The following is a 72,089-nucleotide window of genomic DNA, read 5'->3' on the forward strand; positions in this document are numbered from 1 at the left end:
ATACTTCCCACACAGTGTATGCCCAGGAAATGTAATGTGTGATTGTCTCACACAAGTGCGTAACCTTTGCTTGACTTCACCAGATGAAAAGAGACCAATGGCTGTGAGAGATACTCTTACAAGACGGGTCTCATGAGTTGATTATAATGCAAGTCCTGTTTAACTCAGGGGCATTGATCTCTTACATACTTTACACCAATACAGAAAATGACTCATTTGACATAGATGCACTGTGTTGCTTGGTTTGCTGATGATGAGCATGTACCAGCCATTCATCGCTGCTTATGAATCATGGAAACACCAAACAGTATGGCAGTGGCACTCAGTTTCGCACACTTAAAGAATTATTCAATACAAGGCAAAAGAGAGATGTTTCATCATCCTCTCTGCACCCCTGACCACATCCAACAGTGATGTCACGGTGCACTGACCCGTCCTAGAGTACATGTCTCCATCACTACTGTTAAGTGACAGCATTTTTAGCTGGAGTTAACATGTTCTTAATGAGCAACGAACAGGAAATGGTCTCTCCTTTGCATATGACTAATGCTTGATGAGCACAAAAGCTATTTTCTTCACCACCAACACAGTAAATCAAGGAGGAAAAAATAATTTTTCGCCTCCACCATTACAGGTTTGTTTCTGCTGTGTCATGGTAAGCTTTCACTGAGTATTACTCTCCTCTCTAGGAGGCAGAACTTTTTCACAGTTAGATCAACTTCCAAGACTCTCCACCGTGTGTTTCAAGAGACTAATCTCAGCGTCCCTTTCCCCTCTCTTAATTAACAGAGGTTTGGATGAGGTAAAAGTTAACTGGAAGACAGGCATGAAATAGCAAGAAAGGAAAATGAGAGTTACAAGAAATCTCATGGCGACCACAGGCTGTGCTCCTGTTCAACTCTTAAGATTAGAAAAATACTTCCTCTATCAAGTAGATCACCATGGTGATGGGAAAATAGGGGCCTAGCTGGTGAGTAAGGCGTAACTGTTACATTTGACGCACACAGACTCACACAGCCAGACACACACTCATGCTCAATTGAAAACGGTTTTGTGTGGTTTCCAGTAATGAACCTGAGTAATTTTACAGTATATATTAGAGGTACATTAGCTGCTTTTATGTTAGAGGTGATTCATTTAGCGGCTAGTTCTTATGACAATTAGGAAGAGATAAGAACTCATAATAATAAAAACTTTTACTGAAAAGTACTGAATCACATGCAAACACACTACACTTTACATTCACACAAGTACATTAAAATCCAGCAGTAGCCTCCTGCCTCAAGAAGCTTCCAGGTATTGAATTTCTGAGAAGATGCACTTGAAAACCTGCATTGTGTCAGCGCTCTGAGGCAAAAAAGAAATTCTGAAGAACTTCTCAAGTGTTGGAGAAACCTAACCTCTTCTTGAGGCTAAGTCTTTGGTCTCCCATTCAGAATTGTTATGGATATTTTACATGGCAACTTCATACAACGAGTTAAAATGAAGCAAATATTCTGCTTTTTTTTTAACCACCATGAAACTGTGCCAGTAAGAACCCCATTGCACTAAACCCATGCTGAGTGTGGCCACTCACCATGAAGGAGCAAGACACAAACCTTTTAAAGCTACCAGTCAAGTCCAAAGAGGGTATTTGGCATTCAAAACATAGATTTTGGGTGCAGCACTGTCGCAGCCCTGTCTTTAATATGGCCTGTGAGTAGCTTCATTCCAGCTTAAAAAGCATTGTTTCACTACCCTTTCTTGGCAGCCTGGTTTCACTCCCAACTCGACAACTACCAACACTTGGTCAGTGGCTTGAAGGCATCAGACACCAATGTACAGAAGTACCCTTTACTGGCACTATGAGATGACCCTGGCGGTGGCATTTCTGACACTCCAGGCAACTACCTTAGTATAAAGAGCAAGAAAGTCCACATTGGGTAGGAAGGAGGGGATGTGAGTGGGTCAAACAAACTCAGGACTTTCACCCGGAAGTCTGCTGATCATGTCCAGTGAGAAACCAAAAGTCAATTAAACTGGCTGGTATGTGTAGCATATTATGCTAGTGACGTTAGTGTCATGTCACGTTGTGGTACATTTGTAAAAAGTGGACTTACTTTAAACCAAAACATGATTTTTTTTTTTGAAACCTAATCATGTGATTTTGTTGCATAAACCCAAGGAAGTACTGTACACCTACAAAACAAAATATCTTACCTACATTCTAAGTTTATTTTGAAAAGAGATGATGCATGTAACCAGTAAATTGACATGCTACCCCTGATTATTCAAAACTGACGCAGGAGAGGTACCTAACCTGTCATATTTAGACATGGCATGCCACTGACTAAGTGTCAGTATTTGACGAGTTGGGAGCAACAATGTGTTAGTCTTGGAACTGACCACACATAACAGTGATGTCAGGACATACTGACGCACCCTGGAGTACATGTTTACATCATGTCAGGACTAAGTTAAAGGACTAAAGGTGTTAACCCTTCAAGTCAAGTTCTAAAACAGGTCCAGTAAGAAGAACTACAAGACTGTTATATCAAATGATGGCATAAGGATTTAACAGTGGCAACCCTGTCTCCTTGAAATAACGTTTGTATTTTACCATATTGCATTCAAAATTACGTTGTGGTGACTACCTGAACAATGCCTGTATTATATTCAGAGACAATGTTTCTTTGAGTTGATGAAACACTGCATTACTGTAAAACTTGCATAAATCAAAGAAATAAACAGGCCTATATTTGGGACAGGCCTTTAATTCCTTTCACACAAAAGTGTACATGAGCAAAGATCAGGAAATACAATGAAACTGTTTATTCAAACCAGAATGAATATTTCTTCTATAAAAATTAGGCTTCAGATAATATATCAATTATGAATTGCTCATTTGATCTTGCTCCAACAGAGAGAAGAGAGAGTTACGGCACCCAGCAACACCACTTTATCCTGTTAAAACAATATTCACAACTTGGACTACAGACATACTGGGTAATCGAGGAATGGACTCATAATTTGAGGTAGCCAAAGCACCAAAGAACCTCTAAACAAAAGTACTTTGGTCGGGGTCAGGGAAAGATTTGGATTTTGGTTAAATTTTATTTAAAAAGGACACTAAAAAATAAGTAATGGTGTATTCACTACAGTGGGTGGTGTATTGCAAGATGACCTATTATCTAAAATACAAATGAAATACATTGTCCATGAACGTTTTGCTGATACATTCTCTATCAACATTTTTTCAACTTGTCAGGCACTTTAGTTCGCAAAATTTTCTCATGTTAATAGAAAACTGCTATTCCCTGTTATTTTGTTTCCCTGAAAAACTTTGTTTTAAATTTGTTGAATATGAAGGTAATTTCCAGGAGACAGGCCTGTAAGTGGCCAACTTCTCTCAATTAATACACTTGAGAAAATAACAGTACTTGAAGCAGCCTGTGAAAAATAACTCCAATGATACCATGCTCACTCAGAGTGCATACCAATTCTTATAAAAGCTTTTAATGGCCCCAATTAAACTTCCTAACTGTGAAACAATTCAGCCTCTCATTTACTGGACAGGGATGTGCGTCACATGTCAAAAAATGTTCTTTCATGTTGGTGTGTGGCAAGTAGCCTTTTCAGGCATGACAAATTAGGAAAGGATGCCTCAGAGAAAGATGAAACACAAATGCAGAGTAATGGAAAAAAGATGAATGTAAAGAGAGAAACAGGAAGGACTCTTTGGGCTACAGTTGTTTTGAAAAGCCCCTGGCTAACTGACTAATCTAATTTTGACAACACCTGTTTCACAATTTTGCTTTATCCTCCTTTTCAGCAGCCAGGGAAACTTAGTATGCTATCGGCTTCTCCTCAACAAAGTCCCAGTGTATTTGTGAGCGGACCTCCATTGATGTTTACGCCTTTGGGGAGAAACCCCAACTATATTTTTCTACCACATATTTGCTCAGTTTGTAGAGAGATATAGTAAAGACTTAACATGCTCCATTACTCTCACACCCCTAATCTGAAATTATACAAGTTTTGTCATTTGCACACTTGACCCGCAGGGGGGAGGGCTTTTTTTTTTTTTTTTTTTACATGTATTCTACCAAGTAACCACAGTCAGTTATTAGAAACCAGTTACATCAATTGTGCTGATAACTGTGAGCCTGTGTGGCTTATGTAAAATGTGTTTTTTCTTTCTTTGCATCAACTTAAATGTTTAAAGATATTTTTAAGCCTCTCCTGGAGATTAGTTTTCCAATGTAGTTTTTTCCATTGATCTATATCCAACATGCATAACAACTACTTGCACATCCACACCCCCACCCGCACTCTCAGGTCTTCCTCTTCCATCCGCGTCACTGTCCGGCCAGCCCATCTGACCACCATGGAGTCTAGAGACTTCAGCCACTTCGTCCCCCGCCTCTGGAACTCTCTCACATTCGTACATTTGTAGCATCAACTTTCTCTCCACTTTCAAGTCCCACCTCAAAACTCATCTCTTTCAAATAGCCTATTCAGTATGACTCCTGTCCGTCTAGCCACACACATCCACCATTTCCATATAATTTTATTCACTGTAAACTTGTTTTGCTGAATATTTATTGGTTGATACGTTATTATTATCTTACTATTTAGTTATTTGTTTTATATTCCTTTATTCCTTATCTCGTTGAGTTTTTATCTGCTGTCATTTTCTCTATCTTTGCCTGTAAGGTCACCATGAGTGTCTTGACAGGTGCCTATAAATAAAATGTATTGTTTTTATTGAAGTACTGCATAAACTGCACACCAAATTTGTTAAGTAGAAACTGGTAAAGAACAACGATTGAGGTAATATTATTATTAATAATAAACACGAGGCATAGACAAAAAAACCCTACACCTGTGGAGCTTGGTTGGACCAAGTGAGCAGTTTTAAGCCCCTGAGAATCAGCATTACACAGAACCTGACATGGTCGTCTCACATCTCCACCCTGGTTAAGAAACCTCAGACATGGCTGTATTTCTTAAGGAAACTTAAGAGAGCAAAATTCCCCTGTCAACTTCTTGTCCATTTTTACAAAGAGTAAACCAGACAACAGAGCAGCTTCTTTCCTCAGGCAGTAAGACTCCACTACTCATCCCTGAACCCCATCAAAAATTTAAAAAAGTCTTTTTTCTGGTGTAGCAGAAAGGGGACAACAACTTGCATTTCCCTGTTCAACCCTGTGTTGTAGACTGACAAAAAATGAACACTGAACCGTAAAATGACTTTCACGTGGCCCTGATCTCTGATTCTGGCTGTAGTGTTATGCATTTTTCTTGTCTGAAAGGGAAAGCATTATGTTAATATGTAGTCCTATTCACATGAGACTACTATTGCCATTGATACAGTAATAACTGCAGAGTTTGTCTGTGTCCTTCGGTATTTTCAGGGCCTACTTTCAACACACTGCATACTTGACATTATTCCTAATGTATACCATGGTGAGGTTTTTACCCACTCCAGAGAAATTGCATGTTCAATTTAATAAGAGAACCCATTATATTTAAGCAAAGCTATTCAACAATAAGAAAACGTGTAGCTTACAATAAGAAACTAAAGCTCAGTTCAGCCTAGGGCCCAACCGATTTATTGGCTGGCCGATTTAATCGGCCGATTATAGCCATTAGAGAATAATCGGCAATTGACCAAAAGTTGGCCGATTGAGGCCGATGTTAACACTTATATTTTCATCACTAATAAAATGCAGGGAATATGGTGTTTTACTTAGAAATGATGTCCTTGTATTATTTTTTGCACTATAACCTACCTCTGTTAAATTGGCAATAAGAAGAACTCTGGTACTGTGAACATACAGGTGAATGTCTTAATTCATGTAGACTTTGCATGATTATTTTATTTCCCAGAGGTTTACTGCCTTTTTGCACATCATATTTTTGATTTATTTTGTTTTCAAATTGTTCATATGCTGCTTGTTCCACACAATTTCTGATAATACAAGTATTTGAAACTAGTAAAATGTTCTTCTTTCAATTTATATCATTGTAACGAGTGTTTGAACTATATTTAAGCAATCAAAAGCAGGTATTTCAGGGTTTTTTAAATTGAAAAACGTAAAAATTTAATCGGCCAATATAGCAGTTATCGATATATTGTATCGATAACCGATTTTATATTTCGATTATTTTTTTATTCCATAATATCAGAATCGGCATCAGCCCCAAAAAATCCATATCGGTCGGGCCCTAGTACAGACCAAAGAATCGCAATACACTGTTCTGCAACAGGACAGAGTTCATGTCAAAGACCTGCTGCAGTTTGCTCTTTTATTAACTGCAACCACACCCTATCCCTAAACCATAACCGAGCATATCAATTGCCAATCTCTAACCACACTTTAACCATATATTTGCATAAACATGATCTTTCCAAAATATTACACATACTATAGTTACGATAAGCAGTTACTGTAAGCAAGAATTAAAAAACTGTTTTGAATTGTTAAGTATTGTTTTTATCTGCTGGTAGGGTTGCCTCACCAGAGGATGTATTGCAAAATGTTGTTTACCAACTGAGAAGAGGAAATTCAGCCAGATGGATGAATTTTTACACTTAAGACAGTGTTTTCAGATTAACCTTGGTTGTTGAGTCTGCTTTCACACCAAAACTGTTTAGATCCCCGAATCATAACTGGACAAGACACCTCCTTTACCTCCTGTTTCTGTGTTAGTCATGTTTCATAATGTGCAATTGATTTGCAGTCTACTAATACTAATCATGGTTACAACCAGATCTTTTACTGTAACATTTCTCTGCACCAAATGGATTATACAACAGATGTGAAAGCACCCTGAACTACAATGACTGACACTGTGCAAAAAACACTCACCGGACACTTTTTTTAGGTACACCTTGCCAGTAACGGGTTGAACCCCCCTGCTTTAATTCTTCCTGTAATAGATTCAACAAGGTGCTGGAAACATTCCTCAGAGATTTTGGTCCATATTAACATGATAGCATCACACAGTTGCTGCAGATTTGTCAGCTGCACATCCGTGATGAGAATCTCCCATTCCACCACATCCCAAAGGTGCTCTATTGGATTGAGATCTGGTGACTGTGGAGGCCATTGGAGTACAGTGAACTCATTGTCATGTTCAAGAAACCAGTTTGAGATGATTTGAGCTTTGTGATATGGTGTGTTATCCTGCTGGAAGTAGCCATCAGAAGATGGGTACACTGTGGTCATAAAGGGATGGACACGGTCAGCAACAACACTCTAGGCTGTGGTGTTTAAACCATGCTCAGTTGGTACTAAGGGGCCCAGAGTGTGCCAAGAAAATATCCCCCACACCATTACACCACCACCACCAGCCTGAACCGTTGATACAAGGCAGGATGGATCCATGCTTTCATGTCGTTTACACCAAATTCTGACCCTACCATCTGAATGTGGCAGCAGAAATCAAGACTCATCAGATCAGGCAACGTTTTTCCAATCTTCTATTGTCCAGTTCTGGTGAGCCTGTGTGAACTGTAGCCTCAGTTTCCTGCTGTTATCTGACAGAAGTGGCACCTGGTGTGGTCTTCTGCTGCTGTAGCCCAGCTGCTTCAAGGTTTAACGTGTTGCTGGTTCAGAGATGGTCTTCTGCAGACTTTGGTTGTAACGAGGTGTTGTTTGAGTTACTGTTGCCTTTCTATCACCTTGAACCAGTCTGGCCATTCTCCTCTGACCTCTGGCATCAACAAGGCATTTCCAGAGAGCTGCTGCTCATGGGATATTTTCTCTTTTTCAGACCATCCTCTGTAAACCCTAGAGATGGTTGTGTGTGAAAATCCCAGTAGATCAGCAGTTTCTGAAATGCTCAGACCAGCCTGTCTGGCACCAACAACCATGCCATGTTCAAAGTCACTTAAATCACCTTTCTTTCCCATTCTGATGCTCGGTTTGAACTTCAGCAGGTTGTCTTGACCATGTCTACATGCCTAAATGCTGCTGCCACATAATTGGCTGATTAGCTATTTGAACAGGTGTACCTAATAAAGTGGCCTGTGAGTATATGTGAAAGTTCTTGCATAAGTGTGTGTAACTTTCATTTTCTTTGTTTCTATTACTGGTGTTGCTAGGTAGAAACAATATAGGTTCCACTAGTGTGGCTAGAGCTTAGAAAAAAGCAATAGAGGGCAGTAATTTCAGCTGAGGATGCCAAACTGCCTGTCAGCTGTCGGCCTTCAGTGGGATTATGCACTCTGTCCTCGCTCAATGACAGAAGATGCAAATATACTATAACACTGAGCCAGGCCAGAGACCACCCTGGAGAAACACACAAACTCTGTCAATGTGTGTGTGAGTGAGACTGACAGCAAGAACAAGAGTGGAGTACAGTGAAAAGTTAGAAGTGGAAGTCACACTGAGGTCAGGAGGTGGTAAGGAAAGGAAGAAAAAATGGAAAACAAAGAAAGGAAAAGGAAATATTTATGGCTGCCTTAAATGCTTTTGCATGTGTATGACTATGTACAGCCTAACAAGACAACTGGTATCCAGCTAATCTGAGAAATGCATTGACGGCACTGTTTTATGTCTGTGTGTCATACAGGCAGCTTGACATGAAGACCTTATGGAGCAAAACTTCAGGGCATATAGACCCCTGGGCCTTTTTTAAAGCTGGATTTGTCAGCCTGATCTAAATCAAAAGGACTTCAAAGCATATTGTTGCTGTCTGGAGAGAGGTTTGGAAAAATATTTAGATTTTATTGCATGTTTCATTCAGAAAACTGTGTGACTCTGCCCTCTTCAAAGTATCTCTTCAAGTTGTTTATCTTTTCTCTTCAGCAGATTGTAAAAAAAATATCCCAGAATTCTTTTTTAATCTGACTGTCAATTTCACAACAGCTCTCTTTTCAAGTTTTTTTCCTTTTGTTTTTTGTTTTTCTCCATGAATGTATAATGGCAGATGCTGACTTTTGCTTGTCTGCCACTCAGGGAGGAGTGATGATGACAACGCTGAAACAGCTGCACTAAAACAAAATACAGTGTCTGTCACAAACGTGGATGAGGAATAAACAGCAGGAATTTGAATTTGGAAATGCCAAGCCTAAAAATAACCACAAAAAAATGCTGCATCAAATTGAAATATTAAAGGTTTACATAACATTTCAAACTAGAATTAAAACCCCACGGTTGTATGTCTCCACTCACCAGTCAAGTTTCTCTCTCTCTCTCTCTCTCTTTACATCCATGTCTGTGAAATCATGGATGCTTCACACACATCTTCCTCCGGCAGCTCAGAAGATCTTTACAGTCAGCACATTTCAAGGTGGACACCCAAGATTAGTGTCACAAATCAGTATCAGTGTCTCCCCTCCTATTCCTGAGATATGATGTTGAGTAATAGCCAGAAAAGTGTTTTATGCAGAACATTACAATGTCACAGTGAATTTGACCTTTGACCTTTCGGATATAAAATGTCATCAATTCATTTTATTCTATCAGACATTGGTCTGAAGTTTTGTCCTAATTAGTGTACAGGGTTCAACGCTAAGGTTTTTTTTCACTTGCCCGGTCGGGCAAGTTGGTCAGAGATCTACTTGCCCGAAGTCAGTTTTTATTTGCCCTATAAAAACTGTTTAATTTAAGCGGCTATCAAATAACAAAGACTACAGTTATTTTTATGTTATGTAATCTTTATTCATACTGTATTTATTAATTAAAACAACATATGTCATGTATTGTAGCTTAATTCCTACACAAAAATGACAGTGTCAGGGCTTAAAGTGAAAAATGTGTCAATCGTTCTCCGTCTATAATTTTGCGCCCTACTTGAGCCATGCCCACCTCTATTTATTTTTCACCCCTCTCTCCAGTTCTGCTGTATTAACACCGGGTTTAATATATTTTGCTTCCATCTCTCTGCCCTGCTCTACTCTACTTCAACGCTACTTAGCTCTCTCTCTCTACTCTACCAGTAGACTACCACATCCACCTGTTGCACAAAACGCACACAGCAGTGTTTCCCCTAGGATGGAGTTGTAGCAGCGGAGGTGAAGCACACGCATGAAAAATAATTTTCACATGCATGAAACTTTTTTGTATGCTTGCAAAGCACAGCCTGCTGGGATGTTTCTATGTATCTACTGGCACCAGAAGGGCTCTTTAGGACTAAGTACATACAGTACATGTGTGCACAGTAATGAGCAGGTGAAATGTCTGTCTAGCTTACATAGGAGGTGTCTCAAGATTTAGGAACATACAATTTTATTGAATATAATAAAGTAAAAAGTCACTTGACATGCTGCTGTTTTGTGCTATGACCTATTTAAGTGTTGGAAGTTGTTATTTACGTGACAACACCTGAACGCAACACAAGCTCCGCATGAGTGCCGCGCTGAGCTGCTGTGCGAGCAGCGTGTTTGTCTGTGCGTAACAGCAGTCTGTTGGTGGTTATTTACACACTGTCCATTTCAATAACTGTGTCAGCTGACAAACTGCACCGGGCTCGGGGTCAGGTTTGGTCAGGAAAATGCGGCCCGAGCCGCTCTAGTGTGCTCACCTGTGTGTGACCAGCGATACAGAGAGCAGAGGAGAATTGTTAACGCGTGACCATGTAGAGACAGAAATGACACGATGACATAACACCATAAATAGTATATTGTTATGTTATATATGAAGCGTCCATCGCGCAAAATAATATCAATGGGCGCTGTGGGCAGGACATTGTTACACAGCTGTGCCTGTGACTTCAGGCAGAGAGACCGCTGCATCAGAGCCGAAGGAGCACGTTTTAAAATGCATTCATTTTATCAATTAGTTATTAACTTTTACTATTTTTAGCAACTTGCCTGATTGGGCAAGTGAGTTGTTAGTTTACATGCCCGACCGTGAGTTTTACTTGCCCCGGGCAATCGGGCAATCCTTATTGTTGAGCCCTGGTGTAAGAATTCTTCAGTTAGTCAAAAACATGTTTCGTGAGGTCAAACTGACCTTGACCTTAGACCACTAAAATCTATTCAGTTCATCAATAGGCCCGTTTCCACCGCAGGAACTTCGGGGTAATTTTACGGGGCCGGGGCCGTTGGTGCGTGTCTCCACCGCAGGAACCACCCCCGAAGGACAGAGTTCCGGAACTTTTACGGGGGCTAAACAAGTCCCTGCCTCGGGGTAGGTACTCAGAACGGCCCCGAAAGACTCCCGGCTGGGGCTTGGGGGTTACTTGGTGCTGATTGGATATACTCAAGGAGGGATGTGATGTCAACAGAAAGCAACAAATAGCCGGCATTTTTAAAACTCAGCAGACGAGGGTTAGCTCGTTCATATAGCTTCCTCCGCCATGTAAAAAAAACTCACTAAATGGCCCGTGAAAAAAATATTTTTTCCAGCGGATATCTTAGTTACAACATGATTGAGCTAGCAAAGCAGTTTTGTGTTGCTATGTGTGGTATTTATTCAGTTTTGGGAAATCACGATGTCTAGAAAGCATCAGTGGCTGCAGCTGACAGGGACAGCTAACAGCAGGCTAACATCAGGACGTCATCTGTTAAAAGCCTCCCGTTGTCGGATACGACATGAAACTACTCCAGTTAGCTCAATCATGTTGTAACTAAGACATCCGCTGGAATTTTTTTTTTTTTCACGGGCCATTTAGTTATTACAGACACTGCTAAGGGCTATCAGCTAACGGCGTCCCTATGTCGCCCCGGTAAATGGTCGCGCAACAATTACGTCACATCCAGAGCCCGTAACTTTAGAGGAACCTTCCTCCTACTCCGCTCTCTTAGTGGAGACACGGCGGTTGAGAGGGCCGAGTGAGAGGACGTTCCTGTAGTAGTTCCTGCCCCCCAAATAGTACCAGGAACTTCTTCAGTGGAAACGGGCCTAATGAGCCCAAGTGGACGTTTGTGCCAAATTTGAAAAGCTTGCCACAAGGTGTTCTTGAGATTTCGTGTTCACAAGAATGAGACAAGATCACAGTGACCTTTGACCACCAAAATCTAATCAGTCTATCGTTAAGACCAAGTGGACGTTTGTGCCAAATTCGAAGATTCGAAGCCGTGGAGGCATAAAAATCACCCTCTACAACATCTTAAGAAACATTTTCAAACTGCAACCACCACCTCACTACTCTTCTAATTATATGTTAATGCTGAACATGGTAAATAGAAAAAGTACTAAAGAAATAGATTAATAAAGAAATTGTTTAAAAAAAATGTGAACAAAAAACATTCAGTAGAAAACTGGGTCAAATTTTAGAAGGCTGTTCCCCTGTTAAGAGAGCCTGCATATTTCAGCAGTGGTGGCCACCTCTGTCTCTCGTCATTGTACTGCTGTTAGTACAAATTGGCACAGGCCTCTTCCTGTGTGCCTATCCTTGGCTGTGCACCAAACTTACTAAGAGCTGCTGTGAATGGCATATATTGTGGTTGGATTAAGGTTGGATTATCTGCTCTGCTCCATAACCCTTACTTTCTGCCCACTGTGCACTATCGTTACCTCCAAACAGCAGTAATTACGACGGTGATGGTTGGATTTTTTTCCCCTCTGCACTTAAAATGAAATGTCTCCTTTCATAATGTTAGTTTCTTTCTGAATAGAGTTTATTTCAGCACTGCTTTTACTAACTCTCACATATTTATTTTACTTATTTACACCCCAATCAGTGGCACGGACCCCTGGGTGGGGGAGCCCTGCTGTGTGGAGTTTACATATTCTCCCTGTGTCGGCGTGGGTTCTCTCTGGGTACTCCAGCTTCCTCCCACAGTCCAATTAATTGGTGACTCTAAATTGGCCGTAGATGTGAATGTGAGCGTGAATGGTTGTCTGTCTCTATGTGTCAGCCCTGCAGCAGTCTGGCAACCTGTGCAGGGTGTACCCTACCTCTCGCCGAATGTCAGCTGGGATAGGCTCCAGCCCCCTTGTGACCCCTAACAGGATAAGCAGTTATGGAAAATGAATGAATGATTGAATGACATTAGACTAGTCTCTACAGTATATACAGACTCTAGATTCAGTGAATGTAGAGTCTGTAGGCAAACCCCAGAGATCTTGCCTCCGGAAGAAGAGCGGAAGAGCCCTGGTTTCTGGTTGTAAGCTGTTTGTAGCCCGCGTGATATTGACCAATCACGTTTGAGCTGGGTGCAGTTGTTGCCACGTTAAACGCTCCGTGCGGTGAACTAACGAGGTGGAATATAATTGCTGTCACTGCAAACTCTGAATCCATCGCAATGGTTCAGCATATTTACTTACATATAAACGAAAGTCGGAAACGGAAATCCGCCTCCTCCGCCCAAATGAAACTGGAATGCCAAAAAATCGGGGGTATGCCCCCAGAGGCTGTATTGCCATCTGCCGGAAGCCAGACGCCGAATATAGCTGATGGGTTCCGAGAATGAGATTAGACATATCAGTGAGGGGCTGTGTGGGAGGTGTTACACATCCCTGTTGTCTGAGAAAAACTGAAGGGTCTTCAGTCCACTAGAACGAGGAATGTTGGTGAATAAATTGGCAGTATCTGGTGTAACCAAGAAAATATGTCAAGGTCATCACTGGTGTCCTTCAAGTATGATGGTAATTTCACCACAGGAGGGCGTATGTGGGCATTAACAAAATTGGGAAAGGGACCCTTTGCCATAGACTATCGGTCTGTCAGCTACATGAGTGAGAGATTTGTGAACTTAAGTTAGTATATCCAACACAGGTTTGCTGGGAAAATCATTGGTGAAGTATTCTTTCTCAGATGTTGTAAATAATGCAGCACCACAGGCATGAGCAAGGAAAGTGTCAATCTGTGTTTTAAAACATTGTGTGGGATCATATTGAAGTTTTGTTGTGTGTATAACTGAGCATCTTCTAATTTCAGTGTCATAATCACATCAGTTTATCACCTTTTGTTGTGGACAGATGTCTTAAATAAGTAGATTATTTTTGCATTTGACCTCACCCTGTAGACATTTTTGTGGCTCTCTAGCCCAGTTACATTGGTGTGCGGGTATCTCCTCTGCCGTCCTTTCCCGTGTACTCAGTGAAAATCATTTTTCTCCCTCAGCAAATTCACCTTTTGCCAATCTAATAATGTGACAGGAAGGTGTCAGTTAAGGAGAGTTCTGTACAATACTGGCAACCTACAAGTGTTCAACCTTTGGTATTCAAACTGTCAAACACATGAACAAACACATTCATATGCACAGACTGTGCGTGTACAATACACATGAAACGACAATCACAGCATATGTAACCATAAAGGCACACACAGCACACACACACACACACACACACACACACACGCAAGGTTATTCAACACAGAATTTGGGGCAACAGTTGGTGGTAAAGCTCAAGCGCTCCAAAGTGCTAATCTGTTTTCACCTAGATACGGTCACTGTAAAAGACATTTCTTTATGTGTGTGTGTGTGTGTGTGTGTGTGCATCTTTCTTTGTCCCTATCCCTACTGGCCAAATGCCCTTCAGTCTGTTGGTTTCTTTAAACTCTGCAAGTGGTCTTGACAGCAATCAACCAAGTATAAAGCTCAGTGTGTGTGTGTGTGTGTGTGTGTGTGTACACATGAAATAGTGCATTTGTGTCTTTGTGTGCCTTATATGGCATTTCTTGTTGCACCATCTCGCAAATTGAAATTAAATCATTACATTGCTCTTATACTTATTATGAACTCAATTCAGGTTGAGAAATCACAGAAGTTCAAATGTCTGTCGATACACCCAGTGTGACCAGCAGGTGCCCGAGCACACACACACACGTATCTCTCTAAACTCAGTAACAGAGAACACTTTACATCACAGAGAGACTGCTTTGAAACACAGGCACATTAGTTAATAATATTCCGTCCCCTGCCAAGAATAATTGACATCCTTGTTGACATCTTCATTAGACAGGGGTGTCAGTTCACACATAGAGGTGCGCACAAACAAGTACGGATGTGCACACACACATCACACACACATCTATATTTTATCAGGCTCCAGTGTCATTCACATTAACAGTTTGTAATTAAGAGTCAACAAACACAGAAACACTCTCTCAGGTGCACATAGAATTCATAGGCATTGGTACACACACACACACACACACACACACAGCAAATGACAAATGTTCCTCTGCATTCTGGTGTCTGTGCACAGCTGAGCTTGTGTGAGTCCAGCACTTAAAATGTGTGATAATTTGCATGTCTGCATATGTGTGACAAATTTTTTTGTATGAACACATTCTCCTGTGTCTTTTTAATACCAAACGACTGTGTGTGTGTGTGTGTGTGTGTGTGTGTGTGTGTGTGTGTGTGTGTGCGTGTGTGTGTGTAAGCACGTGCTGTCTGTTTGGGATGAGACAGCAATTTATCGCACTGAATCGCACCCCCCGATGGTGTTCGACCTCAAGCAGAAAGAACAGAGAGAAAGGAGAGAGGCAGGCGGGCAGTTTGAGCCTCATGGGCACCTCTCAGTGGGCGGTCCCCATGCCTGCACCCTGGCTGATAACGAGGAATGAAAAGAAAGAAAGGAAGGACTTGAGAAGAGGTGGAGGGGGGCAAGGAGAGAGAGACGTGTGGTAGCGTTGGCGTTCTACACGATGCAACCGCAACAACAGCTGTTACCCCTCTTTCTCACTCTGCACACTTTGTCTCAACACTCTTCCCCATATTTATCGTTTTTTCTTTGTCTGCCATATTTAGAGACCACTGCAAGAGTTCAAGTTAGCTCTTCTTTTCGCACTGTTTGATGTACCCAAAATGTTGTTAAACGGCTGGCTAACTCCAGCTGAAAGATGTGATTGTAGTCAAGGCTAGAAAAATCTTTCTCCAGAACCGGACTTTATGAAATATTCGTCAGCTATCCATTTTTATATGTGGTGCCTCCTGTGTTATTGTATTGTTTATATTTGTTATCAGTCATACTCTGACTAACTTCCCATCCAGCGTTACCAAACTTCAGTTCCTCCAAGCTCTGAGGCCAGCATCGGAACTCTGCAGAGCAAATGGGTTCAGCTTCAGACAGGAGGCAGAAGCACCCTGAAGCCAGTAAGCCAGCCAAGCACCTCCGTCAGCTGCTCCATCAGGTGCTCTCTTGGCTTCCCAGCAAGCCAAAAATTGAGCATAGCGTTAGGTCAGGCACGGCATGATGTCAAGCTCAGCTCACATCCCAGCTATATCAGCTGATCTCAAACAGCCCAATCAACTGATGGATCAGCTGATCTCAAACAGCCCAATCAACTGATGGATCAGCTGATCGATGGAGGGGAGTCAGCTGATAGATCACATGATTCCTTTCTATGCAACCAATTTGCGAATCTCATTCAGGTTACCCTATTTAAACTGCTCTGGCCTGCCTACTGTTGCTGCTTCCTCTGCAAGCCGTTTTGCAACGCGCCTCCACCCCAGCTCCTCCTTTTCATACTGTGTCTGACTTATCAATGTCATTTCTGATTGTCACTGACACTGCTTCTGTTCCCAGGGGGTCCTTGCTGCTGCTCTTCCTTCCTTAATCTTTCCATGTAGTTGCATGGAAGGGCAGGGAGGTTTGCTCTCTCTGCCTCAAGCTTTCCTCATTAGCGCATGGAAAGGCAGAAAGGTGCACTCTCTCTGCCTTAGTCTTTCCACATAGGCTGAAGAAAGGCATAGAGGCCCCAGAAAAGAGCCATACCACCAAATATAATATTGTAAATGGAAATAAAGTTCTCTTTGACTAAAGTGGTCCTGACAAAAATATCGTGGTAGCACCAATCTGCCCCAAAACTTTTGGTATCTGGTCTCTTGGCATCTGGCAGTTTAGTGTGCATGACAGTAGCAGGTTTTGGACAACATCATGCATAAAGACGACATGAAGTTTGTGTTGACTTAGATGGTAATAAGCTTTTGATTGTGTTACGGAGTGTTGAAGAATAATAACGGGTATACAATGAGAATAAACAGAAATGGAACATTGTGTTGGAATTTTATTTTTTTTACATTTTTGGGATTCTCACTGAACCTCATTAAACTTCTTCCCTGCCTCATGTGAGTATTACGGATCTCAAAAAAAGGAACAGAGTCAAAACCGAGACATCACACAAACTAAGTGGCCTTGGAACTTTGGTATGTTGATCACCACTATAATATGTAATTAGCATATTTTGGCTTCAGCAAGATGAACTCTTTCTATCAAATGTCAATGTCAAAATAGCTCTAGAAGTTCTCTCCAGAACATCTGGAGTTTCCAACATTCCCATATGTAATGAAACAGAGTGCCAATTTCTTCATAGTATTAAATGCAGGTGTCTCGATTAAAATGGCATCATTTAACAGGTTTAATGTCAGTCCTAAGTAGCCATTTATACTGTAACTGTTTGCATCTGGTATTTGCAGTTTGGGTTTCTCTCAGAAGACATGTCTTTTCCCAGTCCTCTACAGAGATGTCTATCTGAAGATCAGTATTCCGTGCAGCTAGATACAAAAAGGAGTTTTCTTTAGAACTTGCTAATAATATATTTTATAACATGTAAAACTAACCTCTGTCATGTAAATGGCTTACTGTGAGTTGTTCGGTAATTTACAGTGTATTCTCTTGTAATAGTTTTGGAAATGTACCCAGATAAACAGCTTATAGTGGATGTGCCTGGGCTATTAGACGATTGGCCTTCACAGAAGTCTGTGCTCTCGAAGTGCCCTTCCAGTTGAATATTGAACAGAGCTCTCCAGAACCTCAATGTGATTAAATGAAGGAAACAATTACACATTTATGCAATCAATCATTTAAAAAATGCAAAATTTAAATGTGCCCATCTTAGAAAATATCAGGAAGCATCCACAATCATCCTTTAAGTGGTTTTGGTTAGTTGTTCTGTAATCCTCCTGTTTTCCTTTGAGAAAATGTGTGTGTGTGTCACTGTGTCTCCCGCATATTAGTCAGGTCAACAGGAAGGCATTACATATTCATGAAATTACCAAATTATGAAAATGGAACATGAGTCAATGCTGGGATGAAAGAAAGCCAGCTTTCCGTGGCTTCAAAGCTCCCATCTGAAACTAGTTATAATCTGAACGCATGGTGTGTGCGTGTGTGTGTGTGTGTGTGTGTGTGTGTGTGTGTGTGTGTACAGTCACACTGGATGTGAGAATACAGAGCAGACAGAGAGAGAGAGAGAGAGAGAGAGATAAGGGCTGACCTTCAGTGAATCACTTCCCTCTCTGGACAGACTTGTAGAGAAGCATCATGTTTGGCAACTGTTCTTACAAAGGAAAAAGACAACGAAGAAGAAAAAAGAGCAGGAAAAGGCAGAGACCTGAAGGCAGACTCGTAGCTACAGTAGAGGCAAGGAACAAGAGGGATGGAATTGAAAGAAAACAAAAGCAAAACAACAAAGAATTATATTGCGTATAGAAACAGAGTAAGGACCATATAAGGCTGGGTGGGGGAGGGGGTTCAACTACCCAAGAACATCCCCAGAACTGGCATGAACACCAACAATGGCTTGGAACAAACCCAATGAGGGCACTTGAAGTTGTGTGTGTAAAGTTTCTGTCTTGTGAATCAACATGATAGTTAAGCAAAAAAGCACCATATTTGCTCTTTGACTTGAACAGAAAAAAAATCATTTAGTTATCATAACCAGTCCTCATTACTGCTAATATTAGTCAATTATGCAGCCTCCTTGGAAATATGTGAATATAAAACCTATGAGGAAGATTTAGGGGCAAATTCACAAAGAATGAATAGCTGCTGCTGATAGCATTATGAATTGTGCATCACATGCAACCGCTATCTGCCCCAAGGCAGATAGCCTCTCAAGGTTTACAAAGGATACTGCACTCATGATATTACAGCGCAAACATGCCAATAAAGTTTTGCAACTGACTGCAATTTGCCCTGTTTTGGCGTCCGATTGCTGTTATCCATGTGGCAAAGTATACATTTTGCCTTTGCACCATGAACACAGTAGGCGGAACTATGAAACAAGCGTGCTACAGGTCCTGACTGACAAGGTTCAGAGGTATTCCTTAAACCTTCAGGCAAGGAATTTAAGTTTGATAGAGAGAAACCATATTGGCAGCATTTCCTCACATTTATATATTACTGTACATATTAAGTGTAAATAGTCACTCTGAGCAACGCAGTGCACTCTGGCACAAACTGGACCGTTTGTTAAACTGGAGCACTACTGGATATACTGTTGGAATATACACTCACCAGCCACTTTATTAAATACACCTGTTCAATTGCTTGTTAATGCAAATAGCTGATCAGCCAATTATGGCATGGTTGTTGGTGCCAGACAGGCTGGTCTGAGTATTTCAGAAACTGCTGATCTACTGGGATTTTCACACACAACCATCTCTAGGGTTTACAGAGGATGGTCCGAAAAAGAGAAAATACCCAGTGAGCAGCAGTTCTCTGGGTGAAAATGCCTTGTTGATGCCAGAGGTCAGAGGAGAATGGCCAGACTGGTTCAAGACGATAGACAGACAGCAATAACTCAAACAACCACTCATTACAACCAAGGTCTGCAGAAGACCATCTCTGAACCAACAACATGTCAAACCTTGAAGCAGATGGGCTACAGCAGCAGAAGACCACACCAGGTGCCACTCCTGTCAACTAACAACAGGAAACTGAGGCTACAATTCACACAGGCTCACCAAAACTGGACAATAGAAGATTGGAAAAACATTGCCTGGTCTGATGAGTCTTGATTTCTGCTGCAACATTCAGATGGTAGGGTCAGAATTTGGTGTTACAACATGAAAGCATGGATCCATCCTGCCTTGTATCAACGGTTCAGGCTGGTGGTGGTGGTGTAATGGTGTGGGGGATATTTTCTTGGCACACTTTGGGCCCCTTAGTACCAACTGAGCATGGTTTAAACACCACAGCCTACCTGAGTATTGTTCCTGACCGTGTCCATCCCTTTATGACCACAGTGTACCCATCTTCTGATGGCTACTTCCAGCAGGATAACGCACCATGTCACAAAGCTCAAATCATCTCAAACTGGTTTCTTGAACATGACAATGAGTTCACTGTACTCCAATGGCCTCCACAGTCACCAGATCTCAATCCAATAGAGCACCTTTGGGAAGTGGTGGAACGGGAGATTCACATCATGGATGTTCTGCAGCAACTGTGTGATGCTATCATGTCTATATGGACCAAAATCTCTGAGGAATGGTTCCAGCACCTTGTTGAATCTATGCCACCAAGAATTAAGGCAGTTCTGAAGGCAAAAAAGGGTCCAACCCAGTACTAGCAGGGTTTACCTTATAAAGTGGCTGGTGAGTGTATATACCATTCAGTTATTCAAAGCACCACAATCTCAGAGCGCATGGAGACGGAGACCAATGGAACAGCAGTGCCAAGTGTAGTGAGAGACTTCTGTTTATTCAATTATATCATAACAGAACATCTATTTCTTAGAAACTATTAATCTAACCTATTTCCTTGTGTTTAGTGTAAAACCAGCTGTGTTCCCATGGAAACTACGTGCCCGCAGGTGTAGCTCTGAGCTTATGTTTGTGTGTTTAGTGGCGGCAAAAGCTGTGCAAATGAATTTGCTCATCAGAGTTCAGCCACTGAGCTCTCCACCTTCTTTTATGGTCATTTCCATCTTTTTTTTTCTCTCTCTCTCTCTTTCTCTGCCTCTGTAAACACTTATATCAACCATCGCTGCATCCCATACCTTCTGTGATTGGTTACTTTGTGAAAAATGAAAACAAAAAGCTAGGCTGATATGAGTTCTGACAGAAGGACAGCTTTGATCATTTGAACAACAACTGAAAAAGACACAGACACTTTATAAAGGTATCGAGCTGACATGCACTCTCACAGCAAACTTCATATGCCGTTCATAGTCTAAGAGTTGCAGCAGACTTCATCTGAGACATAACATGTTTCTGTTTAGGAGAGCTGTTTATTGTGCTGGCTAAGAACCTGGAACCTTTGCTTCCTGCGTACATTCCTTTCTTGTCTTTACTTTTGGGTTGGTGTGAAAGTGCTAACATCAGTGCACTGATGAAATCAAACAGAGTGGTGGACAAGATTTTACTGTGACTGACGTGAGTGCTGTAGAAAATATCTTCTATGAAGTGATGTGGCTCATACAGGAAGCAGATATGTGAAATCCGCTGTAGCTGAAAAGATGTAGCAGTGATTCTTTGTGTGTATGTATATACAATTTACCTCTATGTGTATGTATTTGAGTTTATAATAACAGCAAGGTCAAACAAACCTTGAGCTTGGGGCCTCATTCTGTATGGGCTCTCATATGGTGTCCATATGATTTCTATGACTAATTTTCATATGAAAATGAAATAACATATTTCAGTTGAAAAGTAGTCATTGCTGTTAATGATTGGAAGAGGTTTCACATTATACTCTGCAGACTGGCACTGAACTATGAGCAGGATGCACCATAAAAAACATCAGGCAACTGGGTTTTTGTTGAGAAGGGTCAATTTGCTTATTATACTTTTAGTACTAAAAGGTTAAACTATAAATCTATCTGCAACCTATGCTGAGAAAATGAATCACGTCAGGTACAGTGCAATCCTCTTATTCTTAAATAAGCTTTGTTTTTTAGAAAGGGAAGACTTTGTAAAGGTTACACTTACATTTTTATTTCCAGCCGCCATGTAAACCTTTATTCCACATTTCTCTGCAGTTGCTTTTCCATAGTCTTACCCAGTTCAGAATGAAGGTGTTTCTGTCATTCAGAAGTGAATACCACCCCTATGCAGTCACCTCGCTGCACCCTCTATGGTTATAAATCAAACATGACGCTCTTTAAATAGGGAAATTAATTATTTACACTTCAAGCCAAAATACCTTGAAGAGGAAGGGAAAAAAATACTGACACATAATAAGTCATTTTCAGGCCTGAGAGGCTGGCCACTCTATTACCATAGTCCAGATTTATAATGCTCTCATAACAGTCGAGCCACCGATGGAGATACTTTGCTCAGGCAGTACTGTGCACCCTGTTCTATTGCACCTTTTCTAGAACAAGAAAAAAAAAAGTGGCTGTCAGATCCAGTGACTGAGAGATTTTGGCCAGTTTATGCTGTGTGCACCATGCTGTTACCTCCTCTCTGGAACAGGAAGTGTTGCAAATATGTAACACTTTTCTCCCCAACATCACCATGCTGAGATGTTGAACAACATTTCAGCTGGCAAGAAACTACATGTTACCTAGCAACGACGACGGAGCAGAACTGTGAAGAATGCATTGCAGTGACTAAACTATTTCCACCGATGGCGTTGATGACAGTGTTTCAGACGAACACTGGGCCTCTTTAGAGATAGAAAGCCAGAGATTTAGCCAAATAAATGCTGATGTTTTAAAATGACATTCATTTCTTAAACTGTTCAATTTCAAAAAATGCTATCATTACGTAAGTGGCAACAGTGCTGACATTGTCTCAGATATGCTTTTCAGTGATGCTTTTCCTCAGAGGTCTGAAAAGTGACTATTGAGTGGAAGGAAGCACCAAATGCCGCAACAATGGTTGTCAGTAGTAAAATGCATAAGACATGATCACAGACATCCAAAAGTCAAACAGTTCTGTAGATAAGCATTTACAAGCACCGGGAAAGAGGATGAAAGAGGAAAACATGTCCATGCTTAATTGAAATTGCAATGTGTTGAACTATAGATATTGGTTCATAGTACAGCAGGACATTTTAGTCTCTGCCTGCTGAAAATATGGAGCTTTAGCTGCCTTGGAAAAGTAGCAACAGTAGGTCCTGGGCAAGCATTGCCTCCTTTTATGGACCCTGGCAATTTATATCATACACATGTAAGTGTAGGATAGTTTTGTACTTTGGTATTTTGCATCTGATTTGTTAATTTAGGTGATGTGCAGATTTCCATAAAGGGCTGTCATCAATAAGCAATCTGTTTTCTGTGCTCATCTGACCCTCATTAGGACAGACCCTGATGTGTAAATGATGTGTGGAAGCTCAATAGTCTTGTTCATACACAATTGATCCACACCTTGTTCATCTGTCTTTTGAAAGTTAACACATCAACACATCAACACATCAGGTCCTGCTGCTTTTAATTAAGCCACGTTTCCACCAAACACTTTCGGCATGGTACCTTTGGAACCAGAAGGTCAACTTAGAGTTTCCACCTCAAACAGTACTCTTTCATGTGGGCGGGGTTGTTGTCACCCACTGCTCCATCCAGCACTCACTGCATTACCTACTTTATCAGTCTGCACCTTGTTTATCATCCACAGAATGAGGTTGCATGCTGACATTTTAAGAACACATTAGAGCAGTCTGCAGTGAGAGTCTCTCTCCATGGGATGTTTAAAAATAGCGGGTTTGTGCATTTAGTCCTTCTCAGGCAAGCTCAGGGGTTTAGTGTTGCCAGAGCCCACAGGAACAACACTCGCCGACTTCTTTTCAGGGTGAGGATTGGGATATATGCAGTTCACATAATCCGGTTGAAATTATTATATATTCTTAAATGCTTGAAGATCCACTCACTACTAAAAGTGTATATCATCCAAGAGAGACGATAAAAACTAAAGTAATCGTCAAAGTTGTCACATTGAAATTTCAGGTGTGCTGATGGATTCACATCATCAACTCATACATTGAGAAAGAAACATAAGTTAATGTTCCACCGTAGAATTTGCTGGCATTTGGCTCAGTGAATTAGGTTTTTATTTCTCCGAATCCAGCTGCTGTGAGAGGCAGCAAAATATCCTTTCATTTTATACGAACAGTTTACTGATATATGTAAACCTTCCAGGGTATGAGCAGTAGTTACATGGACCTCAAAAACCGCCACAACTCAGCAATGAGTAAGAGTGACCATCCTCTATTGACCAATCAACAGACTGCAGTGTTCACAGCTCCACCTGTTAGTACCAGATCTGTGTGCTAGGTACCCCAACAGAGGGGGCACCAAACATGGGGACAGTTCGGAATGGTTCCATCCACAACGTTTCACAGTGGAAATAGAAAAAAGCGTACCGAACTGAACTGTACCGTACTGCTTGGTGGAAACGGGCTTTTAGTGGCTCATACGTACTGTCAAGTGTTAACTCATATGATCCATTTATGATGCTATCATCTATGGCCAGTGGCTGACAGTCAATGACCACCACTGAGTCCACCATGGTAACTTAAAGCCCCACCATCAACACCCTCAATGGATGGCAAGTTTGCAGTGGCGATAATGACATTCATTGCATGCTGAAAAGGAAACAATTCTGTTTGTTTGTTTGTTTTTTAATATTCTCTGATATATTCTGCAGTATTTAAAATATTACATTATAAACTGATGATCTGCTTAATTAGTTAGCTTTAAGGCTATAGGGAGAATAAGTGAAGATAAGTGAAGATAAACAGGGTGAGTAGGTGAGGATGGGCTTTGAATGGACTCCTACATGCAAAAAAAATTAAAAAAAAGATAGTAATTAATATCTTGGAAACATAAATATATAAAAGAAAATATAGAAAAAATACATAGTAGCTCTAGTACCCCCACGCCCAATATTTATCATTGGTGCACAAACTCAGGTGTTAAATCCATTTGACATGTTTTCCCATGACAGTTAACACACAACATGTCAATAACATGCTGAGCTACTTCACATTCACACTTCAAAATATTCAATACTCGTGCCTTGACATGTCTCATACAAACAGCAAAATCATTGGAATTCACTGCATCTTTCTCAGGCTATTTCATGTAACCTTATATTCATCAGGTTGTGAAAAGGATGTGTGCGGTATGAGCACTACTTTGCTGCAGAGCGTAGCCTCTGCAGTATTTTCCACATTCTCAAGGCAAGTCCTTGCACACTTCTCACATGTAAAGTTAGGGTTTTTTCACCCCTGGCAAAGTGTATTTTTATTGGAAAAATGGGCCAAGGTGGGAGAGCTGTCAATATAATGCTAAACCATCTACGATAGCTGCAGTATGTTGTACAAGGCTACTACTTTTACTGCAGTGTGCAGTGCTCTGTGTGCGACAAGAGGTTTACCAGAGCCAGATTTATTCACCTCTACCTGCTACCTACAGTTTTACAAGCATTTCCTCACATGCTCCAGCAGGTTTCGTATTTGTTGTGACACGTGACATTTGTATGTTATCATTTAGCAGATACACTGAAACTTTATATTTCAACAATGCTGTGGTTAATGTGGGGCTAGGCTTAGGCAATAAAACTACTTGGTTGGGAAAAGATCATATTTTGGCTTAAAACACCCAGTTGGGGAGGCACAAAAACAACCACTTTTCGTGCCACTATCCTGGAAAGGCAGGAAAGGCTAAGGCATGGTAATTAACCACCAATTTTGTGGCACCCGCTGGAGAAACAGCAACAGGTCACTAGAAAACACCCATATTTGGTGGCCAAAAGCCCCTGGAAACAACAATAAACTGTTTTGTTGTTTGTCAGTCAGTTAAACTTCAGGGATATCAATCAGTCCATTTAGGACAGAGTGCTTGTCTCACCTGCTTTGGTGCAAATGAAAGTGACAACAGGTGCAATGGAGAGGCAAAAGCAAGACAACTCCCAAAAAGGGAATGGTTTTACATGTGGTGGCCACAGACAGTTGCTCTCCCCTTATCCTCCCTGACTGATTCTTCTCTATTCCTTGCTAGTGTCCTTGTCATTACTGGTAACACGAGGCGGTACCTGCAGCTCAATCAGGTTGCACAGGTAGTCCAGCTCCTCCAGGATGGCGCATCCATAAATGAGGTCGCAAGAAGGTTTGCTGTGTCTCCCAGCACAGTCTCAAGAGCATGGAGGAAATACCGGGAGACCGGCCGTTACACGAGGAGAGCTGGACAGGGCCGTAGAAGGGCATCAACCCAGCAGCAGGACCAACATCTGCTCCTTTGTGTGAGGAGGAAAAGGAGGAGCACTGCCAGAGCCCTACAAAATGGCCTCCAGCAGGTTACTGGTGTGCATGTTTCTGACCAAACTGTCAGAAACAGACTCCATGAGGGTGGCAAGAGGGGATCTGTGCTCACAGCCCAGCACCATGCACCTCAATTGACATTCGCCCGCCAACACCAGAATTGGCAGGTCCGCTGCTGACCCCCTGTCTTCTTCACAGATGAGAGCAGGATCTGACTGAGCACATGTGACAGGCATGAAAGAGTCTGGAGACGCAGTGGTGAATGTTATGCTGCCTCTAACATCATCCAGCATGACCAGTTTGGCAGTAGGTCAATGATGGTCTGGGGAGGCATATCCTTGAAGGGTCGCACAGACCTCCATGTCACAGCAAACAGTACCCTGCCTGTTGTCAGGTACTAGGATGAAATCCTTAGAGCAATTGTCAGACCTTATGCTGGTGCAGTGGGCCCTGGGTTCCTCCTGGTGCAGGACAATGCCCGGGCTCATGTGGCCAGAGTGTGTAGGCAGTTCCTGGATGACGACGGCATTGATGCCATTGACTTGCACTCTTGTTCCTCTGACCTAAATCCAATTGAGCACCTATGGGACATTGGGGCACCACAGACTGTCCAGGAGCTCACCGATGCTCTGATCCAGGTCTGGGAGGAGATCCCCCAGGACACCATTCGCTGACTCATCAGGACCTTGCCCAGATGTTTTTGGTGTGATTTTGAATTCAGCTCTTAGAGGGTCGATGATTTTGGTTTCCATTGACTGTCGTTACATCATTTTGTTCTCAACAAATTACACAATGTACATCAGTAAAGATTTTCAACATGAATTATTCGTTCATCAAGATCTGATGTGTGATTTAAGTGTTCCCTTCATTTTTTTGAGACATGTATTTCCACACTAGTCTCTAGTTGTCAGAGCTTAAAGCTACTTTTGTAGAATAATGCATGATGCCTGTGGCATATATATGATCTACAGTATGTATGACTGTGATGCACTGTTTATGCAAATCAAGCCAGCTGGGGTTTGGATGTGTCGCGAAGAGCCAGAGTGATATCCTCATTTAACTGTGTGGGTGTTTTATAAACATTACACAGAAGTACTTAAATTACATCAGTGCTTATTAAACTTCTTGACAGCATTCCATGTAAGGCAGCATTCTAATAAGATCAACGTCTTTAAAAAAGGATTCGAAAACATGAGAGGAGGAAATTATGGAGATGTACATTGCACACATGCACTTCTGTAAAACGCAGCACAAAGTGTATCAGACTTGTAAGATGCAGTATAAGAATTAGAGTGTTGTTTCTATGGCAACACAACGCATCTTAATATGAAAACACTGAGCAGAAACGTGATTAGCCTTTGCCATGCTATCAGTGTAAACAGTATGGATGATAATGAGCGAAGCAGAATCATTTTGAAATAGATGTATTAACTTACCAAACTCAGTGTCAGCACCAGCAGCACAAAGTGGGCATAAAACATGCTTCAAACAGCTGCATTAGCGATCGGGTTTACTGAACACACAACACTGAATACACAACAACTCAAACAGCAACACTCCACACAAGGCGTGCAACATTCTGCCTGCACTCACCTTATGTTTATTCCATCCACTATTCAAAATACAGTCCACTATAATGTTGACAAAACATATGAAAGCAGTCATTTGCAAAATTGTGCCCTCGCCCACTCACTCACACACTGATGCAAACTGTACACGCACTCAAATCCACACATACACATTACAATAAGCCATCTCACTTTCACAAAGTGATTTTTTTTTCTTTAAATATGACAGTGGCATAACAGAGGATGAATTTAGCTTTTCATTCTGTAGAAATGAGGTTAGTTATGTTTCGAGCTATTTGTGCAGGGAGAGAGTGAGCAAAGAGATTAGACACGTGAGTCACTAGCTCAAAAAGATCACAACGCTTGTTGACAGCAGGGAGCGACCGCCTAAAGAAGATGAGTCCCCTTTTCTAAAATTACATTTTCTTGGCAGGTTTAGGCGTCAGGTTGCAGTATTCCACGTTGTTCAGTGTCCCAAAGTACCGCATTCTTGTTGCGAGTGTGAGAGGGTGGATCAGACTATTAGTAAGCAGTGAAATCCCACTTTAGCTCCATAATACTGCACCAAACTCACTCACCAAACTGGAGAGGAGCTGAGACACGAGCATAAGCGAAAATAGAAATACTCTCTCCAGCAGCAGCAGGTGTCCAGCGTGGTGCTGACTGAGAAGCCCTGGGTGAACTCCTCTGGCCTCAACAGGTGTTTCACACTTCTTTTAATGAGCAGACGTCTACAGGGAGGACCAGCTCATAACCTGGCTCTCAACAATCCCACTGCAATCATTATGTAACACAATTATTTCTTTCACAGTTTAGTGCAAGGGATCCTATTCACAGCTAATCACTTTATACAAAACTCCTTTCCTTAAATATATATATATATATATATATATATATATATATATGTATACACTGGCATTAGATATTCTGTCTGCATATTGCATAACTCATGAAGTACTTACTATTATTATTACTATTATGCAGGATTATGACTTAAGACTGCGTCTCTGAGTTATAACTTCAAGGTTCAAGAATATCTATTCATCCGTAAAATCATTTATCTGGGCTCAGACGTTTGAATCCACCCACCAAGTTGCCTGATTCGTCTGGCATCACGACATGGTACAGTGGTTTCTCTGTTAAAGCTAAAAAGCAATCCAATGAGCACTGCGGGGAAACTCACGATTAGCCAATCAGCACCACAGGTGGGACTATCAAGCCGGTGCCAAGTGTTGTCAAGTGGTGCGTCAGAAACAATGAGGAGTAAAGACCAAAATACATGGGACATAGTTGCGGTACGACAATTGTGCCGCAGCCTGCCTGCAGCAGAAAGTGTCTATTATAATCAACTGAAGCTGCTAGACTGACCTCGGACGCACTTGCCCATGCCCATTTTCCCTACGCTCATAACAGCAGCCCTCCAACAGGTTAAAATGTTAAACAACTGTGTAGAAAACAAGAAGAATCTGTTTAAAAATGTAAAAAAAAAAAAAAAAAAAACTTCATTGTACGAGAAGCAATGCAAAGCAGCAGAGTTACCCTAATGTGTGCATTTACAGTTCACATTAAAATGTATCAATTAAATCAATGCATCTTGTTGTTAGAACGGTACAGTTATTGAATCCAGTACCAGTTACTATAGTCCACGCTTCCAAACGTTGTGTAACCAACTGCATTATCACCTTGTAAAACTCAATACACACACTGTAAAGCTGGCAGCTGGTGTAGCAAGTAAAAAACGCCGCTTCCACTCTGCCTACGTGGCATGTCGGGTCCATGCCCTGTGTGTTTCAGCCATCAACATGTCTTCTCAAAAATGATATCATAGTTTGTCTTATTTCGCTCCACTCCACTCTTAAACCATGTTTAGACCAAAGATTCATGACAAGACGAAACTGTTTTAGAGTGTTGCAGAGAAAGGTTGTAGTGGTGTGAACTGGTTTAAGAACGTAAGGCACGTCACCTGTTTCAACAGCCAATGGACTTGTAGTGAAGTCTACTGGTCAAGTCAAAATGACAGCAGACGGTGTGTTCGCTTGCTGCAGTAGGTGCTTCGTCCTGCCGAGCCCTGTTTCTGTCCTCACAGTGTGCAGGTGTCGGACGGTGGGTCGCTGCTGCTGCTGCTGCTGCTGCTGCTGCTTTCTGTATGTGCTCATGCCCTCACACACATTCTCAGTGACTAATATTTGGTGCTGGTTATTTATATCATAGTGGTGTATTTATTATCTGCTGCTTGTTTTGTTTAAGTTTTTCACTGTTTCATCACTGTAACAAATGCAACTGTAGCCAGTATCTCACTATCACTATCCTCATTCATATTTTAAGAAGCTACAAATTATATTCAGCCACAAAATCAGCCTGAAAGCTGGAAATCAGAACGGAAGTACAGAGAGTTGTTGCATAGAGATGATACACCGTCTCATCTAGTTGAATAGGTATGAACCAACAGGTTTTATTCAAGCAATAAAATCATGGCAATTATAGCAGTTTTTGCAGTAACATCTTATTGGAATAGAAAAGAATAGGACGTGGAATATTTTTCATAAAGTAAATAGTTGAAAAGTAATCATGGAGTTACTTTTGATAAGCTTTATTGCAGGAAGCAAAGCGATTGATCAACGAGAAAGTAAAAAATTGAAAAAAATTCTATAGCAAAAGCTTTTATCTTAATATATTTCTTTTTTAATGTGCTTTTTTAAACAATGCATCTAATGGAAAAGTCAGTGTGTTTATAGTGTGAACTTTAACACATGCACACACGCATGCACATGCACACACACACACACACACATACACATAACGCTCTATAAAAAGTAAACAATGCCTAGCAACCTCGAGAAACTCCAACAGTTTGATAATACATTTACCAAAATTGCATTGGTTTTAGCTCCAACGCTGTTGTAGTACCTGAAGCCTTTTCAGTCCATTAGAAACTATAAACACCTCACCAGTCTCACGCTGTGATTTGTTTTAACATTTGATTTGACATTTAATGGCTCTAGGAGGCATTCATCTCTGTCGCTGTGTTTCTCTCTGTCCCTAAAGTCTTTGTCAAAATATGAAATTCTCTCAGGGATACCACTTCACCAAAGTCAAGTGTTCCTTCCACACGTTCTGTAAACTTTGGGGAAAAATAATAGTCAAAATAACCTCCTTCCTGTGAGAAGTTGAGACAACAATTTAGCCTGAATCTTTCAGAGGAGTAGAAATAAAAACATCCCATTTCCTAAACAGTAGATGCTGTCAAGCTGCCCGAAATGTGCTTTCAAAATCACCTATCTGGATTTGCAACACCTCATTTTGTCATTTTGTCCTTTAATGTGCAACAAAACAGGCTTAAAAATGATAAAGTATCTAAAAATAAACTTCTGTTGAAATCCATAACTGTGATAAGTCCATAGAGAAACACAGAAAATCCTGGATGCTGATTGAAATACTGTCCACACGTTTTACTCCTGAGCAGAGTTCGATAATATTGCTGTGTGTTCGTTTCCATTTTTCACAGGTTTAGACTGAAGATCTAAGCTGGGGGTTTTTTACACACGAAAGACTTATTTCACTGCAAATTTTTTGAAAATCCATGTTACAGAGCACTTTCTCCTTTCCCAAGATAATCCATCTACCTGACAGGTGTGGCAAATCAAGATGCCGATTCAGCATCATAATTACTACACAGGTGCTCCTTTGAATGCTCACAATAAAAGGCCACTCTAAAATTTGCAGGTTGTTCTTTTTTTTTTTTTTTTTTTTAAAAAAAAAGAAGACATTATTAGGATTTCACAGGACAAGTGCTACATTAATACATTTTTTTGGCCACAAATACCCTGGGGGATTAGTCAGTAGCTGCTGCAACACCACTTGCCTCATGCAGCGTGACACATCTCCTTCACATAGTTGATCAGGTTGTTGATATTGGCCTGTAATATGTTGGACAACTTCACTTTCTAGACAGTAGTCAGGCAGTGGAGCTTGCATACACACAATTTTTATTACATATGTCCTCTTTTAAAAGAGGCACTCAGCACTCATTTGGATTACATTGTTTTTTACATGACGACACTGGGTCATTAAGTTTGTTTGATAAGACAAGCCAGTGTATTACTACCCTGTATACATACCAGACTAACTATAAACTACAGGGGGAATTTGATTGGGCCTAAAGCTGGGGGTCAACTGACACCACAGATTTTAATTGGCCACTCTGAAGGGCAGGAGTATGACTTGACTGCTTGCACTGTACGGACCATTTGATTGGTTACTACATAAATTCTCACACAGAAGCTTAACGTGGAGCCCGCAATCATTAGTTTTATTTAAACAAAATAATGTTTTCTAAAATGTTTGCAAAAAAGAGGAAAGGCGGTGTTCCTTTGTACAATTTACTTTGAATGGCAATCAAGAAAAGGGGGAAATATGGACCTGCAGATGGCTGTAAAGCAGTAGACAATATGGTCTGTTCTGCAGAGAAGTTCAGATGTATTTATATCACACCACAGTCTGTCAGGACACAGTTAGGCACAACATGGGAATTATAATCCAATAATATTAAAACAAACTCGCTACAGTTTATGACTGTGGGAGATCAGACAGCAGAAAAACTGCGAGACAGCTGACCAAAGTTTTCTGACATCCATCCATCTTATCGTCAAACAGCTAGATTGTTGATTGTTTGGGCAATTAATCAGGCATCACAAAGCCCCTCAGACTGGGCATTAAATGACAGCCAAACTGGTGGGAACTTCTTCCAAGTGAGTCCAGGGCGACAGCTTCAGGGATGAAATTCGGCTTAATCCATACAATGTCTGCAATAACACCTGACAAACTTTTTTTGGGGGGGAAACTGATCTCTGTGCACATATAAATTATGCAAGATATCTCTCTGAAATACATTTCTTTAAAATGATTAAATATGAACCAGAGAAAATTTGTGTTTGAAAACTGATTTGCATAGCTGGAACCAATCTTTAGACATCAAGAGAGACGACACAAAATCAAAGCAGATCTACTTGTCAGCACAGAAAGTCTTGGAGACTCTCTAAACAACAATTTATCCACCCCAAATAAAATGAATCTAAGAAATAATCACGCTCGGATTTAGGATATTCAAACTTTGAAGGTACAGCAGGGCCATCTCAGCAGTCTGAGACAGAGCTGCAGATGAAAACTGGCTTTAAAGTTGATTAATATGCACTGACCCTGGTATATTAATGAATAAATGCAAAATATAAATACAGGATGTTGAAGGGGACCTCAAAGGCTTTTGCATCTTTCTTAATTAGTTTGTCAATCAATGTAAAATGGCAAAACAATTCCCTCCTGGATCTATGTAAATCACTGTTCACATTTACACTCAGGTTTTTGGCCTTTGCGGCTGATTGCCTGTGCAGCAAAGGGGGGATTTGAATTGATAAGAAATGTAATTTGATAATGTACAAAATTCATCACACTGCTAAGAGCCTTTATTCTGTCTCCTTGGACAGACTCATCTATTATGTAGGGATCCATGAGTCTGAAGAGAGAGGGAAGAGAGAGAGTGAGAGGCACAGTGAGATAAAGAGAAGAAACTGAATGAGATAGATCAGGACCAAGATATTTTGTGAGATCTGTGGTAATTAGATGGATTAATGAATCAGAGACAATCCCCCGAAATGGAGATTAATTCCTATGACGTGGCCATCATGTTCCGTATTTATCAATGTCAAGCAAGTATTCTATTAATAAGCCATAGATCTGGCCCTGTCCCTGTAGCTAATAAAGGGGTAATACGTCTAATTCGCAAAGTAACAGATAATCTGGTGGAAGAAGTGATGGGACTTAATCGAGAAACAGAGAGAGAGGCTGTTAGAGAGTAGTCATTGGTCTTTGACAGGATCTAATTATAATCATCTCTAGCCAATGATTTATGCTATTATGACTTCACACATATGATTAACGATGCTGATATGCTAATCTGTGTGCATGTGTGTGTGTGTGTGTGTGTGTGTGTGTGTGTGTGTGTGTGCTGTACTTGCATATTTGTGTGTGTGACTGACTTTTTTTTTACCCTTTCCTGCACATTTTTCACACCTGAAGAAACTTCCACTTGAATGATAAAGGAAGAAGAAATATAAAGACTACAAGAGTGATTCAGTGAGCCTGCAGTAGCATGCAGACACAGATGTCATTCTAAATGAAATTAATACAGATTAATTACATACAAACAGTATGTTCATAAGAGTTTACACATAGAGGACTTTTGCAAGCAGTATTGTAGAACAAAAAAAATCATGACTCACGAATCCATGACAATCAACAACAACAAAAAAATGATTTCCATGAGTTTGTAAACAGAGGATAGAGAAGAGGACAAATCCGCTAGCTACTAGGCTAATTATACAATGTAAATGCCATAGGCTTGTGCTAATGTCTGTGAATGCTGTGAGTTATAGTGAAGCCGATTTGTATGCTCGTGTTTGAAGCTGTTGCTATAAGCCATGTTTAATGTGTGTTTTGGGTGTTTTTTGAATCAACTTAACTTTACAGCACTTCACAGAAACCCCACTGCCAACTAGTGTTTTGGAGGTGCAACTGCAGAGTGACACAGACACACCATCATACAAGTGTTAATATTCACAACGGCGTAGGCCACCTGCGTAGGCCATGGCGTAGGCTCTGCATAGAGCTCACACACAAGTATAAATCCCACTTAAGAGTGCTTATCTTGGAACCCATCAGCTATCAGTTTGACAATGATAAGCCTCTGGGGTCAACAACCAAAATTTCACAAGATCCGGTGTAGCCAGTAGATATCTGGGCCAGGACTTCCTCTTCTGTATGCTGGTTATTTCTGCTAATCTCTATAAAATGATAAATATTTTTTGATATACAGCTAAATTACACTCAGACAATAGCCGAAGGGTTCTGAGATTGCATTTTGGCTCGCATATCCTGCCTGTCTACATGGACTGTTTATCTGCTGTTTACCTATATGATTTTACAATACCACCCAGGCTACAAATGGAACTAGAACGCTTCCAATACCAACGTATCACACTGCTGCCTACAGATTCTCCATACATATGCAAATATCTGTTTACAGAGATTAACTTGATCTAAACCAGTGTGGTATCAGTGTGATTCAGTCAAAGTAAAATACACCTCAGAAACAAAAGCCTTTAAGCGCAAATGTTTTTTCTTCACTGGCGGGAACTTGGGTAAAAAGTAAAGTTAACATTCCAACTAAGTAGTTTGCATAGAAAATGTTTCTGCTCAGATCACTCTGATTATTAAGAACTGGTACTATTACAGGTAAGAACTTCTCAACAGATAATTTTGTTAATAACCTCACTCGCAGCTCTTTTAACTGCTGTAAAAAGAACATATACTGTTAGCATTAGCAAGAACGGCTAAAGGTGACGCTACATTATCACAGCCTGTTAAGATGAGTGAGTCGTGCTAATGTTTATGAGCAGTTTTATACGTGAAGCAGATGATAATTTGTTCCCAACAACAAATGAGCATGGCCTACAGTGAAACCCTCCAAGTACAGCATTAAGTGTTAGTGTTGACTTAATGTGACCAGCTGTAAGGTTTACTTGGTAAAGACTGGCTGTCTAAGACTGGTCGACACTACAGTTTAATGAAGCCGTTCTCACCTGGCCAAGTGAGCTCAAGCCTAAAGGCTAGACTGGAGGCGTGACAAATAAACAACATGAAAACGCAAAATACTCGCCTGCAAATATTTAGCATCAAATATATTTATACCGGCGGTGATGTAAATTTGTTGAATGCCTGGTTTGGTTTTGTTCAATGAAAGGTTTTGATTGCAAAAGGATCTACTGGCAGCACTGCTAATCTGCGACAACTACTGGGATTCTATTGACCCAGAGCAGCATTATGTCATTTCCGTCAGGTCCTATCACACTAATGTTCAAGTGTTCATTTTTCTGATCAGTTTGGTTTAATACGTTATTTGATGCTATATAAACAACAACTGACATCATGATTGACAACTGTGTGTGCCAATCAGTGTGCTCGCTATGAACAGCGCTGTGATTGGGTCAGACGGGTGTAAGGGCGGGAATTTGATACAGCAAAGATCATTACTGCGCAGACTCTGGGTTCATCCCAATATCCCTCCATGACTCTTCTATCCTCAATCAACCAGAAATCAATTGACACCTGCCATCTTGAAGGACGTCTCAATTTGTTGAATTCGCTCAGAGGAGTCAAAGAGTCAAGGAGACAGGAGGCTTTCAGAGGGGAGGGATGCTAGGGCACACAAGTGCAGCCTTCTTCGAAGTCTTTTACCAAGCATCACACCCCCCAGATTGGATATCAGTTATTGACTGGACAGCGCAGCGCTGCAGCTGATCAGACTGATCTGACAAATCACAACATCACTGGAGTTTCATACCAGAGAGAAGACAAATGATAGATTAAACTTGTTTTCTGATTCACCATCTAATAAAATCTGAAAATGAAAAGAAGCACAAACTTTCTTCATTTATTAGAAAGATTTTTCTTTTCACAATCTGTTATGTCCCTCATCAACTTTTATTATGGATACAATCAAAGTCACAGAGTCTGTCTGACATTCAGAATTTCAATTTTTCCTGAAACATTTGGTCTAATAAATCATTTCCAGTGTTCAAAAAACACCACAGTCAAATTGGGATATTAAATAATGAACTCATCATCAGAGTATCAATAAATACAGGTGCAAATAATGAATAAATTATACAAAGGCATTCTGTGACTCTGAACAGGACACAGAAAAATATAGAACGCAGGCTGTTCTTCACGTGCAGGCAGGTGTTGGTTGTTAACAGCTGCTCTGCTACTTATAACTATATCTTTATCATATACATTAAAAGTTTCTATAGCTGTTAAGACAGCTTGTAAAGCCTAATGGTAGCTGATCCAGCTGTGATCAGCTGTGATCAGAAACGGGCGTCGCTTCACGTGATGCTTCAAAGGAAAAGATGTCTCATTTCTCTAAAGGCTTTTTTTGTTGTGTCTTCTCTCCTTGCATCTCATCCTTGCATCTCTCCCCCGTGTCTTACGAGGGCGGAGCTAAGACGTGAGGAAGAGACACAAGTGAGGGAAACATGGATGCCATATCTGGTATTGGGATGAACCTTCTGGCTCAAAATGTGGTCAGCAGCGCCAGATGGCAGCAGCCGTATCAGGGATATTTTGGCTGCATTTGTGTACAATAGGAAGAGAAGATGTGTCATCCCTCTCTACAGTCTGTGGTTGAAAGGAGCAATGAAATTTGCCATCCTGTTTTGGACCACAGCGCCTCCATCATGTTGTTTTGCAGTCCTCATAAGTATAGGTGCAAAATGAATTGTTGATACCTTTATTCATGGAGTGAAAGTTCAGGAAAACCGACCTTGTTTGAATAAAATCACATTGTTTTTCCGTGGTGTAATACTGTTCTCTGTGTAAGAGTGTAAAACATTTAGAAAAAAATACTGATGTTTGAATTAATAACATGAAAAAAATGCCTCTAGTGTGACAAAGATAACATACACTGCATATGAAGTGCTTATGAGGTATGTGACCTTCATAAGCATCTGAATATTTGTTTGTCTTTGCAGCATGTTACACATTTGTGTTCCAGTTTTACTTTAAACCCAAAACATTTCAGTACAAAATGCACATGATGTGTCTCTGTTACACGTGCTGCACAATGATGCCTTCCCACCTGTGATTGATGGTAGTTATTATGTTTTTAATTCCTCAGGGTTCACTACATTCCCCATGGTGTGTAAGTCCTGGAAATCTCAATGGTTGGCTGTGTCTGCAGGGAACACTTGGTAGATATAGAGATGGCGATACACGCATACACACACATCACTTGCACTTACACACGAAAAATAGCATTTTGCTTCTCTTTCCTCTATCTAACCACAAAATCCATTAGGACAAACATTTAAACTTCCCAGCACTCCAAGCATTCCCAGAAACCTATTTCTATTTTTCAAGAACAAAAATAAATAAATAAATAAAAATAAAAATGTCACTGCATGTCCTTGAAACCACTCAGTGTTTTGTTCCTCTCTGCTGTCTGCCCTTCCATCAGTGCTAATTACTCTAAATGAGGTTTAACTGGGGATGCTGAAGCCTGCCTGATGTTGGAGATTTAGAGTCAATAGGCATGTAATGGCACTCTGTCTTTGTCCGTCATTAATCAAGGTTATGTATGGAGTCGCAGACTGGAGGATCGGAAGAACACGTGTCAATTACCACCAAACAAGGGGACGGGGGTGTTGTTGGGATTTGGAAACAAAACTAATCTTTGCGTGAATTTCACAGGGAACATTAGAGAGCAGACACACGTGGCAGACTAACTGAAACAGTGATAGGAAAGATACAGTCATCATAGCCTTTCAGTCTTGTCTACATTGATGATTTCAGTAAAGTACTTTAACAGTTTTTCTTCTCTGGCCAAAAGCCTTTTGGGGGCCTGTTCAAAGAGTCTTAGTGTTTTTGCCCACCAGGCTCCAGCACCTACAAATCTTCCTCAGTGGGAGAGGCAACACCAGATTAAGATTGTACCACTCACAGATACGAACGCTGAACAGGACCGACAGCAATAGCAGCAGCAATTTCATTTGGATTGGTCCTCTCAAGAGTTTTATGAAAATTCCCCTCCGAAACATAAACGTTTTATGGAAGGTCAATTTGATCTGCAGGGGAAATGCAAAACGCTCTTTACCAAATGATGGAGTGGAGCACTGTACTGCAAAGTCTAACTCATTAGCTAAAGGTTGGTCTTTAAACAACATCCATGCCCTGTGAAATTTTTGAGAACAATGTATTCAGAATCTTTTCATATCAATATTATCTGTGAAAGGCTGGCTATGCATGTATGCGTCTTCTAAGCAAAGCCTTGCTTTATGTTTGGTTACACATATTCAAACCCACGGCATACAAGTCATATTCAGAGAAAAGTAAAAACAACAAATCAGGCATGCAGAAGTCTTTGCCCTCGCTGTGTTCTGCATCACTTATGCATCAATTTCAAACAATTTCCTCTGCTACTGTGCTGAAGTACTGCAATAATAATGCTGCAAACATTGAACAAACATAGTGGGGTCTGGTTAGTTTATTCATGATTTGTCATCTCTATTCAAATTCCAGGCATTTTTCAGAGAGTGTGCCTTCCGCTGTGTTTTTATCAAATAATGCATTTAACTTACTTTCAGTACAACAACTGCCATTTCCTGGCTGTTGTCATGTTTAAGTTACACTTAAAAACAACCACCCTCTTTCTTTATAACAGGCTTTATAAAGTTTATCATTTACATGAAGTACAATAATGAAATGCTTAAAGGGTTCTTGAAAAGGTCACGGTAGGTTACAGATATTGTACGAAAAGCATCCAAATGTTCATCATCAGGAGCGCAGAGGTTTAAGGTACTGACCATGTACCACAAGATCCGTGATTCCTGTCTGATGATAAAAGACATTTGTCATCAGACATTAGTGGTTTTGACTATTGTGAAAGGCAGAGAACATTGAATTTAATTCAGAGTGAGGGATTGATGCAGGAATGTGCTGTCCTGGACCATGAGAAAAATAATAGTGTTTCTGTTACAGTTCTGGTTCAGATCATGGAGCCTGTGTGTTCACATCACTTGATCCCAGCTATTGGTCGTACATTACTATGACTAAAGCAGCAGGAATTATACATGTGCATCAGCTCTATGCAGACCCTACACCGTAGCCTTTGCACACGGCCTATGAAATTGTGAGCATTTATACTTGTGTCTATGTCACTCTGCAGTTACACCTCCAAAACACTAGTCTGTGTCAGGGTTTCTGTGAAGTGTTGCAAAGTTTAGCTGATTCAAAACACACCCAAAACACACATTTAACATGGCTTAACAGAGACAATTTCAAACACAAGTACACAAATCTGCGTCATTATAACTGACATTATTCACAGACAACCACTTATGTTAATCCGCATACATTTTCCCCACAAATACAACATGCTAATGTCATTAGCAAAAGCCTATGGCATTCAGTTCAATTCAGTTCAATTCAATTCAATAGTTTATTGTCATTGTTATAGAAAAACAACAAGATAATGTTGGAGCATTCCCATCACTGCATAGTCATATAGTGATACCAATAAATAATTCCAAATAAATAGTGAATCCAATCCCCAACATAAATAGATATAAAAGTGCATTATGACAGCATATTAATAGATACAATATAAATATTCAGTGTGTGAGTGTTAACACACGTTAAATAAAATAGCCTATTACATGCTTACATTATTAGCACAAGCCTATGGCATTTTACACTGTATAAATTAGCTTAGTGTTGAGCAGAGATTTCCTCTACTCATATGAAGCCATGATAAATCACAATTTATTGTTTCTTATCTGTGAAATTGAAGTAAATTAAAGCTTCCTGTCCACTGAGGGAAATAGTTTCAGCTTACAGAAATAGACAAGAGGTCTGTGTGGACGCGACATGTGGTTACATTTCTGGTGAGGTGCACGTCAGGCTACGATGGCGCAGAGCCTACGCCGTAGGTAAGGTTTGAAGCAGAATTATAAATCGCTAAAGTAAACACAACCATCAGCACAACTAAAAGATTGCATATTTGAGAGCTGAGAGAACAAACCACAGCAGCTTCAGTCGCGTGAGTAACACAAGACAAAAATTCAACTCATGTTTTATGTGACATACCTTAACAGCATGGTCTGCAGCAGTTTTCAAATGATACACAATCTTCTCATTGCACAGCTGAATGACAAAGGAAACAGAAGTGGCTGTAAGACAAAACTCACATTTAAGGAGCCAAAACAAACAATGTTTTAGCACTTATTGTGCTTCAAAAAAAAACTAAAATGATCATTCAGTGATTAAATTTGTTTCAGATTTCATTTGTTCTTTTCAGTTGTTGCAGCTGATCATCAACAAAACACAAACGACAAATCATGGATACCTTCTGCACTTAGTTATTATTACAATCAGCCTACTATTTTACTTCATTATTATATTGTTCACACATGCTGCATATGTAGCCACATGCTCTAACTGGATAGGAGACATTGAGCCCTGACACAGAGTTACAATTTAATCTCCTTTAAGTCTGGACTTCTAATTTACATTGTCTATTACCATGCCACTAACGACTCTGACCTTCTCCACTGTTAAACACCAAGCCAGCAGAAGAGAAGGGGTGGGGGCGATGAAGGGATGACATGGGGGGTGGGGTGAAACCCCTGGAACAGGGGAGTGAGAGAGAGAAGGACAGGATGACAAAGAGAAGATGGAGACAAGATTTTTAGGGCCCTGGCATTCACTAAAGTCATAAATCTGTGGTTTATGGTGAAATGATGGCAGATAATGTAAGTAAAGGTCAGCGCAGCATGTCAGCTAACAATAGATCAAGGGGACTGATGATTGTGGTCACACACTTCTTGAGTTGAATCCTGCACACTTCATCCTTTCACACAGCTTCTTCCTTTCTTTGCTTGCATATTCGGTCATTTTTTCGTCTCTATCTTTAGCGGCTGCAAATCTCATGCTTTGTAGCGCAGCAACAGCCACCTGTGAAGTACGACGCAGTGATACTGACTGGATAAATTGTTATTGATAGCCACTAGACAGAATGTGTCAACATTGTGTTTCACAGTCAATATCATATCGCACTGTGGGAGCTCAGGCATGAATATCTCATAAATTTGCTTTTCAATTGGCTGTTTATTCCCGTAAAGAAAACTGGTGATTGGATAATAATTCAATAATTACAAACCTTGACTTGACAAGTTTGTATTTCGTCTGCAATGCCAGACAACGTAGATCCCATTGCTGTGGTGTATCCAAATATAAATTGATTGTTACACGTTTATGTGTCTTTTAAACACAACACTAGCTCTTTATTCTCACACATCCTTTAGATGTCACCTCCCGATCCAGGTTTGCATAATGTGATCCTAAAGCTTTTATTTACCTTGTTGATATAATATAACATTCAAGATTTGACTAAAATGATGCGCAGAAATTTGACTGGGCTTCAGCTATTGAAGCAGCATCTTGATGAGCTTTGCAAATTGAGCAGGGCATCTTCATTTCTTACTGATTTTCCATACCAGCTTATTGCTTCTCGAACCATCAAAGACCATCAAACAGACAAACACATTCATACTCACATTTATAATGTCCAATATCACCTCTGATTTATGTCACCCAAATTCAGCAGCTGTACAAAGCTGTCTAGCTCTCAACTACTTGTGTCTTAACTGTGCCCATTTTGGCCAATTAAGACCTTAAAAAACATGACTGACAGAGTTGCAGCTTTGGTCTGCTCAGACCTGATAGAAATTTTGTGCCTCCTGACGTTAAGCTACGTCAAGTCAGTTTTCTCCAGAGCATTTGATCATATAGGATGCAACAACTAGTAACAACTCTCCTCTTCCCCTAACTGTTTGCTCCACGTCATAGTTTGGAAACCACAAATTAGCCGGTGGCATTCACTGTCATTGTTGATTGTTTCAGCAAAAACACAACACTGAAGAAGAGGTGGTAACTCTTAAGTCTTCTAATTCGTCTTAACTTTTTTTGCAGGTGGCCACACTAGCCCAGACTAACATACAGCATTTTTCCCAGTTCTTAAATTTGTTGGAGCTAGCTAGCTGGAATTAGTATTCAGTGCCACAGGTCTAATCCCAGCGCACCCCAACTCCCCACCAGTTTAGCAAACTTTCTGTTGCTGCGGTAACACACGACCGTCTCTGGAATGGCTCTCCTCCCAACATCTGCCCAGTTAGCATGAGCTACAACAGCAGCGATGGCTAACACCAGCTAGCACTGAGAGGTTAAACAGTACAAAACAACACCAAAACACTTCTGCTCTGTTGTTAAAATTGTTGCTAACAGTTAGCTTACATTAGCTGTGTGATGCTAACAGTTGGCCCTCTCTACAATGCTCTACCAATAAATTAATGAATTAATGAACTTCATTTATATAGCACCTTTCATGCACAGAATGCAGCACAAATTGTTTCGCAATTCAGTGGTGGAGAAACAGCAAAGAAATAAAACCATACAGTTATACAACACTTATTCAATGAGAAATGAGAGGAATAAATTAATTAACCAATCAAGTAATTAATCAAATAATTAAAAAAAAAAATTAGCAAAATATTAAAAACAGATAGTTGCTAGTTATAGTCTATATTAAAAAAAAATGTTTTGAGTCGTCGTTTAAAAGTGTCTGCTGAGCCAGCAAGTCTAATATTTAAAGACAGGGTGCTCCATATTTTTGGGGCGTAGTAGCTAAAAGCAGCATCCCCAAAGTTGTTGTTTTTTTTGTAGTCACATTAGGAACAGTTAAAAGAGCAGCTGCAGAGGATCTCAGGGTTCATGGAGGGACATACATTGATAGGGCATCTATAGGAGGGGGAGATGCCATTAAGAGCCTTAAAAACCAAAAGAGGGATTTTAAAATCAATTTTTAAAGCTAAAATACAATACAATTATCCAGAATTAAATTAAAATCCAATTATACAGCCATTTTAAAAAGAGAGAGAAAAAAAGAAAGTCATGTTGATTACTACCAGAGCTATGCAGACCAAGAAATTGTTGGGACAGCCCTAATTAGATGTTGTGGATACAGAATTGTTTAGTCCTTGAATATAATATGACCCCTTCTTTATCAAACGTCATCTCCAGGAAAGTGTCACATACTTTAGAGGCCATGTTTAAAATTAACTCTATCAGGAGAGCCACTAGGGCCTCCAAACAGAGTTTATTTCTTGGTGGTTCAGTGGTTAAAGAGTAGTTTTATATAAAACTGGAGGCCTATATGGATTTGTATTGATCCACTGTTATGCATCTTGACTTCCTGGACATGGATAGTAGCAGAGGTCCTTATACAAAACAGAGTGAAGTGGAGATTGACTGCAGATTTACTGTACTACTTGATTTCACCAGCTTTTACCTTTTAACACAGGCATGAGTCAGGATTAGCAGAGTCAAATGGTAAATTTTAGCCCCAATACACACAATCCAATATTACCTGCGTAAAGTGCAAGGGTGTAAAACTTCTCTCATTACTCATTCACAGGCCTCTCTTATCATGTATAACCAGACAAGCTGTTTGTTGACTCAACCTTGCCTTCCTCAGAGGCAACATTTTGAAGGGAAAATTATCATTTTGATGGGAATGATGTCTCGGTATGCTGCTGTAGCCACTCTGTCGTCTCCAGCTGATAAAAAAATAAAAACTTTAAAACAGTCAGACGCCATCTCTCCTGAGATCAAATTGGGATGCGGTGATAAAAACATGAAAAAGGTTTTTATTTATGCGTTCCATTATTTATTTATTGAAAAAACGCAATTCCAAAGTGCTGATAGAAATTATGGATTCAACTCAAATAACCTTGTTAATGGGAAATATTGGCCCTTTGAGAAACTTCCTCTGTCTTTACTTAAAACTTAGGTTTTCCATCCAACGACTGTGTCTGTGTGTGCCTCAAAATTGGTCCTCAGCTTTGGTCTACCATCATGTGCATATGTCCTACAACTTTTATGGGATTTACATGAGTAATCGTCATTACATTTCTTTTTAAAAGTGGGGTTAATTAAAGTTTTCAAACAGCAATAACCCTATATTGTAATGATATTCCTAATGTTTGATGGCCACATTTGAAATTGTGCTGACATTTCAAAAATCTTGGAAAACTAATTGGCGATCATTTCCTCTAATAATGGGCACTCAGAATATTATTGATTAGACTCCAAAGAGAGACGGTATATTGATTTTGTTATCTGCTGATGTTGAGTGCCAACATTGTTATTTTCGTGTGTCGCCACCAACATGAACACTTGAGACTATCCATTACTGCTTTTCCTCCTTTTCTGCTTTCATTCCTTCCTTTTTCTGTCTTACTCCTTTCTCTATCTTTCCTATTATTCCACTCCGAATGTCTCATCTGTCACAGAGTTGGTGGACTGCGATGGAACAAGCTCATATCTCAGTAAGTCTTTCTCATACCCTCTGGGTTCCCCTCAGCCTCGCCTGTCTTACTCTGCTGCTCTGGTTACTTCTGCTCTATGTGAGGTTTGTGTGTGCGTGTGCACATATGCGCATACTTTAGAGGTGGAACGGTACACAAAAGTCACGGTTCGGTTCATACCCTGGTTTAAGAGTCACAGTTCAGTGCAAGTTCAGTAAAGCAGAAAAAAATCAAATACATAAGGATCTGGTTGTTTTATATTCACAGACAGAATCCTTTGGCTAGAGACTGAGGTAACATTTTGCCCACTGGCGACTTTCGTAAGCTATTTTCATTTTAAAAATAAGGAACGAGAACAAAGAACAAGAACAAGACTGTTCTGAACAAGAACAAACCCTGAATCAACACGTTCCCACAAGGCAACAGGACGCAACAGGAAGCTGAAAAGCATCTCTAATGGTATGAAAATGAAAATACTAAAACGCACAGAATAGTAGAATAAAATCAAATCTGTGCATTAGAAGGAGTGCTGGAATTTGCTTTACCTTGCTATATTTAAATATTCAAAGCACCCAAACATTTATCATTAGATGGTCCGTCGAATGTCCCTTAGCATGTCAGATGTGTTTCCAATTCACATCTCCAACATTGGTGAAGCAACGCCGCCACACAACACACACTGTTGTAGCTGACTGGGAACCCGCAGGCAGGCTCTCTAGCTCAGGCTTTTCATTTGCACTCGCCATAGTGTGACTGACTTGTAGCCAGTCTGCTGCTTATACTAATCTGTGGTGTACAGCTAAAAGTTTTCAGGCGGAACTTGTGCTTGTGAACTTTGGTTCCACATTATGTGCATCAATCAACATACCATGTATTTAGCGTGTGGCTTCGCACACTGGATTGTGATGGTTCGGGACAAACGCACAAACTGTTACAGCCCCAGTATACTTAGAATGTAGCTGCAAGCGTGTGTGTGTCAGTCAACGTGTGTACATCTGTATGGGTGGAAATAGAAGGAGGTGCTGTATAAGTCTGTGAGAGTGTGTGTTTGTGCATATACATCTCCAGTTTCCAGTCATATCATGTGTATATGAGTGCGAAACTGTATGTGTGTACCTGCACATACCAGCTGGGTATGTATTGTACCTCCATGTCGGCGCACAGATGCATCCATACATTCTCACATCTGTGCATCAGTGGGTGTGTGTGCGTGTATGCACACTGTGTGCGTACACTATCTGGCATCAGTCTCTGTGTTGGAATCTCCCAGAGAGTATCTTCCCCCAGGTGTCACAGCATCATGATAAATGGGCTCTGCACCGCTGAGACAACCACAATACCCCACAGCAATATATTTCCATAACTCCTCACTGCTTTGTAGAAATATATGCCATTTCTTGATAACACTGGGGCACCATTATAACACATTATAGGATAGACCTTTGGCTCCAAAGGCTTATAAAGATGGTTGACTAAGTTTGTAACTGGCTTTGGATGCATCAAAAAGCAGCTGCTTTATGAGTTACCAATTAACGTATTTCATTTTTATAACACATACATAACTCATTAGCAAACACACTTCTTTACTTTATGAGCAAGTTATATGTAAATCACACTTGTGCCCGGCAGCTATGCATTATTAATTACTCATAAATGTAGACTGTGGTCAGTAGTGGTGTGAAAATGTATAATTGAGGTATTTGTCTACATTCGGACTGCAGGCAAATTCGATGTGTGTCAAATAAGAGCAAAAGGCAGACTGCCCATACTGTTACATTCATGTTCAGGTCCATCATTTCACCCTCCAAACAATCGTACTGTCAAGTACGATTGCAACAGTATGAGATTTTCATGATTTGATAACCGTCCCAGGAAATATTGCGGTTTCCCGGTGTACTGCATTTCAGAATTATTATTATTACCAGTTACAATGAGCCTTAAATGAATAAAAACATGAGGGCTTTTTTGTCTGAACAAGCATTTTTTTGTTGTAACTGAAACTTAAAAACATTTTTTTAATTGAAGTGTGTTTAAAAAGTCTCCCTTTTGAAAATGACTAAAGATTCTCTGTCCGGTTGCATTTCGTTCAATAACCATCAATACTGCGGCATACCTTAAAACCGGTATACCCTTGCAACCCTACTGTCAAGTAGCGATTATTTGTCGGAGTTTATTTTGGTGCCTGTTGTTGTTCTCCGTGTTGTCTTCCATAGCGCTGTGGAGTAGCAGCATGGATTCTGTTTAGCACTTTTGTCACTCTAGATTTGATGTTGTTGTTGTGTGTCGCGTTGCCAGTGACACACTACAGTGTGAAATCAGATGCAAGCGGCCAGAGCAGCACATTTCCACTCACATATCGACGTCTGGTCGTGGACCTTCCATGTCCAGATACAACGTGAAAGGTACCATGGGTGTGTTGGTTGTTGATTTTCTGGGACACCGCATCAAGTTCTGCCTGTTACATGCATTGTCTTCTTTCAAAATACACTTCAGTTCAACAGAAAATTTATCATTTACATACAGTTTCTTTTGAAATAAACGCACCACGTCAATACAACAACTAATGCATGTGGTTGGGTTTAGGCAACAAAAACTTGGATGGGTTCAGGAAAAAAGAGCAGGGTTTGGCTTTATAATCTCACGGGACACGAACACCACTCTCCTAAGTGAAAGTTAGTGTTTGTTGGACATTTCCCCCTGATGCGAAGAATGCTGTTAAACTATAGCAGCCACTGTCCGCGTATCATGCAAATGATAGGACGGCTTTTTTTCTCAATGTTTGATGCCGCAAGACACTGTCCAAGTGCTGGATTTTGACGACTTTTGGCGACGGTTGGCCAGAGTGTCCGGACTTATTTGGGGGGGGGGGGGGGGGGGGGTGTCTAGACTTCCTAAAATCAGTCTGGATATAATCTGTATATGCCAAAAAACAAATTTGGGTTGACAGTCTAAACATGGCCTGAGAGTGTCAGCTGCAGAACCACATTACATTAATAAACTATGTGTTCTGCGTCGTGATCACCTAACCTGACTGCAGAACCACTCAGCTGTCTGCAGCTGCCAAAACTCTCACAACTGTTTGATGTCAGGCTCGATATTTACTGTATTCAACACTCTATTAACCCAGCATGCTTTCAGCTCCATTAGCACTTTATGGGAATATGCCACTGCTCCATCTTTGCAAAATGTTGTCCCTGAATTCTACTTCTCAGGCATATTTCTTGAAGTCAAATGAAAGAAGGAATAACAGTCGTATATTGTATGTTACACTTTGTTTGACAGTCATTTTATCACAGCCTTTAGGAAAGCTGCATCCTCAGTGTTAGCAGCTGAACTCTTAAGTCTTAGAAATCATACTGTTCTGTCACCTGAATTACCATACAACCATAATGTTAGTCAGATTAAGCCAGCGTATTCACTGTAATGGATTGCCAAATTTCCAGTCACAGCTTGTTGATTTTCATGCTGTGCTGAAATGATTGGAGGAAAAAAATCGTGTTTATCTATGTTTACATATCCTTTGCTTCAGTAAATGATTTCAACCTTCAAGGCAACCTTCAAAGACAAAAACAATGCCTCCGTCAGATCACGCTGTGTTTGTGTCACCATCTTGGTAATGCAAGACATTTACTCCTTGAATGTCATCTGCATATTATTTATGTTGCACTGCTTTTTCTCTGCCCCTGCCTCTCTTAATCTCTGCCTGTTTACAGTACTGTAGTGGTCATCTGAAAGACCAAGCATCAGCACACAACAAGGTATTTCACAGAGGTAGCACAATGTTCCTGATAAAGGAAAAATGAAACACCTTCACTTGATAGGTCAATTCATCCTCTGGTGTAACCGTAAACAGACTCCTTTGAAAAAAAGTGAGTCCCTTGCGAGCGTTGATTACTTCATATTTCTTTATCTTGGCTGCGTTAGCAAAGCAGCAGCAGCAGCTGAAATCAATTGGCAGGTTGATGAAAATGTATAATGAGGGCACAGAAAGATGGTTAGCTGATGCAACCTCATTACCTCACAGCTTATGTTGATCTGCCAGGGTGGACCTGCCAAGTTTACTGGATTTTTTCCAAGCTTTTACCAAGGGAGGGTTGACTAATCTGACTTTTTCACACTCAACATCTGTACTTGAAATAAACTCATTGAGTTGTGCACATTCATACCTGGGAGCTGTGCAGTCCAGACACATTTTTCTGTAAGCTGCTGAATAGGTCCATTGTGCTCAACGGTGCCTTGACAGTTCGGGTTAATGTTCACTTCCACATTTTCAAAGCTCGCATGTCTCACCACGCTCCACTCCTCCGACAACAAATCAAAACCTGCAAAACACATTTTGTAATTTGGTTCATTTTCGAGGACAGGCATTCATCCTCTTCTGTATATTTCTACCTAATTACCTCTAAATATATTTTAAATAAAGCTTGACTCCATGACATGTACAAAGTAAATGTCTAGGTGAGTAAAAATAAATTCATATAACTGTGCTACATTTAAACACAAATTACCCATCCTACAGTCAGTTTTAAATAAAAGTAAATCCATCTGAATACTCATCTTGCACATACTAATCAATGCTGGAACCAGTCAATGTTGATAACAGTTGTTTTGTTTTTTTTCCTTCCCCTGAACAAAATCAATAGAAAATAGACGGCATATTAGATCCTGCTCCACTTCATCCATAACTGCCATGGAGAGCATTTATTCAAGCGCAATAACACTCCGCCCCTATACTAATATCGAACATGATGATTAATCTGCTTCAAATCCCCCTTAAAATGCCTCAATCGATAAAGAATTGACGGTCTGAGAAGTTACAATATTGCTCAAGCACTTACGGGATGAACACATTAGCTGAACAGATTTTTCGCTGTGAGAATCAGGTTGAGTTTCATGATTTGTCACAGCCACATACATCACAGCTTGTTACATTTCTCTGTCAGCAGAGGATGAAACATTGTGGCTACATCAAATGAAATGAACGGCAGACAATAGATAACCATTAAGAGCGTGTATAAAATTTTAAAGACAGCGAATGAAGCGTGCAAATAAAGTTTGGAATTACTGGATACACAGTATAAAGAGTTTTGCCTTTCATGGCACTAATTGTATTATACGTGCCTCCTACAGAAAATAAAAAGCTTTTTCAAAATAACTTATTATGCCTAAGCTATGGAGGCGTTTCTCTGTTGTGAAAAACTATGTGAATAATATGGATAATTACTCACATAAATTTGTTTACAAGAATGTCTTCAACAGAATGCAGCATGCAAATCTCAAAAGTAAGACTAGAAAACATATCAGTAAAAGTGAGAAACAAGGCTCCCAAAAAGTGTCAGTACAGGAGTGACCTAAATGCAGAGCAGCAGGCAGGTTTGAGGCAAAAGAAAAAAGTGAGCTTTAATAAAGATGATGAAAAACATCCAAAACAGGCAGGTAACAGAAAGTCCAAATGACGGAAGAACCAAAACTAACTGAAAACCACCAGGATGATACACTGAACTCAGGTTCAGTAACCGAACCCAAGACATCAAACGGAGCAAGGAAACAAAAACACATCATGCTGATGTTTTTAGCATAAGCCTATGGTATTATGTTGAATAAATTAGCCTAGCAGCTAGTGGACTACTCTACTCATATGAAGCCAGGGACAACAGCAACATTTAACGAAGGTAACGTTACAAAATTCGGCTCTGTTACTAGCACAGCACAAGCCAGTGGCATTTTACATTGTATAAATTAGCCTAGCAATGAGCGGAGATTTCCTCTAATCATATAAAGCCAGGATAAATCATGCACAAGACTTAAAAGCAAGTAAGTCAAAGCTTCCTTTCCACTGAGAGAAATGGTTTCAGCTTACAAAAATAGACAGGAAGTCTGCATCCCCGTGATGTGAAGTTACATTTCTGGGGAGGTGCACGTCAGGCTACAGCGTAGCGTACCACGCCAATTCAATGCAGGAGTATAAATCCCACATTACTGTCACATACTAAACCTGTGATCAATTAGTTGTTTGGCTTTTTTCAAATCATTTAATTATTTTAACATTTTGTTGCTACTACATCTGTAGCTTTACTTCACTAAAATTTTGAATCCAGGACTCTTACTTGTTATGGAGTATTTTACAGTGTGGCATTGCTACTAACAGGGAAATTCACCCCATATGCATCCAGCTTTTTATCATAATAATGTGGGTAGTATGTGTTAATTAACTTTAGTAAACGTCCCTCTATCTTGCCCAGTGCCCAGATCTCCTAGCTCAGGTTTGGTGGGCTTTCTTAGAGCCAGCGAAAATGCAATGACTTTCACTAGCTCTGGGGCTGTTGTTTGAACTACAAACAAATGAACGTTTTGTGTTTGTGAATAGGGAGTGGGCACCGTACTGTTTCCTGTATTGTAAAAATGGAGGCTGAAATAAACTGGGAGCATTTATTGGTCCAGTGCAGCACAGTGCATTCTGGTAGTTGTGGGATTTCTACCTCTTGAGCAAAAGTGAATTGCACACCCCTGTTTCTCCATTTTCTCTGGTCATGTGGCATGAATTCAAAAGCATCTGCAACTTTGTATTGCATAGACAGCCCAGACTTGGGAAAAGTCTATCTTTCCGGCAGTGAAATACTTCTTTTCGTAAGCTTCTTAAGTGATCTGATTATTTCTTTCCCACCTGGTCCTGGGTAAACACTGGTAAAGGGCAGACAAAGTTTGGCCAAAGATGGTAGCCAAAATCAAAAAGGTGCCATAAACGGATGGACAATGCATATGTATAGCAGATATTCTGTTCACAAGAGCAAAGGACAAGTTAATAATTTTTGGCAGTATGAATATCCACACCAAATAAATTCTGTGTGGGAATGATTAGGAGTCAGCTAAAAGTTTGACTTGATTTGGGTATACTTTTTCTTCCTCTCAAACACTCACCAAATTTGCTAAACCTGCCCACTCAAAGATATGTAAACTGTGGACAAACATGAACAATGATGAGAATGATCAAATAACATTGACCTTAAAAGATGGTACTCCATCACAATCAGGGTTAAGACATGGTAAAATGGTAATTTGCCTAATTTGACTCCTTTCCCCAGGTAATAGACTCACCCCATGTAACCACCTGACAGTTAACTGCCATCTTTGACAGACTAATGTGTGAGTTAATCACAAGTATGTGAAAGCTAACTGCTCCACGTCTTGGTCATTTGAAAGTGAGTGGTGTCATTATTTTTTCATCCAACACAGTTTGACCTGAACTGGGATAAGAAAAGCCCCCTCTGATTTCCTCTCACTTGAAGAGCTGCTGCTCTAATGACATATCAGTCTTAGAACCATGAATACATGGACTGTAAAATTGAAGAGAGTGCCGTCACATTTATTTCCCCCGATTTCTTCTTCAGGCTTCAAGCACCTGTGTCCCCCTGTAGTTAATTGCGGTTCTAAGCTGACGCGATGCCCTCCCTGTCTATTACGTCGCGCCTGGCTATGTCTGAATTGTCTGTGTTGATGTGAGTCACTCTAGGAGAGAAATTCAATTACCTCCCCTCTCTACCCAGTCATGGCCCTGCCCAGCCAAGCTGAAGTATGACTGATATCTGAAGGAGAGGAGGGAGAGAGAAAGAGAAACAGAGAGGGGAAGACAGAAAGGGGGAAGTAAACTGAATGTGTGTGTATTTGAGAGCAAAACAGCAAAGGGCTGGTAAATAGATGGAGACAGTAAGATGGAGAGAGCGTTTAAAAGAATGAGAGACAAGCGGAGATGAATGGAGAGAACCAGGAGATGCAGAATATAAAGATGCATTCCCATGAAAACATAATCTGACATTCACCATCCAAGCAATTTGTCCTTGATGGAGGCCTGAACGATATGGGCGTCACATCCCGGAAACACGATTATTGGAAGCTGTTTGGTTTTATGAGACATCAAATAAAATTCCAAACAAATGGATCTCCTCACTGTGCTCTGGGCTCAGGCCTCCGAAAGGAATTTCATCTCATGGCATGTAAATCTTTTTATTTATTGAATTTAATACAATATTTTATGACTAATTTTAATACTTGTCTCAATATCAACACCAGTCACTGACATAATTTATAACACTTGGCGAATAATGCTCCACTCTATAATCTCACCGCCTATTTATTTTTTTACCCCCATCCGACATGTTTCTCAGTAATCCAACACATTCAGTCAGTTTTATTAGATTTCAGAGAACGTTTTTTTAGTACTGCAATCAAAGGAAAGTGCAAGATGCAATCTGCATAATGTTTAAGTATGCATATTGTTTCTTAATTGCACATTGTTTTTTTAAAAGCTCTGAGAAGAAAAGTGCAAAAAAAATGCAATGAAAAAGTATTTTGTTATAACACACACACACATAAGTATGAAGAGGATGCACAGGTATAAAAAGAAAAGTCAACAGTGCTGTTATAGTTGGGTTGATTTCTGGTTTTGCTGGTCCTGTCTGGTGTACAAACTTAAACCTGTTTGATTTTATGCAAACTGGCTGAACCACTATTACCCTTTTTCCACTGTCACTCTTGACGCGTCAGGTAAAGCCATGCCGCACGATCTGTGTTTCCATTGTCAGTTTTAGTGCCATGCCAAGCCGTGCCGGAGATGGACCTTCTCAGGAGTGGGTCCAAAAGCCGGCCGCCAGCCCTCAAGTGGGTGGCACTGACGTCTCGACGACCACATCCAACTGCTGATGGCCACATTCTACTGCCCAAACAAGCGTGTGTGTTGCGAGATTGAACTCACCTCTGTCTGCAGGAGACCAGAGAGAAAGGCCTTTTCCAAAGTCTCAGCATGTTCAGCTCTCAGTGCTTTTGTAGCTTCTAACTGAATCTCTTTGGTTTGGAGTTTAGTTCCTCTCCTGTGTCCTGTTTTTACTTTAGATATCTGCTTTATTTTAGTTTTTCATGTTCGCTATCAGCCGTATTAGATGTTGTGTGAAGTTGCTGCTTGAAAACTCAACATTTCCTTATTTTGCTGCTTCACAATAAAAGTTTAAACATAACAAAATAACGGAACTTTTATTGTGAAGAATCTATAGGACATGAAATGTGTTATGTGCAAGTCTAATAATACGGCAGGGAGGAAGAGTAAAAGCAGAAGCAGCCACAGTGAGATGTTGATGAAGAGCTGCAGACAACAGGCTCTTACTGCACCTCTGCAAACAGCTCACCTCCAACAGGTAAACTTCTTTTATCTGCCCTGCTGTGGAAAAACACATACAGAAAAAATAACAGGGGACTTTAGCCATGGATCAGCCCGCTGCTTTTAAATGTCATTACTCAAGACAAGCCATCATCAGTTTAAGACTGTTGTTATAGAAATGCAAATCCTTGCTGTGCTGGGCTGACAGCCCAAACCAAGCCAAGCCAGCCCATGACTGTCAAAAAGGGGTATATTTGTCATTATGACAAGTTCCGGCAAATCAAAAAGCGAACTACATCATCAACCTGTGCTGACAGCATCACTGCGTTAAATCCAACTTGTATTGCATTAGAAATGACAGTGTAATTTATCAAATATTATGTTTATTAACGGCCTTATGGAGACACCAGTGTCTGACGGGCCATGTGTTTTTACTGCCAGGCCCAGGCCGGTGTCTGCAACATGAAGGAGATCAAATTTCAGATAGTAGAGGCAGAGTAGCACACGTTGTATTTACTAAAAAGTTAATGTGTTTTTTGGGGTATGATGAGAGGAGACAGAGCTAGTCTCTCAAGAAAACTAAAGCTTCACCAATATTGCAACAGTTTGGATTTGAAGCTGATGAAAGAGGTTTCCTTACTGGCTGCAGGCGATGCTGCACTGCCCTTTGGAGCTGAACTTTTGTCAGACGCCATGTTTCTTTTATTATTCCTGTTGCTCACACTGAAAGCACCGAAATGGACGAGGAGTGGCTGATTCATGAAGTTAAAATGAAGAATTATATATATGATACCTTCTTATTTCACTACAAAAACAACAGTAAGGTGACAGCTGACTGGAGGGGAGATCGCCAGGGGGATGAAAAGCTGAGTGACTACTGCTAATAACCTATTTGCAGTTGGTCATATTTGGTTATATTCTGTGGAATGTAGGCTACAACGATAGCAAGGAGGCTTCTCATCTATCTTTAAAATGTTTAAATCTCCAGTTTACGTGATCAGTTTACACATAACAGAAGTGCATGGATTCAGTGTGGACAGAGAGCTCCAATGTTACGTGATGATATTTAGGCGCTCATTTGCTGTTAGGACGTATTGTTGTCAGACAAGTCACTTATATTACGTCATTACCAGTGGGAGCATTTATTGGTCCAGTGCGGCAGTGCATTCTGGTAGCTTTAGGTTTTCTACCTTTTGAGCAAAAGTGAATGCCTCAGCATTTTTCTCTGTTTTCTCGCATGTTCCTGCTGCATAGACAGCCCAGTTTTGTGAAGGACCATCTCTCCACTCACTATGGGGGGACAGAGAACACACTTGTCTGAGCATATGGGGAATGATTTTGATTTTGCCAAGTACCAGGCTCATAACATACATGGTGTATGTATATATTGATATGTTTGTTAGAAAATGTTACGTGTAGCTGTAAACATACAGAGACATGTTGTCAGTACTGTGTGCAGCTCATGTTGGGATTATAATGAGTGCAGGAGGGTGGATGTGGCGATGGCGCAGCCGGAGGAAATATCTATATGGAGACTATTTTGACACATATCTTTTATGGACTGTGAGCGTGGACTTAACAGTGGTATGGTTTATTGTTTTTATCATTATGGTTTATTTGCCTCTATTTCATCTATTAGTATGTATCAATCCCTGCCTATTTGATTTTTTTTTCCTGCCTGGTGTTTTTTCCTTTTGAGGTGGTCTGGTGTTGAAAAACTTGAAATTCAATAAACTTAAGTGATAAAAAAAACAGTCAACGTGATCATAGCACTTTTCTTATTTTCTACTGATCTATATAAACACACTAAAACTTGTCATATGAAACAGCCAGTGGTGGAGATAAAACAATACAAAGGTGCCGCACCAGCCAGTCCCCACATTGCTGTATTTTCCAATTCCACAAGAGCATGACCAAAAGGTCCTGACCTCATTTTTTATGAAGATGTTCAAGAGGAACAAGATAACATTAAAGTGGAGGAAGAGGAGACACCTGAAGATAAAGATGATGAAAAGTACAACCCAGAGCACAGTGAGTAATCTTCAGATAATGCAGACACCCCTGAAGACCGTCAGGGTGAAAAGGGGACGTTTTTGTCAAAGAATGAAAAGATAACCTGGTCCTCTTCACAAAGTGGCAGTCAGGGCCGAATGACAGCGCACGGTGAGATCAAGATGACCTCGGGCCCTATTAGATTGGCAGTTTCCCATGGTCAGGACATTGTCTCTGTTTCATCTTTTCAGCACAGCAGTGTAGGGGCCGGTCCACTCAAGTTATGAGAGCAGAATACTAATATACCTCCACATGGCCAGTCTTATGAAGAAAGCCTCCCCATTGTGCTGAGTGAGAGCAGCACCATACCTCAGCTGCCAGACCAAATATCCACATTATCTCCTCCATCGCCTCCAGACAAGACCAGTTCAACTGTTTTGAATCCTCACATCTCCTACAGTGAGCAGCTAGCCACCTAAAACATCTCAGTTCAGCTCTTTTTCCCTGCAGACAGAAGTTCTAGCTAACAAGTTTGTATTGTGCTAGTCAAATAGTGAAGATTACCTCTTTTCTTCATCAACCACTGTACGTCCCTCATGTGGTGCTAGCCAGACCGATCTAGTGCTGTGCCAGTGTTGAAAAAGATCTGGCTGAATCCATCATAATTCTGCATTTAGTGAAAGAATGCTCAGGGTTGTAAGTATTTCTTTTCACTAACAAAGACCACACCAACAAAATAATGATTTTGAATGGTTGGTGCATATAATGGATAATGGGTTTGGAGGAAAGCATGAAGGGATGAGGATAGAGGGATCAGAGAATGAAATGATAAGAATAGAGGGATGATAGGGTGTATAATGAAGGGATGAGGGGATGGAGGGTGAGGTTGAAGGGATGAGGTTTGGAGATGAAGGGCAAAGGGATAAGGGTCGAGGGATTAAGGGTCTGGAATGAAATAATGGGGATGGAGGGATAAGGGGTGAAGGGTGAGGGATAAATAGATAAGGGGCGAGGGTCCGAGGGATGAAGGGATGAGGGTCCGTGATTCTTGGCCCTCATGAATGGAGGAGAGGATCGATTTGCAGTTGGAGAGATTTTGTGGGGCGGATAGAATGGAGGAGCTGGCAAGGCCGAGGTACAGTAGGAGTGGGAGCCGTGGACCGTTGCGGCTCTGCCTGGAAGTATGTCTGTAGTCTGACTGCTGCAGGAATAACATGTCTCAAGGATAACTGCTTTCCGGTGTATTTTCATCTGGATCGGAAGAACTGATATACAGTTCTGGAGCCATGAATGAGTTGATTATTTGATACAATCAAAGCTATGGTTTGTCTTACTTTTAGACTGAGGTAAGCCTGTGGTTACACATGAAGCACGCGGTCTTTCGATGTGAGAAATGGCATCAAGTGTGCTTAAATACATTTGGGCGAAAATGGGATGTGTTCAAGGCGTGGTCTTTGCTCCCAAACCTAGGTTATAAAACTATATTAAACCAACCATTATCGTCCTGGGTGGTGCTAAGCCCAGGATGCAGCAGTGGTGCAAAATAACATTGGGAGTGTTGGGAATAGAATGATTTTATGTGTTTTACTATAAGTTGTGTTTCACTATATAAGTTTTAGATGTGTGAACAATGAGAATACTGACATGATTTCAGCTGATCTGAATGTGTTTGCTTTGCAGAAGTGGAGAAGTACAGGAGAGGAAGAGACATGAAGTCTGAGGAGCACACACTGCAATGCTTAGATAATTAGTTTCATATATGGTAAAAAGAATAGAAAGTGATGTACAGATAGTAAGGTACAGCACGTGTAGGGAGTTGTGTTGTTCTCTTGTCTTTCAAAACAGGAACCACGCCCCCACCATCAGCGGGAAGGAGTCAGATTAACACGAGGCAGGGGCGTGGTGTGGTGAAGGAGGAAGTGGAACTGCCAATGAGAAGAGGACAACGCCTTGCGTGCACACTGACACTCTGTTACACTAAAATATACTGGGTCAGGGAAAGGACAGGGGGTCAAACTTCGTGAACTGACACACCTTTGTTGTTCGTCAGGGACGTGAAGTTGAGACCCAGAGCTCTGTAATTTTATTCCTTTACTGCTTAATAAACTACATTAACTGAGACCGAATATCTTCTCCTATTGCTTCAATAAAGAACACGCAGGACTGAGTTCACACATAGCACATTAGAGAGTAGGACGTGCCTCGAGTCCATCAGGAGAGAACTTGCTTTGGTGGAGAAGCATACACAGGAATGAATGGCTTCATCCCTACAGAAGAAAACTCCCAAAAATCTTTCTCACTATTACAATAAAACATAAAAATAAATATTTAAAAAAACAAAAAAACATTAAAAGACATTCAATTGTGAAGGTTGCTGGCTCAAAAGTTGTTTCGCACACAGCACTAAAACAAAGTGTGGAGGTAGTTCTGGCTATGCGAGACTAGTTTCACGTTGCGACTGGGATTTTTAAAACAGTAACACGCATGTTACGAGACAGGCGGGTAATGACAGGCCCACAGTCTACATGCTGTGAGCCAAACTACTTGTGTGGTAAAAAGACTACATGACGCTGGACCACACACACTAGCAAACGAGGGAGAATGACCCAGGGGAGGAACAGTGAAACCACATACAACAAACAGTATAGTGAGAAACCACCGAGTCAGCAGTCTGTAAGACATAAGGATCATAAGTGTAGCAGTGAGAGTTTGACATAGGGAACTTTATACTTGCACTCAACTCTATGCATTTAAAGTACACAGGCACACATTGCTATTCTGTAAAATGTCTTTATTCCTAAAGCACTGATGTAGAAAGTAGGATGGGAAAAAGTATGAATGTGTTGCACATCAAAAGTCAAATTAAGTGGTAGCTGTAAATTTGGTCAGACGCTCATGAAATTTTTAGTGGGATGCACCAATGCTCATCTGGAACCCAGTAATTGAGCCATTGTATCACATACAATGTCTCAATGGAGTTTACTGTCTGACATCGGCAGCGGTTCCTGACCGAGCCTGAACTCTCTAAAAAGACAAAGAAAACTCCCCAAAAGCCTGAGCACATAATGAAAATGTGAAGAAACCTTAGGAGAGGCAATTCAAAGACAGATACCCCTTCGTGGGGGTGCAATAGGATATGTGGCTAGGAAAGCCAATATTGATATACAGAGAAGTCAGACAGTATGAGGACTGTAATATGTTTTTCATTGTTTAGTCTCTTCCCAAGCACATTGGATTTGAAATGAAAAACTGGTTGTGAGTTTAAAGTGCTGACTTTCAACTCTAAAGGTGTTGGAGACTGTTCATTTCTATACTGGGGGAGAAATGAGGGACCAATTGCTGCTTCTATACCAAGACCGTTATACAGCATAGTAGGCTGAGCAATATGGAGAAAATCAAATATCATGATATTTTTTTACCAAATACCTCAATATTGATATTGCAATGATACTGTGGGGTTGACTATTTGTGCTTTTACCAAATATTTACAGAATGAGATTTTTGATAAACAATGAATCAAGCAATGTATTCATCACATGAAGTCATAAGATTCAGTTCCAATAAAATGTAATCCTGCCAGTTCCTTCAGTTTGTGCATTAAAAAAAGAAAAAAAATCATCAGTAATGTGGATATAATGACTAAATGGGTTGAGGCAAACAAGAGAACAGCTAGAACAGTCTGGTAGGTTTTAGAAAATTTACATCACTTAAAGCAACACTTACCTTTCTGGAAATTTTACGCTTTTCTTTGTTTAGGTTAAAATGCTATTATAAGCTGATGGCACACTAAAATGTAAGTGAATTCCACCAGAAATAAAAACTCATAATTGTACCATTCTCATATGGTTCTAAGAAAACTCTGACCAATCATTGCATTCGAACTGAATGCAATGATTGGTCGAGTGTCCTGTCTGTCTTCCCCACGTGGAGGCCTCTGACTGACGTAACCGCTTGTGTAACATCGATGATGATGTTGGTAACTCGATGCTGCAAGAGCCAAAACTCAGGTCAACATCTGCTCTACTTTCGAGCGATGGCGAAGACTGATGCAGCCTCATCCTGAGCTAAAAAGGGACAAGATGGTCGCAGAGTTTTTCCTGGACAGGTATTTTTAGTTTGCCTCTAATGTAACATATGCTATAACGTTATATATGACAACACAGCATCCAGTTGCTAACGGTTAGCCTACTGTAGCCTAACGTTGCCTGAGCCTCTGTATTATCTTCCTTGTTTGTTGCCAGTCACCAGTACTATCTAACGTTAGCATTTACGTTATATTATAAAACTCAACAGACATCACTGACCCCGGATAAGTTTCAAAACTCCAGGGTTGCGTTTGACTGTGCAGGACAGGTAACGTTATGTTTAGTTTGCTTCTAATATAACATATAACATTATATGACAACACAGAATCCAGTTGCTAATGGCTAAGGTTAGCCTACTGCAGTATAGCCTCTGAAACATTAACGTTATCTTCCTTGTGTGTTTCCAGTTACTAGTAACGTTAACGCTACTATCTAACATTAGCACTGTAACCTTATTCTAAAACTCATCAGTCATCACTGACTAGGGTTGAGTTTTAAAACTCCGGGGTTGCATTTGACTGTCTTGGTTCTAACATTACACTTGCTCTCCTCTTCCATGTATCTAACGTTATCTTGCCAACGGCTACGTCTATCATAAATGTAATGAGGATGTAATGGAGGAGGGGGGAGTAGGCCTTTAGAGGGAGGTGGACTTGCAGGAGGAGGGGGATGGGACTTTGGAGGGAGGCGGGAGTTGCTGTGTGAAATGCAAGAAAGGTAAGATTAGCTTTAACTGTAATGCAGCTTTTGAAACCAGGAAAAGACAACACTTACGATAATAAGATATCCAAAATCTGCAATGATATCTAATCTCAAATCACACAGTTTATCCTCATATAATGGTTTGTGTATCTAACAAATTAGCACCCCACAAATGACATTACATACTTTGCGTAAAGTTATGTACTGTCACACAATTCTAAACACTGGTCTCCTGGGGGAAAGTCCTGTGTTGTTTGACCCATCCACCATCCCAAGCTGCCTCCCTACACAAACCTTCAGTCTTTATACTACTTCCTTCTTGACTCTCACCAATGCTTTGTTCATGTGATCACAGCCTTCACGATTATGTGGGCTGTACACAAATGACTGGATCGGGATTCTGTGGGTTATATACCAATTGTGTTGCATTGCTTTTCAGAAGTATACATATGAACACTGCATAAGAACAGCCTGTATCACAAAATCAATATAATAAGCCCCATTTTCCACCAAACACTTTCGGTATGGTACCTTGGGAACCAAAAGTAACCCTTCAGACATGGTACCTAGACCCTAGCGTTTCCACTGCAAACAGTATTCTTCCATGTGGGTGGGTTTGTTGTCACTCACTGCTCTGTTCAGCACTCACTGTATTTCCTCCTTTATCAGTCTGCATCCCGTTTATTATCCACAGAAGGGGGTTGCATGCCGACATATTCAGAATAAAATAGAACAGGCTACAGTGAGAGTCTCTCTCCATGGGATATTTAAAAAATAGCAGGTTTGTGCATGCAGTCCCTCAAAGGCAAGCTCAGGGGTTTAGTGTTGCTGTAACCTACAGGACACTTAAGGCTCCACGGTGCTTATTTTTCATACATTCACTGACATTACAAGTAAACATTCCATCTTAAAAGTTGCCGGCAGTCAGTCCAGTGAATTATTTTTCTCAGACTACAGCTCCTACAAGAGGCATCAAAACATTCTTTCATTTTATAGTTACAGTTTACTAATTTATGTAAACCTTCCACGGTATGAACAGTGGTTACATGAGCCTCAAATCCAGCAACAACTCAGCCCTGAGCAGAGTGACCGTCTGCTATTGACCAATCAACGGACTGCAGTGTTCACAGCTCTACCTTTAAGTACCAGATCTGTGTGCTAGGTACAACAGAAGAGGGATTAACAAAAATAGAGATGAAAAGGAACAGTTCCAGTGGTACCATCCACAACTTTTCACAGTGGAAATGGAGAAAAAGCAAACTGAACTGAACTGTGCTGTACCGTACCGCTTGGTAGAAATGGGGCTATAGTAATATATTGCTCAGCCTACAGCATAGCATTCCACACAAAGCAAGCAATGGCTGTTTTTACTGATAAATGGCAGTATATTTGTCCTTTTCTAGGTTGAAATATGGGAACAAAGACCACAACAGCCCAGTGACTAGATAATTTGCATAATCAGGTATAACATGAGTTAGGGTTGATGAGTCAATGAAGGAGACATCATTTGTTGAACATTTGAGATTACGTCTGCATCAAACACCCTTTAAATGTTGCCAGTCTACACTGAGTGAAGGCAACAAGCAACATTGCACAGGTTTCCTCAGTCTGGTAAGGTGCTAATCTGTACATCCAGGGCTCAAAATGTGGTCAACTTGACACACACTTTGGTGATAAAGTTTGGATAAGGTCATATTGACAAGAGGGAGAGAAGTCATTACTGGACAAATACACAACAGTTACATCTCGTACGGCTGCCAAAGAGATGTCGCTTGATAGTTTTCCTCATATTTCATAGCTCTTTAGCGGTGAATTTAGATAATCAAAATGGCAGACAGCCAGCTTGTCAAAAGCTTGTCTTGGAGCAGCCCGCCTCTTGCCTTGGCATTTTTATTCATAAGCATTCCCACTAAGTGCTTTTTGTTGTATGACAAGGCTAAGCTGAGGCCCATTTTCACCCTGCTGGGAGAGCAGTTACTGGAATCAAAGCTAGATCACAGTTGTCACAATGCCATTTCACTGTGTATTACCATAGCATGCCACCAGCTCCAAACAATCACCTCTCTGTCAATGATAGGGGACAGCAGAAGGCTCAGAATCAACACAATGAAGTGATCCATTTATTCAAGTGGAACAATGAAGAACGTGGCCCGCCAGGTATGTTTTTATTTGCCTCGAAATTTCAGAAAATCATGAAAGGGATTCATGTATTGTGTGTAAACATGTGAGGTGTCTGGTGGGATGGGATGATTCCACATTTTACCCCATTCAAATCAACATATTTATACTATCTGATGCGCTACAGCCGAATCCTTTCACTCAATAGTCTAAGAGCGTCTCTACCCGTAATACATTTCATTATCACAGAAAATCCACCAGGGATATGAGTTTATATTATTACAAGCAAGCTGTGTACATCTGATTGTTGCTGCCATTATGACTGTGCAAAGAGTCCAATCATTTCTGATACGTCCGATGTCTGCTGTAATAGAAAGAGCGGAGACATATTGCTTTGAATACAACCTCCCACTCTGGATGTGGCTGTTATAACCTGCGCTTCAGTAATTGTTGGTTATATCACAGACTAAATGATCTGCTTCATGTAGATTCAGCCCCACCCATGTATTGTTGTCACTCATTATGAAAATAAAATTGAGCACTGGTCTCTTGTGCATCGGCGTGTATTGGGACCCAACAATAAACCTCAGAGAATATGTCTTGCTGGATTATTAAAGTCTGGTTCTGTCTATATTGATTGTTCCTGATGCCCTTGAGGGAGTCAGGCTGTTTAGTGGTGTGACGGGCACAGTGAGTCATAAACACAGCGACAGGATGTCAATGAGCCATAAACACTTCTATAAAAACTATCTCTCCCTGATGCTGCCGAAATTTGTTTCACATCGCATTAACATGGAGGTGAATTGACGATGTGCATGTCTTTCCCATCATCCCATTTGGCTAAAATAAGAACTGTACTGTATCTAAAACAGATTAGATTGAACATAGAGCAAACTTTATCAATGTGTTGCCACTCAACACACAAACCATACAACAGAAAATAAGTGGAGGACCACCATCCAAGCACAAATGTGCTGTGGAACAACAAATATGAATACATAACCTATAAAAGACAAAGCAGATCACTACAACAGAACCTCAGATTGAGCAAATTTGTCAACTCATATAATATTTACAATGACAGGAAGCAGATACCACACTACACGCCCAAACTGAGCCAGCCTGTTAATGTCAAAAGAGGACAGTAAGTTTCCTGTGACACAAAGTCTACTCCAGCAGTACAGTTGGGAGACCAGATGCCACAGCACCTGAGAAAACGGTTGGGAGCTGAATTGAAGTGAGAGCAACACTTGAGTTAAAATCATCAAATTTAAGCAGCCATCAGTCCCTGCAGAGCTAACACCTCAGCAGCTTGCACCAGTTGCGCCACCTTTTCAATCTCCTTTCTTCATTCCTGCAGCTGTTTTTGTGTGATCTTGGGACTAGCAAACCAAGCTCAGTGTAAATTATGTGTAACTTTGTCAATCTGTAATATAAACGGAGCTAAGTTGTGAGTATAGGAACATAGACTTGTTACCACCAACTGCAGCATCTGAGGTGACCATTAACTTAAACGGGCACTGTGTAGGAATTTCTCCCATCTAGTGTTGAGATCGTATATTGCATTCAAACGGATAGCGCACTCTAGCGCCTCACTGTTTCAAACATGTATTGCAACAATGGTAGCTGCTGTGTACCCAAAAGCTATGATAACACTGATGAAACCATGTCATCCGATACTTCATGAGGTATTCATTCAGGCTCCTGCACAGACACATGCGACGCTAGTTGACAAACCCCCTCCTCACCATGCTGGCTGTGTTTACAATGTAGGGCTGTTGGGGTGGGTGTAAGTCGAAACAAACCAATCACGTCTTGCCTTTTGACAACTGACAAGTGGCTCAACCTCACACACCTCATCCCTCTCTTCGCAATACTGCGACCAGCGCCGCTAACAGCACTAACAGCGGCTAACAGCTGTTAGCAGCACTGTTACGGGTGCGGGTCGCTAACAGCTGTTAGCCACTGTTAACTGTGATTCTCCTTCAGCAGCTCTCTCCACCTGGGAAAGGCTACCCCGATGTTGAGCCTCGTTTTTTGAAATCGTCGGTCATGTTGCCTTTTTGGCTCCACAGTGCTTATTTTTCATGCATTCACTGACATTACAAGTAAAATTTGTTTGTCTCAAAGAACAACTGAAATTGTTACACATAGTGCCTTTAAACCAACAACTCAACAAAACAGATTCAATGAAAATGGATCATTATGATCTTAATAAGTGTACCTAATGAAGTGAAAAATGTAATTATAGGACTACATGTATTGTGGGTGTCACTTTTTCAATTCTAAATCATAAATTGACTGAAATGAGCTTTCAAATTTGATTATCAAAAAGCTACCTACTTGCATGTATCAAAGTTAAAAAAAACAATACTTAAAAGATGACAAGTGTAGCTTACAGGTAGCCTGCAGCTGCACTTTTCGCCACACCACAGTCATTGCTGAAGCTGGAGATGATGAAGAAGCAGTACAATTGGTCAATTATCCCGCCTTCTTGGAGCAAGGGGCAACCTCCAGGGCTGAAAAATGAAGCCAATGCAGAAATGTCAAAACACCTGCAGTTCCTCAAGTGGCCACTTGAGGCTGGCTCCAGAAGTGAGCCAGTATCTATAGACATCTGAGTTAAAACGTCCAACTTTGCTGCAGCATTAAAGATGTTTACAGCCTGGTGCCAAAAACGGTTTTGGTCTCTATAGCTAATTTCAATATTCATGACAACTGCACATGGATTCAATTCTTATAAAAGCCACTGTTTACATTTTATTAAGGCTTAAAGTTACGCATATTTAAGAGCATGGCCACTTGAGTGACAAGCTGTCTGTCAGTCAGACACACCAATCGCCTCCCACAGCTCTAACCTCTTGCCCAATTATGGTCACTTCTGGCTCCAAAAAAACAAGATGGCGATGGCCTAAATGCCAAACACAAGCCCTGCGTTCCAAATCGCATACTTCTACTATATACTTTTAGTATGCACTGCAGCTGCCCTTAAAAAGTATGAAGTGTAGTATGCAGTATGCATGCAGTATGCATACTATTGGGACACACTACATCCGCCATCACATCGCTCTGTGAATTCCGACCCTCTTGCTCACTTCCACTGCCGTCCATAGTGCCACATTTGAATATTTTGTGCTGTTGTACTTCGGAGATGCAGCAAATCTCTCGTCGAGCTCACCAGAGTCGTGCATACCGTCGGAGGTGCCGGAGAGCTCTGTTGCTGTTATGTCGTAATGTATGTTGTTGTTTCTAATAAACTGACATGTTCACGTAAACAGTTCCAAGCCTATTATTAGTGACCTGTCTATTGAACTAGTCACCAGTAGGCATATTAACCCCCTTCACATATAGCTCTCTGTTGCTGGCATTTGTTTGTTGTTAAATATATTTACAGCTATGTAGCTGCTGGCACTATATTCTGTCTGCACGTGAAGCAGCCTTACATTTACATTACTTTTATTTGTAGTGTAACATACTTGCACATTCTTACTACATTACTTAATATGTGTTTGACTTTTACTATTTATATATTTACCAGTCTATACTGCTCATACCTGGCCCATAGTATATTCATATTTAGTCATATTCATTCATTATTTATACCGCACTTACACCACTGCCTATACTGGTAGAATCTTCTATATTGTAGTCATAGTTGAACCCTAACATTGATTATACTATAATCACAATAAAGCTGAATGTTGTATCTGTGTTCTTGCAAAACTGTATGATATGTGACAGTATATAATCAGATCATTGCAGTCCTAATATGTAGTGTCTTAGTATCTCAAATTAAATAAACCATGTATGAAAGGAAGTGTGGGCGTTGGTTGTACACGCAGCTCAGTAAGTGTGACGTAACTTCCGCTGCGCAAAGGATTGTGGGTCAGAATGGCCAAAGAAGCATGCTGACATGCATACTGTGAAATATGGCCGGATGTAGTAGAACATCCTGGTACTTTTGGCATACTGCATCTGACATACTATGTATTGGGACACACTAATTCTTTTTCTGGCATGCTAAATAGTATGGTAGTATGGGTACTGGAACGCAGGGAAGGCTCCACAAACCACTGGGTGACATCACGGCAGCTAAATCCCTTATTTTATACAGTCTATGCCCTGAAGTCAGTGGTGTGGCATAGAGTTAGGTCTCTTTCTGGTTTTGTCGGTCTAGTCTGGTGTACAAGCTTGATTTTATGCAAATCTGCTATATCGTAGGCAACTGGACTTTCTTGCGTTTCTTGAAGACGTTTCGCCTCTTGGATGAGAGGCGAAACAGCGACAAATCTGCTGAACTCACATTTGTCATTATAACACATTCTGGCAAGTTAAAAAGTAGCCTACATCAGCAACCTGTGCTGACGCTGTCATGGTGCTAAATTTTTTAAATGAAATGTGACCCTATGGTCTTAGTTTGGTAAAAATAGCTTTACCATGTAGGGTGTATTTTTAAAGAAGAATTTGAAAATGTAAATGACTGTTGTCAGGGCATAAAATATGTTATCTGATCTTCATGAATCATGACTTGATAGTCTACCAATGGCATAAGTGTCATATGTATGTATTCATAGATCAACAGTGAACATAAATTCTGTAAGGAAACTAAAATTTATAAGAAAATTGCTTGGATCAAACACTGAGTTGCTTACTCAACACAAACGGGCATCTGAATATGTCTTTCACAATGTGTTTTGACAAACATGTTTTGGATCAGCATCTTCTTTCAGCACCTTTTGATTCATTCATTTCATTTCATTCATTTCCATTTCTATTACCTTGATATCTGAATCTACGCAGGGCCAGACATTGTGTCACTCTTCTGTCACTCTTTTGGTCCTTGAAGCGATGGTTATAGAGTTGCACATCTCTTTTCATTATGTCATATTTTCTATTACAAGAGATGAACCCCTCTAAAATTCAGAAATTAAACATGTCATTTACATGCCCTGGCACAGTTCAGCTAGTTGTGTTCATGGATATTCAGAGCAGCAGCATTAACAAAATAGGTTTGTACTTGTGCTTAGTACTACTTGTACTTTGACTTCATTATGAAAACCCCACACATCCATAGATGTTATTTTTGTTTGTTTGTTTTGTGGATTTCAACCTCAGTTTTCTGCCATTTGGCAATCCCCCATTTCTTGTGCTGTGCAGGCCCTGTCAACGCTAACTGCACTGTTAGCCTGGAGAGGTGGTAGACAACTATGTGCTCCTGCATGACACATGATCTTGTCTGCTTCTTTGCAGAACACCTGCCAGCCGTGACTTTCACCAGTGGGGTGTAACTTGAAGTTTCACATCCATTCATGCAGAATCATTCAACCCAACTGTGCAGGTGAAACTTTTTAAAGATTATTTTTGTGGGCTTTTTTTGCCTTTATTAGTACAAATAATGACGTGCACATCCCGCCAGGTGAGCTACCAGGGTGCTCGGGTGCAGGTGTAACTTAATGTCACAGAGTTCAGCCAGACAACATTGTAACTGAATAGTTAAGCCACTCCCCGACTCTGTGTTGTGTTAAGTATATTGGTGCTGCTATTTATTGTCTGAATAACAGGACTTGATAAAAGATCATGTTATTTTTGCAATTCCAGCCGCAACATTGCCATTTTCATACAAAGGGCATACTGATAGAAATGTGCTACATTTGTGTGCTGCTTGCCTTGGATATATCTTGCATGGCCTGGCAAAGTCCAACCCAGTCTCACTCAGAAGTCATAAAAATCCAGGGCTTGGGCATCAGACACTGACAAAAAAAGTGGTCCTTTAACATTGGCATGCCACATGGCCGGTCACTGTTATAGTTTTATGGCGGCCAGTGGCATCAGGAGCAAACATGGCGGGACAAGAACAAAAGAGCGAAAGTCCAGATGGGGTAGGCAGGAGGGGTGATGGATGAATCCAACAAACATCGGCCTTCATCCAGGAGAGCGGTATTGGTGTCCCGTAAGATCATAAAGCCAAAACCTGTTCTATTTTTCCTAAACATAACCACGTGCTTTTGTTGCCTAAATCCAACCGCATGTTTGTGTTGCCTATATCCACCCATGTGCGTTTTTTTTTTTTTTAAGGAAAAAAAAAAAAAACATCAGTTTGTGGTGTTGTACCGACGTGGTACGTCTACTTTAAAAGAGACTGTATGTAAACGGTAAACTTCCCATGAAAGCGGAATTGTATTTTGAAAGAAGCCAATGCATGTAACAGGAAGAACTTGACATGACGTCCCAGAATGTCAACAACCAAGGCACTCGTTGTACCTTGCACATTGTATCTGGACGTGGAAAGTCCATGAGGCAAATTGTGATTTGTGATATTGGGCTTTATAAATGAAATTGAATTGAATTGAACTGAATGACCAAACATCGATATGTGATGAGGTCAGAGTGACAATGTGTTGCAAAGTCTCAAGGCTACCAAATATGCTGGTAGGTTGGGTATGCTGGAGCACATGACTAAGTAAGAGGTACCGTCCAGCAATGGTTTCAACAAATAACTTCAAACACACATCGGACAACAGAAAGCTAATTTTCCAGGTGCAACCCATAACTTACTGGTGCAGGAAAAAATGCAGAGTATACAGTATTCTGGTCATGTTGCAGTTTTCACTCTTAATTTGAAATATGTTGGTTCTGTAAACAAGTGTTACATTGTGAATTGTTTCTGAAATGTGGTGTTGGTCTGTTTGAACTCCAAGTATTGCTTTGAAGAAAAAAAAATAGCTCTAACAAAAGCTCGGTGCCTCTATTAGTGTGGAAGCAGCCCTGTGGAAATCCATACACAAAGACAAATTAAAGATGTTAACAAGGACAACAATCTGGAAGAGAAAACACATGCACATGAACAAGAACAGAACAAACAGTGTGTCTTCATTTGTAATCACTGCGGAGTCAGAATTGGTGCCAAGCCTCATGCCGAGGGAGCTCCCATAAGGAGAAGGTCTTGGCAGACACAATATACTAGCAGAAGGTATCCCAGACCTCTGTCTTCATCTCACTCTCTCCCCCATCTCACTGTCTCGACCTCTCTCCCCCCCCACCTTTTTCTGTTTTAGAGACAACCAGACAAGAGACGAAAGACAATGTATAATCTGCTCACCAGTGCGTTCAACTACTGGTGTGTCATGAATGAATATTGTGTGGGTGAAGATGGATTTCAGCTGAATATTTTTTTTAGAGTCAGACAGACAGAAGAGGTCAATTAAAATTCAGTGGAGACGCAACTGAGAACTTTGCTTCAACATTTCTTTTAACACATCCTGTGTTTATGGGATTGTTTTCTTGTGGTTTAACCTATACAGGATTAATGGGTACTGTTTGTAAACACGCTCGCTAAATCCAGATTCACTCTCACTTGGTGTTGTATCTCACTATATTTGCAGTTTCTTGGCGCCGTGTATCTCGCATGTCTGCTGCCTATGGTCTGGCACCTTGTCGCTACATTTTTGTAAAGCCCCAACCTCACCTGAGTGCTGTAGAGTGCATGCCCATAAATGCCCCACAGAAAATAAGAGGATAATAAGAAAATACAGACAGAGGGCAGAGTCTCTGCAGAGGCATACACCCCCACATACTTCAAGTAGGTCATAAGTAATGACCGAGAGCCATAACTTCTGCAAATGCATCCAGGACTGCTACCGTGCAGTATAGGAATACACTGCCTTGAACTAGGTTTTTCAATGCCTCTGCATTGGCGACAGCTGTGGCCCAAGGCTTTATGTTTTTGGATTGTCCATCCCTCCATCTGATTCTCGTGAAAACGATATCTCGAGAACGCCTTAAGGGAATTTCGTCAAATTTGGCACAAACATCCACTTGGACTCAAGAATGAACTGATTAGAATTTAGTTGTCACAGATCAAGGTCACCGTGGTCTTACAAAACATGGAGAACATCAAGAATTCATGCGCTAATTATGACAAAATTTTACACAAATATCTAATAGGATAAAAAAATGAAGTGATGACACTTTATATCCAAAAAGGTCACAGGTTAGTTTTACTGTGACATCATAATGCTCTGCAAAAACACTTTTCCGGCTGTTATTCAACCTCAGAGCTCAGAAACAGAAGAGGAGACATTTGGTCAGGTACTGCACTGGTGACACTAATCTTGGGTGCCCACCTTGAAACTGTGCTGACTCTATAGATCTTCTGTGCTGCTGCCACGTTTTCACAGACATGGATGTAAACTGTAAGTGCAACTTGACTGGTTTGCGGGGGCATACAACCACAAGGTGGTAATTCTAATTTTTAACAGTCCCATTTCCCACCACAATGGCTGCATGTAAAAAGTGCTCAGACAACATTAAAGTGGAAACTGACAGAGACAAAAACTTTCAGTATGGCACCTTTGAAACCAAAAGTAACCCTTCAGACATGGTACCCAGAGCCTAGGTCCACTTAGTGTTTCCACCACAAACAGTACTCTTTCATGTGGGTGGGGTTGTTATCACTCACCGCTGTGTCCAGCACTCACTGTATTTCCTCATCACTAGTGACAAAGAGAGAAGTGTGCACCTCTAGGTTTGCATGCCAACATTTTCTGAACAAAAAGAACAGGCTGCAGTGAGTCTCTCTCAATGGGATATTTAAAAATAGTGGATTTGTGCATTTAGTTCTTTTGAGGCAATCACAGGGGTTTACTTTTACCAGAGCCCACAGGAACAATGCTCCACAATGCTTTTTTTTCCTCCTTGTGAGGATTAGGACAAATGCAGTTCACATAATCCGGTCAAAATTAATGTTAGTTTTTAAACGCTTGAAGATCCACTCATTACTACAAGTGTAATTCATCCAAGAGAGACAATAAAAACTGGTATGGTTGAAGCTGTCATACTGAAATTTAAGGTGTGTAAATCTTGCCACGGTATGAACAGTGGTTACATAAGCCTTAAAACCAGCCACAACTCACCCCCGGGACAGAGTGACCGTACGCTATTGACCAATCAGTAGTAGTGTAGTGTTCACAGCTCCACCTTTTAGTACCAGATCTGTGTGCTAGGTACCCCAACAGAGGGGGGACCAAAAATGCGGGGGGGACCAAAAATGCGGTCCAAAATGTGTCCATTGCTCAGTGTGATCACTGTATTTGATAATGTATAAAACAGAAGACAAACAAGCAGACAATTCATAATTGTAATAATAATGACACAACATCTTGAAAGGCCAACCCAGCTCCATTTTATAGGAACGCTACCTCAACATTCAGCTGTCAATTGAACAGCATTATAACTACCAGAGGGCATATTTATTTAATTCCTCAAAAGGCTGGATAGATAAGTAGTTCATCCTATGTCTGTGAAACTTAACAGTAAGATTAATAAACAATTTCCTGCCTCCAAGTGAAAACGGCCAGTAGCACATACAGCATAATATTGGAATTCAACACCTATTATTTATTCACCCAACATGACTGCGAGGGGTTTAATCTATTTATTTTCCCACTAAATCCGACTGTAGAGGTGACTCTTTATTGTGGGCTAAAATTTGAAAAAATGCTGCACTTTTGTTGATGCTACTATATTATTATTGTATCTGCGATGTTGCATTGTACTATATTGTTTGCATAATAATAAGGGGATTTACAGTAGGAGCAGAGGCAGGACATATATCCTAACTTTCTACTGGGATTACAAACAAACAAACAAACAAACAAACAAACAAAAAGGTGCCTTGTTTGCCAGTG

The sequence above is a fragment of the Epinephelus lanceolatus genome, chromosome 9 (assembly GCF_041903045.1).
Source record: "Epinephelus lanceolatus isolate andai-2023 chromosome 9, ASM4190304v1, whole genome shotgun sequence".
NCBI classification, from domain to species: Eukaryota; Metazoa; Chordata; class Actinopteri; order Perciformes; family Serranidae; genus Epinephelus; species Epinephelus lanceolatus.